Here is a 72,089-nt window from a genome sequence, read left to right on the forward strand (position 1 = left end):
CTGCTGCTGCTGCTTCTTCTTCTTAAATCAGACTAGATGCATGCAGCTATGCAGTGAGTAATCCTGAGTCTCTCACAGTGTGCAGATTGAACATACCTCCCCACAGAAGCTTCTAGCTCTCTCTGCTATACCAAAGGTCATGATTTGTCTCATAGGCACTGTGGGCACTCTGTGTATGCTACAGAGACACAGTGAGGTATCTCTCACTCAGGAATCTTCCCTCTTCCTGGACGTCTTTCCCTCTTTGACCACGTAGGAGCCATATCTGAAGAAGAGTCTACACAAGGGTTTGAGTGACAGTGTGAGCTAACCACTGTTACTGAGCTGAGAGGGATCTGTACCCTCCCTACCTTCCTCCCTTCCATGGCACACCCACCTGGGATTATCAATTAAAAGCTACATCTTCACAAAGCAGAGACATGGGGATTCACTCTGGAGGAGGTGGGGACAGGGCTCACCACGCATCCCCAGAGCAGAAGGAGCAGGCAGGACAGTGAACTGTGAAGTCTGGAGTCCAACAACCATATCCCAGTGGTCCAGACGACACCAGGTTGTGAGTCTGGCAACCCGGGCTCCTACCTAGCCATGCCTTTTCAGGAAACTCATTTTCCACTTCTATCCTTCCTCTAAACCTCGAGTACTGATGGGGAAATAAGACTCTTTTTAAAAGCACTCACCTCCAATTAACTTGGCTTTCTCCCAGCTTTCCTTGTCATGTGTGTGCCAGAAGGTGGGTAGAAAGGAAATCCGATTTTAAGTTGGGGACCAAGCTAGGGAAGGCTAAGACGTTTCCCTCTTTGACGGCAGCAAGCGCAACATCTCATGAAGCCCTCAAACTTCTTGTTCCTGATGTCTGTGATGGGGGAAAAAGGAACAAATCTTTTCTCTTTTCTCTTTCAATCCATCTATACATTGTTGTCTCTTCCCTAACGCTCAGAGCATAGACCTTTGGCCGGCACATTATTGAAATGTCTACTGTTAGCTCCCTTCTGGATTAGAGTTTTCCGCTAGCCGTGTAAGAATCATACAATTATTTCTCTACACAACCCCAAAGAACAGTGCCATTCCCCATGAAATACTGCAGCCTGTACCCTCCCCACTCACCCCCTGCCACCCCCAAACAGAGAGAAGACACAGCCTCTTAAAACACACAACATGGTCTGCTTTATTTAATTGTTTAATCAGTTTACATTCCACAACTGACAGATTATTTATTTTTATTTTTTTTCCATGAACAAGTCATTTAATTAATTACCAGACACTTTTTTTTTTTCTTCAGTCGATGGAAATAACAATATTTCTGCCAATTTGAAAAAGAAAATTGCAAGATGCAGTCAGTTTCAGTGAAGTCCCCAAATGCTCTCTGCTTCCTCAGTCCTTTCAAAGTCACAGGAACCTGGCAATTTCCCTTTTCATTCCCCCTCCCGCTTCCCTTGTGAAGTTCCTCTTAGAATATCACAAGAGTTTCCAGATCTGGTTTGGACCACCTTTCCTGTAATTAATTAATTATGAGAAGAAACAGACAGTACAATAGATCTGATAAGATGTAGCATTCTTGTTAAGATTAAACAATACATTTATTCACATCATATCAGAACAAATTAACATAATATTTAATCTTATTTTAGCACCAATAACCACAGGAATTGCTGCCTCCAAGGGGAGAGTTGTTGCTAGAATCCTGCAGTATACACCACACTGTGTCTAACCAATCAGAAAGCACTATGCAAATTAGAGTGAAGGTAAATAAATTTATATTGACTGAGCGATGATCTGGCGGACCATGAACACGCCAGGTGTTTGAGAGTTTTGCCGGCGATGGTCCCTGTCTAATGACCACAGATAAAGCGTACTCACCAAATCTGCTCCCTTTCTCCTGCTCGGCAGCATAGGGCTCAGAATGTTAGATTTTTAAGTGAATCAAACCGTATCAGACTGGCTCTTTGAAACGATTGCAGAATGCCCAGGAGCTTGCTTGCATTTATTCTGTTCTATGCCCTAAGATCTCACTACATGTCTATTTCCCACACAAAAGAGGCTTCTTTAGACCCAAGGAAGATCTCTAAGCAGAAAGGAGAGGTAGGAAATGGCCTGAGTCCTAGTGTAAGAACAGAACTTGTGTCTGCCACCTCCTAGGAGATACACTCTGCCTCCTGCTCTTCTCCTATATCTCCTTTTCAGCATTCAAGAGTTAAAAAGAAAAACAAAATCAAAGAAATTGGAGGATGGATTAAACAGCTCCAAATATCAGTGAGACTCTGCCAGATGTTAAGAGGTAGGAGAGATGTGTATTCTTAACAACGGGGAGGCCTGCCTATCACATCGTGAGATTAAGAGACATCTGTATGGATAGGGTGGGTGGTGGCGGATGCTCCCTCCTACAGCTGGAGGGCATGGCCTGCTTTCCCCCTAGGATTTTGACAGGCCATCACTAAGGCCTCTTGGGGCAGATATATAGCATGTGGTTGGTTCTTAGCGGTGCTCTCCCCTTACTAAGCAGGCAAAGTAGGCCTTCCAAAGGCGAGACAGCTCTGTTTCCCACTCAGCCTCTGCCTTCATTCGCCACAGTGAATGAGAGACTGGCTGCCAAGGGCATCCTGCTCGGCCGGCCTCTGAAAAGACCCGGCGCTGTGTTCTCCTCGCTGGTTGCCAGAAGCCCGGTGCAGTTTCTGAGCACTAAAAATGTGGCTGAGCTAGTCAGAGATGCTTTCTCCAGGTAAAATTCACCTTGGATTTAGAGTCCCTCTGAATAACCAGAACATAAAAAAAGCCAGTAACTTCTATATTGACTCCATGTTGAAATGCTAATATTTTTGATATTCTGGGTTAAAATATAGTATGGAAATTAATTTCACCTGTTTTGTAGACCCTTTAAGATGCAGCTACCCGGATATTTCGAACTGCATATATAACCTGCATCGAATTTTATTGGACAGCAGTGGTCTAAATCACCTTCCTAGCACAAGTCTCAAAGAGGGTCACCGTGGTCCATCGGGGATGAGGAAGTTGTAGATTGAACCATGAGTGGAGGGGATGTTGGCACTGGCCAAAATTATTTATCTCTCTGGAAAAACTACTTTTCTCTGGCAGCCACTCGTACTCCAGGATTGATTTTCCATGCCCTGTGCTATCCTAATCCCCTCCTACTCCAGGATTACTGCCTTGGGGATATTCCTCTGCCACTCTGCTGACGGGATTTTGGAAGCACAGAAATTCCTCCAACCCAAAGTTCCCATTAAGCTCTAAGTGTATCTAACAGCACGTTCTGCCCGCAGCCTCCACCCCAGCCCTAGAAACACATTTTTTTCCCTTCCCATTTCCTAGTGTCCCCTGACCAGGCTCTGCTTCTTCAAGCAGTAAATCGCGTTTGTAGAGCAAGCCATAGCTGGTAAAGCAATCCCCTCTTCATCTCCTTTGATGCTCTTTCTCCTACCCCAGTCCTACGAGGCAAAGCACTGTCGTCAGCAGAGAGAGCAACCCAAGATCATCAGGGTGGGTGGGAGAAGGCATCGGAGACTGAAAAGGTACATAGAAGGCTTTGGACTCTGCGCGCAAGCTGGCTGCTGCCTTGAGGTTACTTTCTGAGGGATAGCAGCTTGGGCCAAGAGAAGCAGCTCAGTCAGCTTGCAACAGCCAGCCTGGGCACAAATAGCAGCAAGTGGACGGGGGAGCCCTGGTGTCCCATGAGTCCCCAAAGTCACCCTGCTTGCTCCCAGTGAGGACATGGATACGTGGTGAGGTCACAAGACCCACCCAAAGTTCCCAATGTTACCCCAGGTCAAGGTCTTTCTGCTGATGTGGGCTTTTATTTTGGGGGTAGAGAGACCTAACTTTAAAGGCAAGTGTCCTCAGAACAGAGAGTGACAAGCAAGCATGAGCAACCACCAGGGAAACAACCAGAAAACTCCCCAGTGACAGGTATCCCTCTTTCAAGTGACATCAGAGTCAAGATTCTAGGGCATTCTTCACAAGTCCTCCCAAAAACCGAGGGCTCCGTTGCAGCATTCGAGTAGTTGCAATAACCCTCCCCTTTATTTTCGGCTTTCACTTTTATTTGTACATTTTTTTACAGATAGTCTTGAATAGCAAAACAGTCACACCATGGACAGTGGGGGTAGGGCAGGGAGGGGCATGGGGTGGGACAGGGAGGGGCATGGGGTGGGGCAGGGAGGGGCGGGGGAGTGGCTCTGTGAAACCTCTGTGTGAAGGCATCATCACACTCACGGCACAGACATACTGGCACACACTAACGAGAGTGGGCCTACGGGCCCTAGAGAGGAAAGAAAAAGCCTGGGGTCCAGGGGAAAGAAGGGGGGGGGCATGGGTGGTTTCCCTGGGGAATCACAACTGGCCTTCCACACGAAGAGCAGTAGGCTGCCATGAGTCAGGGAGATGCCAGGCTGAGCTGTAGCTGGGTAAGTCCTAGGTTGGGGCCCAGTTTTGTTTCTTGACCCTGGACAGGCCACCCTTGAAGATGAGCCATTATCCTTACGGTTGGCTGGGCTCTAGTCACGCCGAGAGCGAGGACTTGTTATTCTCTGGAAGAGAGTCTCAGTGCACGCAGGGAAGAAGAAAAGCATGGGGTTTCTTTTGGGGGTCCTTTCCTTTTCCCCCTTTAGAATCTAGAATCCAAGCAAGATCACGCTGGGAAATGCCCCACCTGGATGCACACTCAGAGGACCTGCTGCCAGGGCCCAGAGGCGACTGATGAAGTCACTAGCTTTGCAGCCTGACAAGAGGAAGCGGGCTCTCACTCTATCATACCTATCCTCGCTCTAAATGCGAGAGAACTTTAAAAGCTTGAAGACCCTGACTTTCTCCCAACATGAGCATGTACAGCTGGGAATGTTCATAGAGCTGTTAAATGAACAGCAGGACCTCCGCGCCTGCTTTAGAGGTGAGCTGTTACGGCCATCTATGCCCTCAGCCTCCTCGTGGTCTGCTCGGTCCATCACCTCTGGTCATAAGCAACAGGAATGAGGGTGCACTTTGCAAATCTGGCCTTGGGGGAAAGAAAGTGAGCCCGGTATCGGGTAAAGAGTAAGAAGGAGGCAATTCCTCTGGAGGGCTGGAAGGAAGGAGTGAATCCCGCATGCTTCAGTGGTATAGCTACACCCTAGCTCACAACCAAGATGGCGGCCCTCTGTCTACACTATCCTTCTCGGCAGAGCCTTGAAGGAACCACTCCATTTTGGTGGCTGTGCTGCCGATGATGTGTAATTTGAACAGTGCATAATTCATAGACACCTCATGCTTGCAAATCGCTGTGCGATTCCTTTGCCACCCTTGGTATACCATGAGGTAAAAATGTTATCACCATCCTCATTTTGTAGATGAGGAAGTTCAAGTATGGAGAGGACACAGTGCCCAGCGTCACAAGTCGTTTAGTCCAGAGCAGAATGAAATAGTATAGTACAGTCACCGCTGTGTTATACAAGTGCAGCTTAATTAGTGAGCGTGTGTACTTACGGTTAGATTGGGATGGAAACTGAAAAAAAAAAAGAAGAAAAAGTGGGGAGAGAGGGGGGGAAGAGAAGGGGGAAAAGGAGGGCAGGAAGAGGGAGGGATGGACAGACAGACAGACACACAGACAGACAGATATACAGACAGATAGTCAGATATACAGATAGACAGGTAGACAGACAGACAGACAGATAGTCAGATATACAGACAGACAGACAGACAGACAGACAGAGAGAATCCCTAAATCGTAATCTTTAGCTCTGGCCTGAGCTTCCAAAGGCCTCCTTGCTGTGCTTGGGGCTTGTGCCGTTGCTGCCAAAAAACACGGAGTCACAGATGCCAAGCACAGTTCTGCGGCCATGCTGTGTCCTCTTGGCCCCATTCACTGCCCAGTGACAGCCGCTCACTGAAGAGGTTCAGGCCACCATGACTGGGCCCACCGTAGGGGCCTCAGAGTGATGGGATCATGATCAGTCTCCCAGTCTTTTGGATGCTCCCCCCCCCACCTCCCCTAGTTTTCTATAACGAGCTTGTATTCCTCTTGGGGGGGGGGTCGGGGGCAAGCTCAATAGCTAGTCATAACCCAGTCTAAGGACCAGGGGGCAGATGTGGCATAGAAACATCAATGGGAAGATAGTAAACCTAAACCCGCCCCCAGAAGTCAACACTCTGGGAGGCATCCGAATTCATTTGTATGCACCTGCCCTGCTAGACTTGCTCTTAAAATAAATAAATAAAAAAGCCGTCCCTGTCCTGTGTCTGTGTGAGCGGCAGACATCACCGAGGCTGCTCCGGGGCCTGTGTTTTGCCGTTGCCGTCTGTGCGGTCAGGTCCTCGGATTCATCCCTTTCCCTGGAGAGGGACACACGTGCTCACCAGGGGCAGCACAAACACTAAGGGCCCCTGACCTAGGAGGAGCGACTGATAGTCCACGGCGCAAGCTAAGACAGAGGGCGTCTGGGTCTATCCCCACTTCTGCTACGTATTGAAAACCAGGGTACGGATGTTCCAAGCCAAAGACAGCTGAAGCCAGATGTCCTGCGCGACGAGTTTGACTCCAATATTCTGAATTTTATACTAGGTGGGCAGCTTTGGAGACCCAAGTAGCAAGCATACCTTCCTGTAGTCAGGAAAACACATGCAGCATTTTCCTATTAGGTCTCCTACCGGGTGTATGGGTGACCGAGGAGAGGCAAAGTTTGTGGGTATCCTCTCCTATGGAGGAAATGTGGTAGAACCCTCACCTGAGGGAAAATACCCCAGGGCATCACTCAGGGACCTGAGGCCAAAGAGGCCTGGTCTTGATCTGTGGAGCTCTCTATGTGCCTTCCTGATCCCTAGCGGTGAGAAGGGGGGCTGCTCAAAGGCTGTCTGGTGACTGAAGCTGAAACGGACATTTTCTTTCTTATACTTTGATGTCAGCGATCCACACACGCACATCCGTGTGAGACCTCGAGCAAATGGCAAAGAAGGAGGGCTTGAAGTCTCCCTCCTCCCTCAGAAGGCAACCGTCACAAACTGATCATAAGCAGAGCCATGGGCAGAAGAAGAAAGAGCTAGAAGTCTCCAACGAGGAAAAGGAATTGTACTTTCTCCCAGCTAGACCCCCAACTTTCCTGAATCTCCAGTCCAGCAGAGAGCAAGGGAATGAGTGTTGAACATGCCCTCAGCTTGTGCAGGCATGTCCCCTGTATACACACAGCTACAAGAATTTGAACTGGACCTGGGTAGGAAGGAATCCAGAGTCTTGCAGAGGACACTGGCTCTCAGTCCCTCAGAAAGTTGGAGTCTACGATTTAGAGTTAGTGGTTCTGAACTACAATACATCACACTCCAAGGCCCCTTCTCTGCTTTTTCTTTCCCTCACTCCCTAGACACCTCACAGCCAGAAAGCTTCAGGAAGTGCCAAAGAGGGGCATGTTTTAATCAGTGGTCACCCCCCCACGTGATGGAAGGATCAGATCACCTGGATAGAGATTGCTATCTTCTATCAGGTGGAGACTTCTGTCCTGATCGAGTGTTGGGGCTGGTTTTTGTTGCTAAGTAGTGTAAATCCCAGCACGTGTGTATCTGTGCCTGGAATAGTGATAGTGACTCTAACGTCCTGTTCTGCTGAGGGGGAGGGGGATGAATTGGGCCAGAGAGTCCATTTTCTGCCTGGGAGTCCATCTAGTATTCCAAGAATGCTCATGTTTCAAAGGAAGCCAGTAAGTTTTACTAAAAGTTTGTCATAGAGTTGGGCAATTGGATAGAGCAGATATCTGTTTATGATGTATATGAATTAAAAAAAAAAAAAACCAAGGCATATTTGAGAGGTCTGTGAACTGCTATGTTAGTGAAACAAGTTTGCATAAGAAAAGTTCAAATAGTCAAAACCAAATTGTCCCATTTAGCTTAGTTTCCTCCATCTTTTTGCAATTGGAAAACAGGTGGAGTTAATATTCCATCACAGACAAGCTCTGTGCCTAAGGTGGATATTCATGGACACCTGCTTATCCCTGCCCAGGTCGAGGTACTCCGGAGGAAGACAAAAGCCCTCTCAATTTGAGATACTTCTGTTTTCCAACCCCAAGTATGCCCTTTACCTTAAGAGAAAGAAAATTATCTTTTCAAAGGAAAAGAAAAAAAAAAAAAAAAGAAAATTCTCAATTAAAAAAACTGAGTTTCTTTTTCTGACATTATTTTTCCTATCATAGAATATACTGTTTATCTTAAGAGTAACCCTTAGAATCTCAGTTGGAAGCCAGCAGCGTTCTGTAACATTCAGCTGCCCTGCTCACCTCGCACTCCTATACTTGGGGCATTCACATGTAAGACCTTCCTTAGGATCTGACCAGGGCCCTGATGAGGGAGTCTTGAGAAATGCATCCATACCTTTATATAAGTAAACACACACACACACACACACACACACACGCACGCATGTGCACACACGCACACACTCACACACAGTGAACAAGAGACACACACACAAAATGCTACTCACATGAACCATCAGATATCATACCCCGATAGGATTACACACACACACACACACACACACACACACACACACGAGAGTCAAAGGCCTGACAGATGGGATGGGCGGGAAACGGTTAGTAAGTGAGGAGGAGTCTGGTAGGAAAAGAGGTTGAGAACAGGGAGCTTCAGCACTTGGGGGAGGAAGGCTTCTGAGTGTTTGGCAAAGTTCCCAAAGCAGACCTCTTCTGCAGGGGCTGAGCGCCCATTCTTCGTGACTGACCATGGCTGCACCAGCTCAAGATTCTCTTGTTGGCTCCCCAGGGTCACCTGACAACAGCAGGGTCCCCGAGGTCCCCACGAGCTGCTCCTGCCGCGTGGCACTCACAGCTCTGGCTGACTTCTTCATTCACTAGCACCCAGTGCCGATTTGCTCGGGTGAGCCTGACATGCCTGGGTGGCCTTGCCCCACCTCAGTCTGGGCGCTAGCCACTAAGATGGACAGCTATTTTGGGATTCATGGCCTTGAAGATTAAGAGGGAGGGGATGAGAGCAGAAGGGGTTGAGAGTTCTCCGTTAGTTTACATCATATCATACAAACGCGAGCCCATGGGACAGGGAGATGCTCTCTCTGCGCGTGACCCATTTCCTGTCATCTGTACAGGGCTCACCCCTAGAAGGAGCAGGTGTCCAGGGATGAAGGTCTTGTTTGGTATGTGTACTTGTACATCAGCAGCCAGAGGCAATGTTCCTTCTCTTCCCTCAACTGTATGCTCCCCCTTTTCTGTTAGGACTTTTGTGCCCGGCTGTGTCTTCAGCTTCCAAAATGAGTGGACTAAACCTTTCGGCGTTGCAGAACCACACTGTGAAGAGCCACAGGGTTCTCTGTCTGGCCCAGTGGTTTGGTTCTTGGTTTTTGCCCTCTGGGAATTTCAGCCGTACCAGAAATAATAGAAGAAATGCAACACAGACAATAAAACCCCACACTCAGGAAATACCCACCACAGGGGCATGCACATACACATGTGTACACGCGTGTGCGACACACACACACACACACACACTTCAGTCTCTCTCCAGGGATCTGCAGCTGCTACATTGACACCCAGGAAGGCCCGCCCGCCCTTCAAGGCAATTCCCAGACCTTGGGGCCTCCATAATGGGTCAAAAACAATAACAGTGAGAGATAAAGAGAGAACAGAGTAAGATGATATTTCCATTCAAAGAGTAGGAAAGAAAAAGATAACCAACCAATAGCTATGCACACGTGCACACACGCTCACACACTCACACACACACACACACACACACACACACAGGTCACAGCATTGCTCAAAGGTGCCATCTGCCCAGAGAGCGCAGGCAGGGGAGGACAGGGTGGCCTCTTGTTTAACAGGGGTGTAAGGCAGCTGGAAGGTAAGACTGGGTTTTCTGAGCATCCACGGAAATGTCCCTTTGTTGATGCTGATCTTGCCTCTCAGCATGTTCTCTCCCCTCCCCCGCCTCTAAGCCATTGTCCAAAGGTTTGGCCACAAGGAGAAAACTTCCTTTCTCAGTCTGTTTTCTCTTCCACTCCTGGTGCTGCTGGTGGGCTGGGAAGGAGCTCGGAACAGGAAGAGCAGAGATGAGGTCCTGAAAATGGCCTCAAAGACGTGGTTACGTTCTACGAACTCAAGGGACCGGGTTTCCCGGTGATATGATGGCTAGGGTGGTGGTGGTGGCCTTTCCTGCTGGCCCAGAGTGTAGCACGTCCTTCTCTGTGTCTGCCTTGCTTCAGACCACTGCCTCTGTCCCTTCCAGTTCACCGCCACATCGTTATGAGTGACTGACAGGGGTCAGGATGCTACCGCAGGTGGTGGCTTCCACTCCGTCTTGAGGAGACCATGACGCCAAAGTCAAGAAATAATGAGAGAGCCATAGGATGGGAACACTTCTCCCATCTTGGAGATGAGGTAACACAAAGTCTGATTAGATGCAGGTGCCTGGGCCAACTCAACTCTACCTTGGCACTGGCATCATCTTGATTGAGTTTCATTTTATATATGTATATTATATATATATTTATATATATATATATATGTATGGGTTTGTTTGTTTGTTTGTTTTTAGCACACTGTCCCATTCTCTGGTCTGGATTTAGGGCAGTTGGTCCTCGGGACAGGTTGGACAGAGGGGGCCAAGGTACAGAAGAATCCCGAGATTAGTGTGAGACCCAGGCCCCCCCACGCACAGAACATGGACCATCCATAGCCGTGGCTGATGTCATCCGGGAGTCCATATAGGTAGCGTGGGTAACGTGATAGCTCAAAGTTGATCCCAGCCACACAGGTGCACAGTGAAATGATGCAGAAGGTTCCTGGAGAACAAGGGAGGAAACACCGGGCAGGGAAATGGAGAAGGAAAAGGAAGAAGGGAAGAAGAGAGAAGAGAAGTTAGGATTGTTATAGTTACACCTGTTTAAGTGGGAGAGACGGGAAGATTCAGGGAACAGTGGGCTGTCACCATGGTCACCACCAAGAGCTCGTGGGAGGAGGACACTCCTAATGGCCCATTGCTTCTGCTCACTCCAATCATCTTGGACAATCTCGGGAAGTCTCTTCTTCAATACAATACACCAATTGAGTATCGCATTGGAGATTTATATAGGGTGGGATGACCACGGGATATTTAATTCTTTTTTTTTTTATTAAGTATTTAAAATATGCTTCTTTCATTGGCAAAAACAAATCATCCCATTTGGTGTAGCAATAAAATCATCTCTTTTTCTTTCACACACGTGTGTGTATACATACATATATACATATATATATATATCATCTTATACAAATTTAAAAACTCTTACTTTAATAAAGTCACCATCAAAAGGGAAAAAACCCTTCTCGGTTGCATTACTCTTGAAAATCTTTCCCGTTTTCTACAAGGCAACCTTTCTGGAAAATGTCCCGTGGAAAGCTAGCTCTCTAGGGTAACCCTTACATTATGGGTGGTGGTGAAGTCCAGGAGCCACACATGTGCCTTCTCGGCCTCCTTATCCACGTGGGCATCACTTAACTCACCCATCATGCTTCAGTGTGAAATTTAGCAAACCTTTTTGATATTAGGATTCTCTTTAAAACATATTCTTTACCATTTTCACATGCAAGCATGCACAGAACATATGCTATGTATTCCCCAAATCAACCTCCAACTGGATGATCATCAGAAGAGGTGAGATGGGATAAAATGTTGTAGAATCACAAACTCTCTTAACCAGTGCCAATGTTTGGCATAGCTAGAGTAAATTCGACCACTTTTTCAGCGTCCTCTTTTGTGTATGCTTTTTGTGACCCAAAGAAGCAGGTGCATCTGGGTCAATGGGAAGGAGCGGGCGACGTAAGCTTTCTCACAGGGAAGGAGAGGAGAGGCAGTATGCTATGTTTTCTATCCACTATGAGACATTTCCTTGCTAACTGCTGGGTTTCTTTACGAGCACATCTTATGTCTCCCCGAAGGTTCCTGGAGACCAAGGGAAGAAGTCCACAGCAGGGCAATAGTTCATAAGTTGGTGACCATTTAAATGGCCGTAACAGCTGCAGACATACTTAACAATTAAGAAGTGCTGTGTGGCCAATCAAAGTGCAGAGAATGGGTGCAGGCAGAGTGCTCCACCGCAAATGACACATTTATACCGTCACGTTGTGGGAGATGGGTGGGAAGATTCTAAGAGTCAGAAGTGGTTATGAGGAGAAGGGGGGGGAGTATAATCAAAATACATTATATGAAATTGTCAAAGAATTACCAAAAATATTATATTTTTAAAAAGTGCCATGTGCCGGAAGCTAAGTCGTGTGCTTGGCCTTTAATTCTTAACACGGATTGCATTTTTATCTGCATGTAACTGGAAAGAGTACTGAGGTTAAGTCATTTGCCCAACATCACAGAGCAGGTAGATGGGAAGCCACGGTGCAATCTCAGGCAGCCAGGTTGCAGCTTATAGTCCTATTTCTTTTGTACGGGAGGTTGCTGGATATTAACTTAGGGCTTTGTGCACACAAGGGGAGTACTCTACCACTGAGCTATAGTCAAACTATTTTATTTATTTTTAATTTTAGATTTGCTAAGTTTCCAAGGCTGGACCCGAACTCATTTTGTAGCTCAGTCCGGCCGGCCTTAATTCTGTGATCCTCCTACCTAAGCCTCCTGCGTAGCTAGGACTACATGTGTGTGCCATTGTTTCCGGCTAGATTGTTTTAGTAAAGACTGGCATCAGGGCCCAGCTCTCTCCTATCCATCGCCAATTGTCTGCAAAGTTCCAGCTGCATTCTGCATTCTACAATGTGATTGCATGACACTGACAGAATGTTAGGAATAGAGTGACACTGAAGGAGGAAAAAGTGTAGCCGGCCAAAACTCAGATCACGGAAGAGTATGAAAGGGCAGTGAAGATACAATGTGTTCAATGTTATTCATAACCCAGTAATTAAAACCCCAAAGCAGAGGGGCTGGAGAGATGGCTCAGTACTTAAGAGCACTTGCTGCTCACCCAGGGGACCGAGTTTGATTCCTAGCACCTGTATGGCAACTCACAACTGCGTGTAATTTCACTTCCAGGGGATCCCAGTCCTCTGGTCTCCTGCCTCCTAGAGCACAGCGCTCGTGTGCATATACAGCTACCCGCCCAACACACACACGCAACACACACAAATATAAAATAAAAAATAATGTCGACCTTTACAAAAACAAAAGAAAAAGGAGATTAAAGCACAGTGACAACATCTATCAAAATGGCAAAGTTTTGGATTTTTGGGTTCTCTCTCTCTCTCCCTCCATGTGCGTGCGTGCGTGTGTGTGTGTGTGTGTGCGTGTGTGTGTGTGTGTGTGTGTGCATGTGTGTGTGTGTGCGTGTGTGTGTGTTGAACACATGTTTGCGGGTGTGTGTGGAGGACAGACGTCAACCTTGGGTGTCAGTCCTCAGGGGCTGGCCACCTTTCTTTCATGTGGGATCTTCCACTGACCTGGGGTGTGCTCTGCATGCAAGGTGAGCCACAGGCAACTCTGTGCACATCCTCGGCGCTGCTACTACAAGCGTGTGCACCTTGCCTGGCTTTCCACCTGGGCTCTGGGGTGGAATGCGGGTCCTTGCGCCATTGTGGTAAGCCTTTTGCTGCCCAAGCTACCCCCCCCCCATCACTCTCTGTCTTGTGGTTTTGTTTTGTTGGTTGTTTTTAATCCTCTCCAAAGCTACATTCATACTTTTGATCTGCTGATTTCTCACATGGGGATGAAGGCCAAAATCGGAAGTTGTGTATGTGGCGAGGAGGGGCCCACATGAGCTCAAATACTGTGCTAATGCAGTCTCTGAGTCGAGAAGCTTGCCCCTTCCCAGAGGCACCGTACTGACGCCAATCTGTGCTCCCAAGGGCCACTGAGAAGTACAGGGACTATTGGGCATAAGGAGGCAGCGGGGGTAAGTGCAAATCTGATCTGCCCTGGACACTGGGAATCATAGATCTAGACCAGGGTAGAAGAGTTCTGAGATGGAGAGGTGAACTAAACTTATAAACTGAAGCTCTGGCCATGTCAGGGATCGCATAGGACTTTAGGTAAACTTTAGGAAACAGAGTTATCCCTTCTCAACAGCTTCATCATGCCATCCACTAAAGAAAAGTATGGATTTTTGCTGGGAGAGGAGATCCACACAGGGGCAGAAGGCTGCTGGGGCACACAGGGAGGCCTCAGAAATGAGTCCGCATTCAGCTCAATCGATAGGAAAGATGAAATGTCAGAACTCAGCCTCTGAGGCGGTGCTTGCAGACTCGGTCATGCTGCCCCCTGTGAGCACTTAGCGAGAGGCAAGTGGGAAGTCAAGTAAGGCCACTGGGATGTCATGGTTATCCAGTGTTAGCTGTGGTTAGAGTCCAACAGTTGGGCGACAAGATCCCTACCCTCAAGTCATCCTTCCCTTTGACCTGCAGCCTGCGTGGCACTGCTAATACCTAGCACTTGCAAGTGTAGGCAGCTGCAGAGAGCGATGGGTAGAAGTGGTTGGTGGGCAGCATCAGGTCTGGACAAAGGAGTGAGGCTTTGCCAGGATGGGTGGGTGGAGCGGGGGTAATTCTTTGACGATGGGCTTGGGAGAGCCAAAACAGCCAAGTAACAACATACGTGTGACCTTTTGTTCAAACCAACCTTTGTGCTAGATGTTGGTGAGAGAGAAGGGGGAATAAGATAGGACCCCTGCTCTGAAGAATCTTTAATTAAAACTAAAATAAAAAAAAAGGGGGAAAAAAGCAACATATGATATTGTAGGGAATATAAGCCGCACATAAATGAAAAGTTGAGAATAAAACAAAACTAACACCAGACGGGGATTAAGAGACATGGGTTTATCATCAGCTCCCTCCCAGCCTCTGGTTCCTTCATCTGAGAAGTCAGAGGGCAGAGGCAGAGACTTAAGTTCCCTCCCTGGTGTAGCAGTGTCTAGTGTATAGTGTATAGACACCCAGAGGTTAGCAACTTCAATGCAGGCTAGATAGTGCTAGATGAAGAGAGCTCCAATGGGAAGCAGGGGACAAGCCTGGCCAGGTCTACTGTTCCCAGGGCTCCGTGCCTGATAAGGAGTGACATGCTAGACACCTGCCATACCTCAGTTGCAAGGTGTTCACCGCTACAACCCAAGCCTAGTTTCCATGTTACATCAACTACCCCAATAGACCACTGGCGCTTTGACTTCTACATTTGCTCCATGGAAGAGCCAATGGAAATGTTAAACTCCTGCCAAATTATTGTTCTGTCCGGTTACAAAACCTCCAATAGCTTGTAGCACTTCGATCTAAACGTCTCACTTTCTCTGTAAGGGGACTCCTAAGTGGATTCTGTTCACTTATCAGAGCAAATGTCTTACCTTGACCACACAGCCCTATGCAGTAGCCACGCTAGTGCTCCGTGATAGGAAATTAGATAAGCATGCTCTACAACCCACCCTTTACATTCACTCTCTTGTCCAAAATGGCCTTGAGCTCCCTGCTTTCAACTCAAATGCCATCCTCAGAAAAAAAATCTTCCCTGGCTTCTTGGAGAGTAGCACCTGCCCCCAGTGGTTTTAAAACAGTCTCATGTGGAGATGTTTCTAGAACCACGACCAGGGATGAGGGGGAGAAGCAAGAGAGACTCCCAGCTCTCTCTCCTCTACTTGAGCAAAACAGCTCTACTTCGGTCTGTTTCCAGGAGAAATTTCACTGGCGAAAGCATCCTATGACTTACACCATTTGGAGACCACTAACATATCTTAGGTATGCCCCTGCATGGATCATCCTTTGGATAGCAAACTCCAGTGGCTGCTCCATTAATGACAAGCCCATACCTTTAGCAGAAATGGCTCATAGTCCCAACCCTCCTGCCTGCTGACCCTGCAAGAAGCCTTCAACTTTCTCAACACAGTCTCTAGGCAGCCAGCCACAGCTAGTCAGTCCCAGCTAATTAGCCTCTCAGTGCCAGGATTCTTGCTGGCCTGGGCTCAGAGTTCAGGAGTCCAGATAGAAGCGATTAGGGTGCCATTCCAGGAAGCTGCGGGCTGAGCGAGCTTGCACTAACATGCAGGCAGTGCTGCCCTGCAGACCCATACTGTCTAATGTCCCTATCTGTAAACTCCATCCACAAGCAGGACGCCACAGCTCACGGCAGCAACTGGCTGTGTGCACCAGGCCTCTTTCGATGGCTCATCCACAGCTCCCACTTCCTTTCATGGCCTATCCACTCAGGTTCTTCCAGAAGTCACACATCTAATGTCACTCAGCACCTCTCCACCCTGCCCTACACACTCCTGTCCCTGAGCCCCACCAAAGGCTGGCTGCAAGAATGACACTATCTCTGGGTTCTAAAATGGTCGCTCTAGCCGGCGCCCTCTAGTCCAAGGAGGGCAAAAGGGAGCAAAGTGGCTTCCTGAAAACCAGGCTCCCGAGGACTCCTACTCCTATTCCAATCACAGCTCTCCCGCCCCTCCTCCAAGTCACTGCCATCTCTAATTAATGTTTCTCTGGTTGCCAAACACTGGAGTCTAGTTTCTCTCTTCCTAGTTGTAATTTCTCGCCTGGCTGACAGCCTCCTCCTGTTTGGATCTCTGGGTTTCCAGGCTGCCCTGAAGCCAGGCTTCCGTGTACTTCCCTAGCTCTTACCTCCAGTCTCTCAGGCATTCCTCAGCCTCCGTGTGCTGCTTTAGAGCTGGCAGGTTCCTGCTTTTCCTCTTGAACTACATCATTACACGCCCTGGCAATGGCTGCTTTTCTCTGGTTGGGAATTGCCCCATATACGACCGAGCAAAGTAAGTTTCTGCCTTAGCTCTCCCCTCCCAGGCACGTGGCCTGTCATGGATGTTCTCTGGGCAGTCCGAGTTCAGTGCTACTCTTATGCTATCCTGTGCGCATTTTCACCAATTACTCTCGCCTTGGAAACGGAATCCCTGCATTCATATGGAAGAGCGTGGTATTTTAAGGTGGCGCTACAGGCAGAGTGATTAGCACCAAATGAGTGGCATTCTCGTGGCAGGAATAAGATAGAGAAGATGCCTCAGCCATTAAGAGCACCTGGTTACTCTTCCAGTGGACCAGTGTTCAGTTCCCGGCACCCACAAGACTTACGATACCACAACCCAGTTAATAGACCCATACATCTCTGGCTTCCTCTGCTCCTTTAAGGCCTCACTTCATGTATAGGGCAGCAAAGCATCCTGGGTCACCTAGGAGTTATGGGAGAGTTTGTCTGGAATGTGAGGCTTTCAGTCCTCACACTGGGAAGCCCTAAGAAGACTGACTTCCCTGCCTTCTGAGCTTCTTGAGGAAGTGCTAGCTACCCTGTAGTCAAGAGTCAGACCATAGTGATGCATCATGGGAGCGCTGCCTACCCTGTAGTCAAGAGTCAGACCATAGTGATGCATCATGGGAGCGCTGCCTACCCTGTAGTCAAGAGGCAGACCATAGTGATGCATCATGGGAGCGCTGCCTCTAAGTCAGGACAACAGAGAAATACAGATCTGCGGAATGTGTTACCATTGATGAGGAATGCCAGGCCAGGCCAGGCCAGCGTTGTTCAGGGGAAGCTAATTCTTTTGTCACCATGGAATGTTACCAGGGAGCACGTGATCAGCAGCCCAGTAATATGCCCATCCCATCCTAGTACCACCGTAAAGGTCAGCAACTACGATGGGATATGTCTAAACTGCTATTTACAGCCACAGAGTTGACTCTTCCCTCAGCCCACTTCTGAGCACTCATTGCAGTGCAAGAGGCCAACATGATGGTGCCGTCTCTACAGTCGGTGCTATGTTAGCCTATGCAGCAAGGCTAGGGTGGCATGAGTGTTTCCACAAGCCTTAATGGTGCTCGGAGACACCGTGACAGTCACACCATGGCAGTGGACCCTGTGGAGAAATAACAGCAAACCGTGGGCCTCACGCTAGGCAGCAGGAATGCTCTTACTAATCCAAGAAGCCATCTCCTAGGAAACCGAAGCTCCTGTGAGGGCTCTCACAAGAATCCAGACCAGTTACATATTGTGTGCATGGGCATTTCCCCAAATATCTATTTCTTATGTGACCAAGATGTTCCCAAAACTTCACGGTCACATAATTTCTCCAGCTTTCTAGAGCTAGAGATCCATCTGTGTGACATTTTCTGCTCCCAGGAATGAGGGATGACGTCTTTGTGTCCCCAACCCTGGCCTGTTCCACTGTTGCTATGCGGCAAGAGGGATTCTGCTCTGACCAGAAGTCCTCAGGTTGCTGTGGAAATGCTCTGCAGACATGCATGTTGGAATGCCTGTTCCTTGTAGACATGCATGTTGGGGTGACTGTTCCTTGTAGACATGCATGTTGGAATGCCTGTTCCTTGTAGACATGCATGTTGGGATGACTGTTCCTTGCAGACATGCATGTCGGAATGCCTGTTTCCTATAGACATGCATGTTAGGGTGCCTGTTACTTGTAGACATGCATGTTGGGGTGTCTGAGAAGCAGCCTCTTCCCTAAGATCACCCTTCATTCTCTCTTTTGATTTTTAAAATCTTAGAGGTGAACATCAGCAAACAGAAAAAAAGAATTCCTCCCCCAGCATTCATCCCAGAAAGCTGATGGACACTAAATCCTCCCTCCACTTAGATTAAATGCCCCAGCAGTATTCAGCTCTTGAGAACACTTTATAGCTATGTTCAGACTTGCACAGAATATAAATTACTCTTGAATTATACACCATTGCATCATCAGCCACCAACAGGCAGGTCACAGGGTTTTACATTAAAGGTGCCTTTGAGACTTGCTGGGATGAGGCAAGAGATGTTGGATGTGTTTGGGAAGTAAGCATGTTGCAATGGATGGGGCTCATGCATCACATTTTTCTGCAAGCTGTGAGAATCTTCCAGGCTGAGAGACGGCCAGTAGTAGAACCCAGAAACCACACACCCAGGTCAGAACAAATTGTTGTCTTTTTGTTTATTTTTATTCTTAAGAATTTATCTTTTTATTACAAGGATGTCCTATACCCCTGTGTGTGTGTGTGTGTGTGTGTGTGTGTGTGTGTGTGTGTGTGTATGCCACAGTAACATAGCATTCTAAGTCAAGAAGCTATAATGACTGCTCATTCATAGGTCGACATCAACTCTAGAGAGACTATAGTTGGCAGTTTATTTTTAAAATTTTATGTATATAAATTTTTTTTTCCTGCATATATTCACCACGTGCCTGGTACTGACTGGCAGAGCCAAAATTGGGAACCAGATTCTGTGGAACTATTGTTATAGGCGCCTGTGAACTGCCACATAGGTATCAAGAACCAAACCTGGGTGATCAGCAGGGACAGTAAGCACTTTCAACTGCTAATCCATTATTCTCGACCCCAAGGGGCCTTTCAAAAGTCCTTAAGTTGAACATCACCAACCACGGGCCAAAACGTTTGAAAAAATACTTGGTTTGTATGACTGGCCTGCCAAGGCATGCCCACTGACTCAATAGTGGTTCGCCATCATAGGAGTGACCAATCAGTTTCTGGTTGGATTTAAGTCCTGCTCTACGAGAGGAAATCCATGCCTGGTAACTATAGTTGGGTCAAGAAGGTATAGTTAGATGGGCCATATGTCCTAAGGGGGAATCTACTGCTATTCTGCTAAATGGACACGGTTGTAAACTGTCTCCTAATGACTTGTTATTCCCATAGATAAGCGCATATCACTACCCTCATCACAGGAGCTTCTATTTACAGTAGATGGCAATTACCTCAAAGACCCATGAGTATCCATGGGCCAGGGGATAAGAGGACAGAGTGCTCAGCCCTAAGTAGGACATCTATACTGATCTCCCCTCCTCTCAAGGCCCAGGGATCACTGTGAAGAGAGCCAAGAAAGACTGGAAAGCCAGAGGCCATGAATGACTACGACCCTGGCAGATCTACGGACCGCATTCCCACAGAAAGCCACATATCCATGAGTACATGGGCAACACAAGAGTTGGACTTGACTGGTGGTAAAAGGGGGTTAATCTAGAATTTGGAGGATGGAATGAATACAGTCAAACTCATTGTATGAAATTCTCAAAGAACTTTTTTTTTTTTTAAGTGCCTGTATTGGGGGCGGGGCAGACGACAATCCTCTTTGTAGTAAACATGTATTGACTCTCCCCTTGTGGTCATTCACCAATTAACACAGTGCAACAACAGTTCACACGGCTGGCTCCCTGATATTGAACTTTCAGCTTCTAGAACAATGAAAATAAATTTCCATTGGCAAAGCCACTTCGCCTGCATTATTTTTTTTGGGGGGGGGCGGGGGTTACATCTGTCCTAGCAAGCTGATGCAGCAGATACGCAGACAAAAATTGGTTTAATAGATTTACATTTTAACACGTAAAACAAGACTGTCAGGGCTGGGCTGATGACTCAGCTGGTAATGCTCATTCAACCCCCCAGAACTCACATTAACTTATGGAGCATGGTGGCACAAGCTTGTGATTCAGGTACTGGGGAAGAGCAAACAGGAGGGTCCCCGGAGCGCTATAGTCTGCCCGCCCAGCTTAATGGATGACCTCTGGGACTCATCAATGAGAGGTCTCAAAGGAGATAGGAAGTGTCACAGGGAATGACATCTGAGATTCTCCTCAGGAGTCCATGCATGTGTGCCTGCCTACACACACACACACACACACACACACACACACACACACACACACACACACACACCAAGAATGTCTGTTTCCAGACTTAAAGGCCATCCCATAGCTAGAAGAGACATGAAAATATACCCATATGAAATAGCAGCAGCTTGGGACGCTGAGGCTCCTTGTCCCTATGATCTTCCTTACCTGAGTTGTCTGTGCTCATGCCTGCCCATCACACAGATGCTGTTACAGAGGCTCTGGCTCATGCCTGCCCATCACACAGATGCTGTTACAGAGGCTCTGGCTCTGGCTCATACCTGCCCATCACACAGATGCTGTTACAGAGGCTCTGGCTCATGCCTGCCCATCACACAGATGCTGTTACAGAGGCTCTGGCTCATGCCTGCCCATCACACAGATGCTGTTACAGAGGCATTGGCTCTGGCTCATGCCTGCCCATCACACAGATGCTGTTACAGAGGCACTGGCTCTGGCAGTATCTACACTAAAGTCAGAGCAGGTGGTGGAGGTGTATCCTTTCTGGGCTATGAGCAGAGCATTTCAGCTTGTAGACCTTTACATGAAAACAGACCTCGAGACTTAGAGGAAAAGAAAGTAGAGGCATGCCTGGTCTACCCAGACTCTCGTAGGGCACCTAAATTATTGTGGTATTACTGCAGAGGTAATACTGCAGAGGTACTGAATCTCAGTTTGTCTGTCTCTGTTTCTCTCTCTCTCTCTCTCTCTCTCTCTGTGTGTGTGTGTGTGTGTGTGTGTAGGTGCGCGCGCACGCGCATATGCGTGTGCTGGCATTCACACACCCGTGCCTGAACTGTACCTACTTGTGATTCAATTGGTACCTTGAGTCTCAGGAAGCATTTTTATTTTTTCCAGAAATCCAGCATCAGAATAATACCTTCTCTGCAGGATTATTTTGAAGAGCGATAATAATACACGTGAAAAAGCTTAGAGAAGTTAAAATTGCTTTGTATATGTAAGGTATAATATTAGAGATGGAAAGCTTTAAGGGAGGGCGGAAGAAAAAATGGTTCTTAAGGACAGGCAAGAACTGTAGCTGCTGTTTCTGTCTCTGTCAGCAACTGCATTCTCCCGAGGCCTTGGCCCAGGGTAAATGCCAGCCCAGAGCCACTGCTCTCTACAGAGCGCACTGAAAGGACACACGGGACACTTTGTTCTGTGCCGCAGATCGCATATTCCACAGACTTTCTGGGAAGTGAATTTGTCTTTGAACCCCCAGAGGTCACGGTCTCTTGGGGGGGGTCACGTGATATATGTGCGACCATGGGGTATATGAAGAAGTTTGTCTCACCAGTGGCTCCGTCAGGAAAACAAAAGGAACCAGCCTTAAGAGAAACAGCAAGAAGCAGTCCACGGTTTGACTCAGGGAATCTTTCTCAAAAATCTTACTTTTAGCTCATTTTTCTTAATTATAAAGTGACTGAGGGAAAACTTAAAATGAATTTAGGGATGAATAAACTACTTGAATAGATATCTCAAGCACCTGCCTGATGTTCCTATCCTTCCCATCCACATATTCACTGCCAGAGGTTCCAGATGTGTGTGTGTGTGTGTGTGTGTGTGTGTGTGTGTGTGTGTGTGTGTGCGTGTGTGTGTGTTTTGTGAGGGGGGCACATGATCATGGAGGCCAGGTGCTGATGTTGATGTCTTCCTCAATCACATCCATCTTGGCTTTCGAGCAAGAGACTCACAGAACCTAGAGCTTTGTAGGCTGGCTAGACTTGCTAGCCAACGAGCTCCAGACCTTCACCTGGCCCTGTTTCCCCAGTACTACGGTTACAGATGTGAGCTGCCACACCGGGCGTTTATACGGTCGGCGGGGATCCAAACTCGGGCCCTCATACTCATAGGCAGCAGGCATTTTACAGACTGAGTCGGGTACTCAAGACTCATAAAATCCTAACTAGAGAGTGACTTAGCCTGTACTGCCAGAGGTAGCCTGCTCCCTTGGATGTGTGTTTGTGGGGCTGCCACAGAGAGTCTGACCCTGGAGTTCTGGAGTACTGAGGTAGCCTTAGTGGTCACCTACGCTAAAACACCACCACCGTCCTTTCTCATGGGGGAGCCCTTCTGTGGTCTTGGTAATGAATTCAGGAACAGCCATGAAGTCCAGCCTCGGTTATCATGACTTTGTACTTCTTGGGATTGAGGTGAGACTTTTATATACAAATGTGAACTCATATGTATATATACAATGAGTGTATTAACATATACATAACATAGCAATGATTAATATATTCATATATACAGTGAATTAACTTTATATTCATGAAGCAATCCTGTGTTGAATTTAAATTATTTAATCTGAAGGTCTCAAGCATTTGAAAAATATTTGACTTTGGCATCCAGCCTCCAACTGTTTCACTGCAGGAAGGGGCTGAGAGCTAGCCATTTCATCGTCTTCCGCCACACGCATTTGAAAACACGAGTCTTACCGGGGAAGCACCTGACCTTGGACATCTCACCAATTGTGAGGGAAGATCTGGCATGAGCGTTCCCACAGAGTGGGGAGGAGAGGTCTGGAAAGGAAACGAATTGAGAGAGTAGCGCCACGTACTTTTTCCACGTGAATCTTACCCATCTGGGCCTTGGTTTAGAGCTGAGAATTAGCGGGACCCAACTGGCTTCTCAACAGAACAGAGTAGCAGCTACAGCTGGGCAGAAAGGAACATTCTCCAACTGCGACTCGTGAGCTCCCACGAGCCACTTCGAGCACGCCATCTTCCTGCTTGCTTCTCTCTTCCTTCCCCCTTCTAGTGGCAGCGGTTCAGGAAGCTAGCTGGGAATCTTGGGGCAGAAGGCATCCCTGACTGGCTTTCTTAGGAGGACAGTAGTGAGATGAGAGCTCCCTGCAGACATTTTACATCACTGAATCCTCTTGCCTACTCTGGTCCTTCATCTTACGTATCATCAAAACTGTTGCAGAGAAAAGCCGTATTGCCCCCCGGTTGCGGGGGGAGGGGGAGGGAGATTGGCTAGCATGAAGCCTAGTTCATGCAGCTACGTGACTATATGTAAAGTCACGTTTGGTAGTCACATGACTCTCCCGGTCTAGAAGGAGGCGGGGCCACCCGCTCACCAGCTTCCAGATGGGGTAGCGGCAGGCATCATATTGGGGTGTAGTTTAGTGGGGTGAGTTCTCCACTAAGTATCAGGAAACACACGCATTCCTTCGGGTTTTATTGCTGGGAAGACACACCATGACCAGGGCAACTCTTATAAAGGAAAACATTTAATTGGGGCTGGCTTACAGTTTTGGAGATCTAGTCCATTATCATCATGGCAAGAAGCATGGGGGGCATGCAGGCAGACATGGTGCTGGAGAAGGAGCTGGGAGCTCTACATCTGGATTTGCAGGCAATAGAAGGAGATTGAGACACACTGGCGCAAGAGTTTAGCTCTTGAGACCTCAAAGCTGGGACCCCAATGACATACTTCCTCCAACAAGGCCACACCTCCTAACAGTGCCAGCCCTATGGCCAATCATTTAAACACATGAGACTATGTGTATGTGTGTGTGGGGGGGCATGTCTACTCAAACCACCACACTGGGCACTGGCTCCATCCCTTCCCATAATGTGAGAAGGCCGCTTAACCTCTCTGGGTTATGGTACCTCAGTGACTGCAATTGGATCAGACCTTAAGGGCCTTTCTGCACAACTGACCTCACGGCAGCTATAGGCCCTGGGCTAAGGAGGGGCTGGTCTCCGGCTTGCTCTCGCACTGGCAGTCACTAACTCTGTCCAACACAAACTTCCTGGAGAGATGACCCTTCTTCCCACCCCTCACATACCCAGGAGGGGACAGTGGATGAGATGGGTAGGTGTCACTATTTGCCGCCAGCGGTGCACAGCAGGCTCAACCCCAAATTGCCTTGATTCGAAACATGGAGGGACAGAGCCCAGCTGTTTAAGTGTCTGGAAGAAATTGGCTCCTGAAAGCAATCTCTCTGGCTTTTGTCCTATCTGGTCCGAGCCAATGTCATGTTAATTAGGACAGGAAGAAACTGCCACGGGAGCAGGAGATGAGCTGAGATGGCCACCTGGTTTGCTTTATGTTTCCATCTGCCAAGTACACACAACTCGGCCTTGGCCTTTGGGGGAAGAAATCTATTCCCAAGTGTTTTTTTTTGGGGGGGGTTGTTGTTGTTATTTTTTTTGTTTTGTTTTGTTTATCACATCTGTACTGTTAGTTACTGAACATAAAAATAGCTGCTTTTGGACAATATATATATATATATATATATATATATATATTTGTATAAACACACATATGTATATATACACACACATGTACGCATTTATATAAATACATATATACACATGTTTTATACACACACACACACACATATATATATGATAAGCACTATTTCATGTGTTTCAGAACTATTAGCCTTTTAAATTATCCAAGAAACTTTATGAGATGTAGGCGAGGAAACTGAGGCACAGAGAGGTTCCATGAATTGCCCGAGGTTACATAGCCGAAGGTATCCAACCCCATGCTGTAGACACTTGCTATACTGTCTCTCACCACAGCTACTCCATGTTCATGTGTCCTGCCTGTTCAGACGGGGCGAAATCAACGTAAGCAGAGAAACTATTCTCCCCTCATAGTCCACACTCCCACGGATATTTAAATAGTGTGAACTAGCTGGTGAGAGCAGGACAAGATGTCCCATCTTTATCACATGTGACCCAGAGAGGTTCAGGGTGCCCTGTACACACAGGGATAATTAACAAAGTGTCTGTACTGGCTCCTTCATAGACCCTAGGAACGGCGCCCAAATTCCCAAATATTGTTTATAAGTGTTCGTTTAAGTGGGGTTAGTTATAAGTGGTTAATGGTCACAACCAATCTCTTTTTAAAGGTAAAGAGGGGATTATGTTGTGATATGAATACTTTGTTTTGGAATGGATTTTCATTTATTGATACAAATTTAAGGTCAATTTTGTGATGTGTATATTTCTCCTCTTGTTTAGGCATTGTGTTTATATAGCTCATTTAATAATAATGTATAATGTAGTACAGATTATAGATAATTACCTATGATAGTAAAAACTTAGAGTTAAGTTAGTTAGGTTTTCAAGATACACAGAGATGTATTTGAGATAAATAGGCATTTTTCAAACCTTTCAAAGACCTACAGAATATGGCATTTAAAATGGTTTAGAGTTTTCTTGACAATCAGGCACAACTGCTCCTGGCAACACCATCTACATCAGAAAGGAAGAAGGACCTTGAAGAAACACGTATGGAGTTCGCTTTCAATATGGCAAGACTAGCCATTTGAGCAAGATACTGCTCTTGTCCGGACTGTTTGACTTCATGCTGTATAAAATGGACATACAGGACCCCAGGAAAATGACTGCTGATAAAAGATGGGCATTGCTACGGGATTCCTGCTTCATGGAAGATTCTGCCAGACAGTCTGCAGAACACAGAGAAAAGTGACTGACAAGTTGCCAACACAGGTGGACAGTTTAAAGTTTCCTGCTTTGCTGAAGAGTCTGTCAGACGTACTGTGGCCTATGGGCTGAAGATGAAACATTACAGAAGATTTTTGGGTGACTGATCAGGCAGTGAGTTGTCTCTGTCATTTCTAGAGTTTATATATTATCCTTCTGTGATCTTTGAAGGAATTGAAGACAGATAGTTATGGTTATAGTTTTCCTTAGTTAGGATTAAAGATAAGTTACACATAAGACTTTAGACTCACAAAGATAGGGTAGATGATAGAATATTTTCTTTAAGTCCTACTAAATGTTAATGGACTAAATAGTGTTAGCTGTGATTCTTATTTGATAACTGTTGTGTTATATATTTTGCTATGTTAATGTTAAAACCCTTCTTTTTATTTAGACAGAAAAGAGGAGATGATGGGAGAGGTCATTATGTATATATGTTTCTCATACTGGTTAATGAATAAAGCACTGTTGGCCAACAGGAAAGGAAGATAGGCGGGACTAGGCGACGAGGAGGAGAGAGGAGGCAGTAGGGAGGAGCCAAGATGGAGAGACTTGAGAGAGAAGAACACCAGCCCACTCTTTGGTAAGATGAGACCACGTGGAAACACTTAGATTAATAGAAATGGGTTAATATTTAAGACAGAGCTAGCTGATAAGAAACAAGTAATAGGCCAACAGAATTATATCCAATGCAGAGTCTGTGTGTGTTACTTGGGGCTGGCGTGGCGGTGTGACCAGGCTGGCGGAAAAACCTACTCGTAACAGTCTTCTTTGCCACTGAGGAGTGGAGTAGGGGAGCAGACATGTCTGGGCCCCACCCCTTAAATGGGAAGGCTGAGTGGAAGAGTGCCATCCCACAATGTTCTCAGCCACGCTAAGACGAGAGCCCTAAGAAGCTGTATCCCAGAGGCTTCTGGGAAATGTGATTTTCACGGAGCCTAACTGCTAATGTTAAAAGCTGAGCCACGGAGAGCCTTTTAATTAATTACCCATTATTTTTAAGTAAACTAGAACCAGGGGTATGGTAGCATCTTTGAATAGAAGCAGCTGGATTTTGTCAGGGTGGCTGTGGGGGGGGGGAGGCAGCCTTGACATTCCTTCCTTCCCAAGATCCACAGGGGGGAGCGTGGGGGCAAACACCACACAGACTCACACGGTAGCTTCTATAAAGCTCCTTAAGCCCTATTTTTCAGGCAAAGGGGAATTTTTGCTTCACTCACCAGAGTTCAGTTACGCAGTAATATATCAAAAAAACCAGAAATGTATTAATAACACATGCAACCCTACATTGGGCTGAATAAAGACCTGGACTGCCACTTCTGCAAGGTTTCCAGTCCAGGCCCAAGAGATGGGTGTGGGAAGCCTAAGGGGAATGAGAAGGGAACATTCCCTGACTTCACCTTCAGCCTCAGCACCAGCTGCCTGCGAGTATCCCCTAATGTCTTCACAATGCTCTGTTATGGCACCTGAGAACCTGCCAGTCTACATAGCTTTCCTGGGTGTCCTTTAAACACAGGGGCCAGGCTCGATTGTAGTTGGTTTGGGCGATGGTGGCACAATGCAGAACATTAATAGTAATTGAGTTGAATTCAGTTGTAAAATCAAAGAAATTATAGACACAATAGTGTTTAAATATTAAAAACAAACAAACAAACAAACTTAAAGAAATGACTGAGTTTGATCTGTGCCATTTTTAGTGGAGAGAATCCAAATCAAATCTACCCGGAACCACAGGGAAGCTTAAAATAAAGATGATCAAATGACAACTCCAAGCAGCAGGCAAAGAAGAGCACCCTGCCACTTCAGAGGGTCCCACCCCAGCGTGGTGGAAATGACCAGAAAGCTGTGATTTGGGGTTAACTCACAATGAGGCCAGTGCCATGCAAAGTTCTGCCTTTGGTCGGAGAGTTTCTGAAGGATGCTGACCATAAGCAGAGAAATGTACAGGGCCTCAGCACTCAAAGCAAAGGCAGCCAGGTCAGGTGATGCTAAGTGGTCTATTTGAATGTGACACAGGACATGTGGCTTAGGGTACACGATACGAGATTGTTCCTGTCAAGAACTCTAGGCTGGGGATATGGAATTTTGTTCTGTAAACATGAGGGAGCCACAGAAAATTTTTCATCAAGAAATGCTATGTAATTAGCATATTTTAGGAAAGTACTATGTTTTAAAGGATGAATTCAGTGCAAAGCAGGGAAATGAGCACTTATGAAATTCCTGTTTGGGGGAGAGATGCTTTTGCAATACATTTTCTCATTTTCATCTTCACAATAACCCCAGCAGGGATGGCCGTTCACAAACGAAAGACGAAGGCTCAGACACTGGCAACCAGCTGGGGTGGGGTGGGGTGGGTAGAGATTTCTACCCAGAGCTAAATGACTCCCAAAACACTGCAGTTCCAGCAACAGTCCAGGCGGAGCTCTAGGGCTGGAGGCAAATGAATGGGCCACAGAGAGATTGTGAGGACCATGTCGGCAGATGTTGACAATTGATGGGAAGGTGAAAGTGAACATGAAACCATGAAAAATGACCCGAGGGACAGCCTGAGTCCTCGGGTGTCAAGAAGAAGCCTTGTGCATGCTTCCTTGGGGGAAGGGAAAGAGTGGGCGGTCATACGTACTGGGTGCCCATAGTAAGCCGAGTGTTCCCATGTGCTTTTAAAACCGCAAAGCACGTGTGTAATGTGTGCAGAGAAAAGACAAAGTCTAATTGAAGGCACGTCTGGGATTCCAGAAGGACAGAAATGTGTATGACAAAACACGGGGTCTGTATTCAGAAGACAGTTCCATATACACAGCCCACACGTACTCACAGCTGTGTGTGTGTGTGTGTGTGTGTGTGTGTGTGTGGCGTGTGTGCTGCCTTGTGTGTACTATGTGTGTATATTTGTGTGTAAATATTGCATGTGTACTTTGTGTGTGTGCCTGTGTACATGACATGTATATTGTGTGTGTGTGTGTTGGAGATTTTCTTTTTGATAAGGAAATATGTTTGTAGAGGAAAAGAAAGTCAAAATCCGAGCAAATGGCCTAAACAATTAAAAATAAAAAGACACAAAGGAGAGGGGACAACCTTAGAATATTGTCACAAGAGACAAAGTTTCAGGATCAGGAGAGACAGATAACAGTAGAGGACCCAGGAAGGGGTGTGCCAAGTGGGTGTGGCAGCACAGCAGACAGGGTCAGCAGTCTCTGGGAAAGCAGTGTCTTCCATGGGAACGGAGGAGAGACTCTTAAGACAGGCCCTGGTGGCGAGCTGAAGTCGTACTCCTGGAAGAGCCCCAAACACTGCCCTTTGTCTCAGAACACACAGAAGGACAGAGCCCTGGGCTACCCCATTTTCCTGTGTGACCACACTCGCCATTTCCTTTTCTGCCACCCCAAGAACACCAGCCCTAGCCCATATTGGGTGATATATATCTGGGGGGGGGGGTGGCATCTCTTACTCTACCACGTCACAGATTATCTGAGGACCATAAATAAGCTAGTTACATGTGCAGGACAGAACTGCTTGGTAAGAAAAGCCCCAGCCTTCAGAGTGAAGTTAAGTTTGACCCACAGCTCCTGGAACTGAGTGCCCTTGGACACGCCCTTAAACCCCTTCAGCAAGTGCAAAGGACATCTGCATTGGTGACCAAGTAACCCTTCCACACCCATGCCTCAAGGGCTCTCCAGGTGCCAGGCAGGGTCTCAGCATCTCACACAGTAAAGCTTTTCATTCTCACAACAGCCCTGTGAGGCACATGGCATTTTACAAGGCAGCTCGGGAAGGATAGGGCTGACTAAGGTTACAGAATTCCAATTCAGATCCTCACCCCAGGGGACCTTCACTGCCTCTCAACTTGCAGATGCTGGTGGTAGAGGCGACTCTCCCTCTACTGCCCCATGGGAGGCAAACATTCTGCTTCTGGCTGGGGAGAGTGGAGGGACCCCTCTGGTGGATGGTGTCTTTAGAGTCTGGCCTGCTGGTGGAGCCTTCAGGCTTATTTCCCCGTCCCGGGCGCCCTCCCCCAGTACCTTGCTGTCACAGCTCGGAACACAGAAGGAAGAAGATCCAATGGTTCGGAGACATTATAAGGCTCTACCACTGACTTGATGGGACAGTTCTAGGCTAGTCGGGGGGGGGGGGCTCCCTGGATTGATTTTCAAAGTGAGGGCAGTAATGTAGACCCACCCGAAAGGGTGCCCACAAGAAGGCAGGAGGCCACGTCCGAACTCTGAATGGTGTGTACCTTTGATCCGGAACAGTTGCTCTAAGGACTCTCCCCACACCGCCTCATGAACACCACCCTGCCTTGCCTTTAAGGCCCTGCCAAGCTGGGAAAGATAGGGCTGCAGGCAAGCAGCCTGTTTTCTTAGAGAAGGACACAGCCCATTGTGGGTGGTGCCTTCCCACCCCTGGGCTGGTGATCCTGGGTTCTAGAAGAAGGCAGGCTTGCTATGACTCATTCACTTTTATCCACAGAGAGGTGCAGATGCAGTTCTGGGTCCGAGGCGACCTCGCCCTCTGATGTACGGGCTGCTTTCAGGTCTTGCTCCCAAGTTCTGTACTTTCAGCCAGTTCTTGCAATTTCCAGGAGCAATCGGGGGAGCAGGAGGCCCTAAATCCTGTCTGAGGACTCCGCCTGTCCGGTGGGGATGTACTTTATCACAGGGGCTTGCTTCACGGGGCCTGGTCTGGTTGCTCCGATGTTTTGTACACTATCATTGGTCTCATCTTGCAGGCTTGGATACGCGCAGTGCGTCTCAGCCAGTGAAGTAGCAGGGCTGACAAGGGCCCACGAGAGGACGGAGGAGCCAGCCTGGCTATTTGTGGCCACTTCCCGCCGGCTTTGATTTCTTCTCTGTCATATCTGCGACCCCCTTCAACGCTTCCACCCCCAGCAGACAGGGGAGAAAACACACCTCCTTGATTCACACCTGTTCCTCCCTCCTTACTGTTTCCTTGGAACAGCTTTGAAGCCCAAGAGGTCCGCATTTACTTCAGAGACCATCGCTTTCCTTTGATTTACAGTTTGTTTTAAGGACTAGAGCTTGGGTGACAAGTTCCCTTCCCTTGAAACTTGTGGGGACAAACCACAAGAGCAATGGGAAGGGAGGAGTCGTTTGAAGTTGTGTTAGAGATCTCCTCGGTTTCCATGGTAACTTGTCACTGTGGCATCTCCACTGCATTCTTTGTTTTTCACTAAGAGTAGGTAGAGCAACCTGTCCTTCCTCGACAACCACCCATCAGAGGAGAGGGCCTCCCTCTGACCCGCCTCTCTGTCTCCTCACGCCTGTCCTTCATCGAATACTGCCAGAGCAGACTAAGGTTGAATGCAGTGCTGTCATTTCTATGCCCCGAAAGGCAGAGTCTTGCTTAGTGCTGAGACATGGAGTCTTTGGGTATCTTGGTCCCAGTCTGGACCACACTGATCCACTGACTCGGATGCTTCCGTGCTTGTACAGGAGAGCCGACTGGGGAGGCCCCGGGCTGTGGAGAAATTATCCACCCTCCATGAGGAGAAGTACAAAGTCACCTACCCCAGCCTCACTTTCGACACCGAGCACCAATAGCAGGCCTTGTCATATTTGTGGATGTGATTTTACTCTCTCAGTCTTGGGGCTGTCCTTGGGACTGTCCTGCCCAAGAATAGGATTTGATTATCCGTGAAAGGAAATCCCCCTAGAGACTCGTCAGGTCTCCCACTAAAAGCACCCACACATGGAGCACACCCTGAAATGCTTTGAATCCTACGCCTCTGAATCCCCTCCTCACTATCCCTTCCATTCTGACATACCCTTATTCTTACTCATTATTATTACATCGCTTTAGTCAAACACCACATTGAAAAGATGCCCGACCCAACAGTCTAGTCATGAATACACTTAAGTTCACTTCTGAAGTCCAACCAAAGCGTATGAGGCGGTATTCCCCCTTACACGAGCAACCTGATCAGCTTTCTCTTCTTTATGGGCTGCCTTTTCAACCTTTGGGGTCATCTTGGGACATAAGAAAAGGGACTCACAAGACAAGATGCTTATTCAGACATCATGACAGCAGACGTGGTCCGTGTTAAGGAGGGAAGGAGGAAAGGGAACAGGTGTGTTCTTAGAAGATCTCTCCACAACAACCACCACCACAACACAATTCTTCTGTTGTAGCTACAGGATGTTTCAGTGCTCTGTGCGATGCCGGAGTACAAGATGGCTTTGTGGGCATGCTCTCTTGAATTCCCAGTGTTTGTACAAGAGGTCATGGGTTTCAATTTTGCACTGGTCCCGTGGTCGGGCAGAGGGAGGTTCTTGGATGTGTAACACCGCAATGATTTCTAGGAGCATACCGTTGGTACCCTAAGCCTCATATGGTCATCCCAGGTAGGGACACAGTGCTCACTACCCGCCCCCCACAAATGAGGAGTGTACACTATTGAGTCTCCAATAATACACACCCTAGGGAAACAGATAAATTCATAGGATATTGAATGTCACCCGGGGAAGACCCCCCCTCCCCAGGGTAGTTTATGCAACAGATATATCACAGGGCAGAATGGAAGCTGATGTCCCCCCAATAGATCAAGCCTGTGACCATGACCTTAAAGGCCCTTCTACCTGTTTGGTATCGCCCCCTCCCCATCCCAGTCTGTACCTGTCAAGGTCATCCTCATACTGGATTTCTCTAGACCCAATAGCTTCCTTACCGTCCCAATTGCTTTGTTCCTCTCGGGGTCTTTTTCGTAACGAGTAATCTTCCCGTATGCCTTTTTGCCGCCTTCTCCCAACCTTCCTGCAGGGCCCTGTTCCAACCCTGCCATTGCTGAAGGGGCTAGGACTCAGAATTTACTGAATGAAGGAATGAGGGACTAGGGTAGTGATTAAACTGCAAGATATTATCTGTATGAGGGTTCATTCTTCCCTACCTCCACAGCTCACATCATAAGGTGTCTGGGTGGTACAGATAGCAATGGCATAAGGTCACTGAGGTAGGAGAGGGATATCACTGGAGGCAGTTATTTCAAAACAGAAGTATCTCAAGGACGGGAGATGGCTCAGCAGTCAAGAATGCTGGCTGCTCTGTCTTCCGGAGGCAATGATAGTACCTTACAACCACCTGTAACTTCAATTCCAGAGGACCTGACATCCTCTTTTGCCTCTGTGGGCACTGCATGCATATTGTATACAAACATACATGCAGGCAAAAACATGTGCACATAAAAATAATAACAAAGAGGAAACAAATTAAGAAAAGAAGTATCTCAGTGCCAGAATAACAATATCAAAAATGTTATGAGAACAACGCCTGGCACTGTTGTAAGTCCTTCAGATGAGTTAACTCTAATTCTCACAGCTATGCTTGGAGGGAGACCTATTATTAGCTCTTTTTAATAGATGATAAAATTGAAGCAAGGCATGAAAGGCAGATAAGGAAAGTTCCGGGGTCACATGACTAGTCCAATGTTCCTTTGGTCCTGGACTATATCTTCTTGGAAAACCCACCATTATCTCCTTTTATTGGGTGACTCTGCTTCCTGAATAAGGACTCTGGGCTCCAGTTAGGAAGCGGAATATGGAAGGTGCCCCTTTGAGCAAGTGTGTCTGGGAACAGCTAAGAGGTGAAGGTTGAATTCCCATACCAGCTTTCCTGATGCCTTCAATGACCACCGTCATTCCCAGCCCCTTCCAAGCTCTGTTTTAGCTTTTTACGTTGGCATTCAAGAATAAAGCATCTCCCTTTCTTAGTCAGGGCTATTGCAGTTAAATAAGGATCAGGATAAACAAATAGGCCGAATAGATGTTTATTCAGGGAGAAATAACTTACAACCTAGACAGATGAACACCAGCAAGTTCCACCGGATGCTCTCCTGTCTGAGTCCTGCCAGTAAGAGAGCTTTCCGGGCTCTTCCTCAGACCTCCTTCCACAGGTCACTTCCGCCCCTGGCTCCACCCCCCAATGGGCGTGGTCAGTGCCACAGAAGGAGACAAAGTGATTATCTCACTACACAGGGCATTGAATATTTTGTGACCATCACGAGCCACAGTTTCCATGGCCAGGGATGCTTAGTGTTCTATTCTGAGGCCAATATATAAGACAGGAGTAATAGCATTGGTGGCAATTTCACAACCCTCGGGGGTCTGAAATCTTCCTGCTTCTTGGATTGCTAGAGCGATCCACCATGGCTCTATATAAAGTAAGCCCAGATGCTGTTTCCCGATCTTCCTGACAACATGTCTCCTCCACAAAAGACATTTGCTGTCAAAATACACCCTTCAAGGATATGTTTTAAATGTGATTATCAAATGCTAATAAATATTCAGGTACGTAACTTGCAAGGGGCAAGAAACATTCTGGTGTGAAGTAGACTGTAAATATCTGCCTAGTATTTCCAAAGACTGCAAGGCAAAAAGTCTGGGGAAGAGTTGTGATGCCCCAGTGAAGGCTCGCATCAAAATACAAAAGCAGGTCAGCTGGGTAAATGCATGGCTTTCATACCAGAGTCATTTCTGATTGGCTGTGGCAGACTCTGAGCACGTCTCTGTTAGTTACAGTGGAATTTGCCAGGGCATATATATATATATATATATATATATATATATATATATATATACACACACACACACACACACACACACACACACACACACACTTATTATACGCTTTGCATATTGCCAAGCCACTGCCTTATTGGATTTATCCTCTCTTCCTGGAACATCTAATTTACCTGGTCCTCTGCTTTGTATCTCCCATCTCTAACCAATAAGTCTTGAAGTCGTGACCTGGAGGCATGAAGTTTAAGACTTAATGTCTCCCGACCTTATAGAAACTCCCGTTTCTAAGCAGGCCAAAGCTAGGGACCAGCAATGGAGAGAGTCTGGGAGAGAAGGCCCATGGGAAAACTTGAATGTGTATAGGACTCCTTAAAATCATGTTAGTGCTCAGATGAAACGTTACCCAAGACACATACAATCACGCCAAACTCAAGTTTTCAAAATTCCTGCTATTCAGCAAGATCTTCTCCTGCCAGAAGAGGCGGTATCATGCTGAGTATCTAAGGGCTTGATGCAGAGCTGGGTGATGTCTATGCCAAACACATGGCATCATTAATTTATATATCACAACAACCATTCAAATCTGACTTCAGCAAACTCCCTTCATTCCCCACTGGAATGGCAGAGTAGAAGCGGCCACGCCAATCACAGATGGTATGGAAAGACCCTTTAAGGGTCCTTTTCACCATCGCCATCCATGTCCCCAGCTCTGGCCGCCATCTCCTCCATATGCCTCTCTCCTACATGCTCTGAGGAGGAGAGGAAAGAGAAAGCTCCGTGTGTGTGTGTGTGTGTGTGTGTGTGTGTGTGTGTGTGTGTTGCAGATGGCACGAACAGAAATTGTGGGGATACTGGCACTTGCTGGAAAGCACGGACCGGAGTTCAGCGAGACACAGAGATGCTCAGCATGGGTACCCAAGGCAGAAGCGGCAGTGGCAGTCTAGGCTGCAAGAATACGGGCCGGTGTCACAGGCCACACTTAAGATTCATTTCTTCCAGCTTCTAGCCGGGTGGTCTAGGATGACATGCCATAACTGCTCTTATCCAAACCACAGGGGTCCTGGCTGGCTGGTGTCTGAGGTCCTTTCTATCTCTAAGGTCAGAAACTCCGTGAATTCAGGGGCCACTCATATTCTGTTTCCTAGAGGAATGGAAGATGTTTTGTGACAGGAGAGGATAGGGTCTCATACTGCTCAGTGAATGTGAGGAGGAGGTGGAGGAGGAGGAGTCCCATGAAAGGGAACATTGTTACCGTGGGGACTGTAGACAAGGCAGGGGCCTTGGAATGCTACACAAACCAAAACACTTTCTATTCCTTCCATATAATTTACTTTCCCAACGTAGTCACTTGTCAGCTGTTTATCAAGCGGCAGGCACGCTCTTGACCGAGGAGATACCTCAGTGGAGGCATTCTATAACTGAGGCAGGCTGGTATGGTGCTTGTGGAGCGTAGGTATCAGTGCAGGGAGAGAGATGGTGAGCAAATACAGTGTTAAGAATCCATTCCAGACACAGAGTCCCAAGGTCCTGGTTCTGGATGCCATTATCTAACAGAAAGAAGCAGAGCTGGGCGGAGAGACGGTGCAGGGTGGGAGCAGAGAGCACACATTATGACTTACAGCACCTCGTGGTGTTCAAGAGGGGCCAACCAAACATAAAACAGCAGGAATCAAAACCCCACATGCTAGGGTACGCCGAGGGGCACAAACGAGAGTTAGGAGACTTCTCGAACGCCACGCCTGGCAGAAATGGAGGAAGCAAGGAGAAGGCGTGCTGGACCATAGCCCAAACGACAAACACCGGCGCCCTGGAGCCCACACCGATACAGACGGGCGAGCAGGGGATGCCGTGCGGAGAGCAACGCACAAACACTCCATCTAGGACAGCTCCAAATTAGCCCTGCGGCTGCTCTACCCTACAGGAGTGGCGTTTCCATCCTAGAGGTCCTCCTGGGTGGCTACACACAGTGACTGCGTCCTAGAGGACACAGTACAGAAATGGGAGGGAAGGAGAGGAATTCACACTGCTCGTCCCAGGCGATCAGGGCAACGTGGACAGCCACGAGGACGTGGTCAGCGGCCCTCTACGTCTGTGATCTCCCTCTCGTAAGCCATAATTCCGTGTAACGATAAAAAAGATAACCATCATGTTAAGTCCCATCAGAAGAGCATTCTATAATATGCTTGGCCAATATTTCAAAACTGCCAGGGCCGTCTAGAACATCCCTAGAAGATCTAGGGAGGTGCCACAGCCAAGGGAAACGGTAGTACTGAATGCACCTTGGTGCTAGGGATGGGGTTCTGGAACAGAAAAGGACACCAGATAAACCTCAGGGGGTCTGAATGAGCCAGGAGCTTTAGTTAATAACAATGCACTGGGAGCAGTTCATCCATTGTAACAGATACGCTGCAATAACGCAGGCATATTAATAAGAGAAGAGACTGGGTGCATGGGCTGAGCGTGATACCTCAGCTCGTTATAATGCTTGCTCAATTTTAATAAGTGTGTGTGTGTGTGTGTGTGTGTGTGCATGCCACGTCACACATGTGGACGTCAGAGGTTGGTCTGTGGGAGGGAATTAACTCTCAGCTTCTACCCTACAGGTCCCAGGGATTGAACTCACGCCACCCAGACTTGGCTGCAAGCATCTTTACCTGTTGAGCCATCTCACCAGCTCTTAGTTTTCCTTAAGCCCAAAGCAATTTTAAAAAGTAAGTGTTTACTACAGAGCAGAGGGCCTCTCTTGGTGGCTTTGAAGAAGCCAACTTTCATGGGTTCTAACCCTGCAAGGAGAGGACCCCATCATCAGCACAGTGACAATGGCAAGGGTCTGGAGCCTCAGAGGACAACCCAACTGCAAAGCGGAGCGCAGGTTAGCAAGATCCTCAACTGACAGCCCTGCTAAGCTGCGCCTGGAATTCTTACTCAGGGAGCCTGTGAGATAATAATAAATGTTTAAAGTTGCTAAAAACAAAAACAAAAAACCAACAAACCTCAGATAACATATATCTAGGCACATGGCATTTAAATAAATTAAACTCTAAAGCATGCCTGACACAGTCATTGAAGGAGACTCTGAGGGGGAACCTTGCAGTAGGGATCTGAACCTAAGGAAAGAGACATCCTTGAGTTGCTCCTTGGTCCTGAAGCAGCCTCTGGATACGCTGGGACAGACAGGCAGCCAGTATGGGTGGAGCGGCCCAAGGGTAGCCGTGTGTGCACAGGAGGGAACAGAACGGGGTCAGCCAGGGTGTAGAAACTTTTAAAGGAAGTAAGGAATTTGGGTTTTATTTTAAGTTCGGCTGGGGTGGCAAGATGGCGCAGTGAATTAAGGCACTTGGAAACCCGAGTCTGATTCCCTGGAATCCACATGGTAGAGAGAACCCACCCCTCAGGGTTGTCCTCTGCCCTCTACATGTGTGTTATAACATGATATCATGTGAATATGTGAGCACACACACACACACACACACACACACACACACACAAAGATTCATGCTCAGGATTGACCATGGCTTGGCCAGCAAGGGACTTCAGCGCGAGTCCAGACAGGAGATGATGAAGCCTTGGTTCTGGCGGGGGCTGGAGAGGAAAGAAGGAAGGGTCCCAGCAATTATGGGAGCCTGTGGGAAGGTTTGGATGCTATGCGCATGGACCAGGGGTTCCAACGCATCTCATGAACCCTCGTGCCTAAGAAGCTTTGACGGAGTACTCATGAGTTCCTGTGCCCCGTGCTATCCTATCCTATCCCCAGGCCTCTGAATGCCCCGACGATTCATTATGACGGCCATTTGCACCCTCGTGGGGCTGTGCCAGGCTGTGCTGCCAAAAGGAGATCTGGACCCCACGCACCACCCCCAGGCTCCTGGCCAAACAATGCTGCCCTGCTTAATTAATAGTTTCCTCTGGCTCGAGCATCCATTTAACAGTCTGCTGGTAGTTACTTCACAGTGCGTGAGGCCCTCCGCTCCTTAAATCTGAAATAGTCGGGCACAGACCAGAGAAATAAGTGGGTGGGCATCTTCCTACTGGAACAGAGAAGACGGTGTGAAGACAATTCTTCAGCCTTTATTTTGCGTCTATTAAATACACACACACACACACATATGTGTGTGTATGTGTACTTATAATATATAGTAGATATAAACATAATAATTTATAGCATACGATAATACATAATGCTTATTGATATATAATATAAATATGTTTATAACTAAAATAAACATATCTAGGCAAGAAGTGGAATAGTACAGAAATGTAAATTAATCACAGTGTAGATCATGCCTAACATGATGAATCACTTCACTTACAGTTGCCAATAACTCAGTTGTTGGAATCTTGATCCCAAATACACTTCTCTGCTTAAAAATTATTTGTATGTTATAGGTTTGTGTGTGTGGGCACAAGTGTGTGGGCGCGCACATGAGTATATGTGTGTTGTGTGCGTGCGTGTTCGTGTGAGTGGGTACCTACCAGTGCATATGTGGGCGGGTGGGGGCCAGAGTGTCATTTGTCAGGAGCTGTCTACATAGCCTTTTGAGGCAGGTCTCTCACTGGCCTGGAGCTTGCTAGTTGGACTAGGCTAGTTGTCAGGAGGACCCAGGGATTCACTGGTCTGCCTCCTGGGGCTGGCATAACAAGCACCCGGCACTATCACACCTCGTCGATTTGATGGGTTCTGAGGACTCAACTATGGCCCCGTGCTTGCAAAGCAAGCTCTGTACTCACTGAGCCATCTCCCCAGCCCAAAGCTGCCTTTTGCTTTCTTGCCGAATCTTCCCTTTCTTTCTACCTGTTCACCTACTCACATCTGGCCGGACGGACACTGCTGCTCTCGATTACTACCTACTTAGCTTCCACTCCAATATAACCACCAGGGACCCAGCTCAGCTCAGTTACAGACACCTGAGAGACGGCCACCCTCGGGAAGGCTACAAGGGCACACTGGGAACTGTCTGTGCAGCTTCAATGACTGATAGTTTTGTTGAGTCTTGGAGGTGGCTGGAACAGGTGACTTACTCCCTAAGTTCTTTGACAGGTCATCTATAGGAAACTGACACCCTGGAGAACAGACTTTTCAAGTTCTGGGACAGGTTCATGCTATAATGCATATGACATGTAGGCTTCTACAGGTCCAGAAATTTCTTCTGGGTTCACGTCTGGCCCCTCAGTCGAGCTATCACAACTGAGCAGGGCCAGGAATTCAGTCTCCGATCTTGAACCATATCCTTCCCCAACACACATATTTATTTTTTTAACAAAACCAATTGAAAACGACTTATTTTCATAGGTCAGAGCATGGCAGTTGCCCTGGGCTGCTGAAATCTCGGAGCTGTGTCTCTCCCAGTTGCAAAGGATGCTAGCTTGAGCTTCCAAAAGAGAAAACACCACCATTCAAGAGACGAGAAACCAACAGCTTTACTATTAATACCCTTGTTATTTCAGGGCCTGATAATTCCCCAAAGCATATGGATCCCATTTCCCTCCCCACCCCAGCTTCATTTAGGAGAATATTGCTTTACCCAGGGTCCAGGGACAAAGACAAAACAAAACAAACAAACAAACAAAAACAACTCCAGGAGTAAGAGAAGGTTTTGTGACCTGGAATACATTAGACTCTGTCCGGCCTGGACTGTTCTCTAATCAGCAGGAAGGGGCTATTGGAAGAATGGCTTCTGTAAAGCCGGTGGCCACCACCCAGGAGTCAGACCTTGGGTAGGCCTCCCAGACACTGAGGGCCGTTGGCACTATCTTATTTCTTGTTGCATAACTTAAAGAAGCAGTCATAAAGATCAAGGCATGCATGCATGGGTGCATGCGTGTGTACATGTGTGCTCCCTGTGCCATATGAGGAAGGATTACAGAATTTACCCGTCTCAATGGTTCTTGGCTCTATTTGCACATGGAGAGTACCCATGTGCAAAAGCTCTGTGGGCGTGTTCCTGATTGGCAGGCATCAGTGCTTAGTCAAAGCTTTCCAGGAACCTCTGACTTGTGATGGGTAAGGACTTCCTGGGCTTAGGAAGGCAAAGCTTGATGTGGGAGGCCCTTCCGTGTGCTGTGAATGTGCATTGCTATTATTGGCTGACGAATAAAGCTGCTTTAGCCAATGGCCAGGAAAAACATAGCTAGGCGGTAATTCCAAAGATGCAGAGAGAAGGAAGGCAGAGTTGGAGAGTCGCCATGTGGCTGCCAAAGGGCATCACCGGTAAGCCACAGCCACGCGGTGATGCCACGCGGTGATACAGAGATTAGTAGAAAAGGGTGAATTTAATCGTGAGAGCTGGGCCACTGGCCAAACAATTGTTACTGATACTAAGTCTCTGAGTGGTTATCTTATAAGTGGCTGTGGGGACCAGTGGGCCTTCAGAGTTTAGTTTGCGGCTCCTAATCTATCCTGGAGCTCCAGACATATGGTAGGTGCCCAAGCAGTGTGGGGACAGGGGCCCAGGCACCCTGCTGCCCGCCGCTTCCATCCTCCCACCTTTTGTCCTACGGCCTTCAGTGAGTAGAGGTAATGTAGTGGCCTGACTGCAGTTACAGCTTTCAGCTTGGCCCCTATCACTCAATCCTGGCCTACTTATGGTCTGACCTACTCCTGTGGCCCGGCTAGAAAAGGGAAGCCAGTCAATGGCATCCTGGCTGTTAGTCTACAAGTTAACGGAAGTGCTCTGGAAAGTTCTCAGAGCTAAAAGGAACCAGGTTCTGAGCCTTGTTCCTGCCTGAAGGGAAGGGCCAGTGGAGAAAGCACCCAGGCACAGCAAATGCCAGGCAAGCAGTAGAGATCACAGACAGACAGACAGACAGACAGACAGACAGACAGATGGCCCCAGCCCCGCTCAGGACTCAGCCTGAGGCCTGTTTGCCCGGCATCTCTCCAGCCCTAGAAAAGTCCCTCATCAGAGCCTGTTCTGGCTCTCCACAGAGCAAACAGGGTACAGCCTCACTACAAACAGGATACAGCCTCACCACAAACAGGATACAGCCTTACTACAAACAGGGTACAGATGCTCCATTTTTTATCTGTTTTTATATTTTGGAGGTCCACATGAAGAGTGGATTGATTACCAAGGGGAAACAGGGACCCTAGTTATAAAATCGGTGTGAGAACCGCCAAGGACTTTGAGTCCCGGAACGAAGGGGAAGCCCACAGGACATAAGTGTGTTTGGGGATGGTGGCTTCTCTATATGGAATCTCTGTCGCAGAGCCACAATGGCCCTCATTCTCAGTCTTAACCACAGGTGTGGGCCCCAGGAGTGGCCGATCTGACGTGGGCACGTCCTGACTTCTGATGCCAGGAGAGTCCCCTAGGTATCAGCCCGCACTGGTGTTAGGCACAGAGTAGCTGTGCTTCAAGGAACAGAACAAAACTTCCAGGCCCAAGTCCTCCCTGCAAAGCCCTCTTCCCCTCCCTCTTCTAAACCAGAGCTTTCTGTGTCCCAGATGCCGTTCTGTGCCCAGGGAAGGGCAGCTTCTCCACCCCTCCACCTGGCCCGTAGGTAAAGAGTCCCAGAGCCCACTCCATCTTTCTCTCCTGGCTTAGAACCTGGCACAAAAAAGACCGGATCAGGCACCTGCACAGAGCCCGGAGCCAGACTGACATCTGCTCCTGCACGTGGGACTCATTCTCTCTTCCTCCCGCAAGGCAAGCGTTTCTAAGTCTGTCGTCTGCACTCATTCCCTCCCTCCAGACAACACATAAGTCGCCCGTCCACCTCTTCCAGGCGGTCCAAAACTTGAGCTCTAGGCTGAGCCTCAAACCAGGAACTCCAGAGGGAAGGAAGAAGATGCCCAAGCTGACGGCGAGAAAGCTTTCTGGTTTGCTCGGACCAGAACCCATTCCCTTATAGCTACCCAGTTCCCTCTGCGCAGACTGCTAGCAGCCGCTGCGCTGACTCAAAGGCTCTGTCAGTAGCAAGTAAAGGGAACGGGAATGGGAGGCTCTAGTCTTGGCCCACCGCTGCCTTGTTCTAAGCAGTAAGTCAAGGATGAGCATGGGCCTTTGGAGAGGAAATGCCCCTTTCCTTGGCCTAACGCTACCATACAGGGCACCTGAGTGTAAATGTCCAGCCCATCCTGGCTTCATGCTTCCAAGTCTGAGCCCACCAACTGATGTCATGTGAGTGTCCCAGCCACAGCCGTCTGCCTTCGTCTAAGCGCCGAGGTCCCCGAGACTCTAGACACCGAGGGCTGTATCTCATTTCCCCCAACAGCTGGTACAGCGGTCAACAGGAGACAGGAGCAGACGGACAAACAGTTGAAGGAGCAGAAAGAACCATATTGGCCACGCCCCTCTGCTCTATCATCCCCCCCCCCACGGAGTCAACAGGACCTTCCCGGCCTGCCCTCCCCTCCCCTCCCCTCTGCAGCCTTACCTCCCATGAGGAAGAGAAGGCCTGCCACATACTGCATAAGGCCTCGGTCCCAGCAGCAGCCCAGCACTCCGATGATCCAGCCGAAGAGGATGATGGCCACCGCCATGCCCATGAAGCCGGCTGTCATCCTACGCAGGTCTGTGGGGAGGCAGGAAGGGAGCAGTTAGGTTAGCACCTGTGACAGGAAAGGGTTGGGTGCGGGCAGGGAGGAGGGCGGGGGAGGGGCACCACGGAAGAGCCACTGATGGCCACTGTCTTGTGCCCATCGTGCTGTGACAGCCGGGCTCCCAAGCAAGAGCAAAACCACTTTGTTTGCCTGCTGCCTGGGCTCCGACTCCTCTGCAGCATCACAGAGCATTCTAGAGGACCTCATGGGTATTTGACCCTCTCAAAGGAAGGGCAAAAATGTCAGGCTGATAGAGAAAGTGTCTGGCCTGGAATCAAGGCATCTCACATCCACCGCTGCCCCAACTATCTCCTTTTGTCCCAGAGAAACAAATGCGACAGGGATTCCGTGGGCTCGGGGATCTGTGTAACTCGTCAGGGGACCACGCCTCCATCCTTTTCCTTTCTTACATTTCAACCACTCCAACCGTCCCAGAGTCAGACACACGCATGCACGCACGCACGCGCGCATGCACACACACGACCTCTGCCTCTAACAGAGCATGATTTGACTCAAGATTTAGCCTTTGCTCTGACAAGGGAAATCAGACATTGTCAGCCCCAGACAACAGAATCTGGTTAAAAGTGGGAGGCACAGATACCGAGGGCCAACAGCAGCTGGCCCTCCCACCTGGGAAGGAGGATCCTGCAGCAGCTGGACAGTTAGTCCCAGAGGCAGAGGTCTTGATGGGGACTGCCGAGCAGACACCTGCCCTGCCCGGCTCTCCTTTACCTCCCAGAGCACACAGCAGGCCTGGCCCAGCCAGGCGGAAGGAACATTCTGCACACTTCTGTGGGTCGCCAAGGAAGCCTCGTTACCACACAGCACTGTGCAGATTGCTCAGACTGCCAACCGAGCCAGGCGAAGCTTTGCTGAAAGAGTCGTTTGATGGCATTGCCAACACGTGAGCCAAGCCTCCTGAATAGCCTGCCACAGCTGGAAAGGCAGGCATGTCCCTGCCCAGGGGCCACTCCCCTGCCACAGCTGGAAAGGCAGGCATGTCCCTGCCCAGGGGCCACTCCCCTGCCACAGCTGGAAAGGCAGGCATGTCCCTGCCCAGGGGCCACTCCCCTGCCACAGCTGGAAAGGCAGGCATGTCCCTGCCCACGGGCCACTCCCGGTTCCTGGGGACTGTGCGTTGCCTGCCCCTTCATTCCCGTCACCACAGGCACACGCACTGCCACCAGCCCTGACTGGAATCCCTTCCTCTTTCACCACAAGCTGCCTTGTCAGTGGAGAAAGTTCTCAGTGGGACAGATGAGGCCACGTGGATTGGTTCCTAGGAACAGGATAATCTGTGATGGATACTTTACCCTCTATTTTCTTGAAGGGCAAATGGGAAGGGGGAGAGTCCGGTTCTCTCACTGGGAAGTCTAGTGCCTTAAGCGGAAGGTACTTAAAGTCAGCAACCCTTCCGGGGTTCATCCCCTCTTCATCCCATGGCGGCTTCTGGGTCCCGTCCACTGTGACCCCAGCAAGCTTATTTGGTCTCTCTTCTGGAGGCCAAATTCTATCTTGACTTTAATGCCTGGGAGTTCTATATTGTCCCCAGGCTCTATAGACCCTTGGGAGCCAAGATATTGCCTAGGGAGCTGAGTGGATGGGGAGTCATGTCGAGGGAGTCCACACTGGCCAGAGATGGAGCAGTGGGTTGGTAAGGCAGGGAGTCTAAAGAGAATGCCAACCATAAAAAATAGGAGGCGACGTTTATTGAAAGACGAGAACAAAGTGTTTTACTTAGAAGAAATCAGGACGGGTCAGAAAAGCAGGGTAATGGAGAAAATAATGTTTTTTCAAAAGCTCTGAGCAGACGCTGGTCATCTAGGTCTCAGGTGAGGGAGGGCGGCTGCCTTCTCTCTCTCTCTCTCTCAGCTTAGGTAAACTTCTGTGTCTCCCACAGGGTATCAATAACTGAGGTAAAGGCCTGTTCTAAATCGTTGATGTGGAAACAGGGTGAAAACAGAGATCCCGACTGCGTTTTCATTGACCTGGAGAAGATTTTCACGTCACCCTGGAGTCTGACATTGTCCAACCTCTGCATGAACAAGCTTTTCTCCTTGGAAAGTTAACTGAGTTATCTGAGTGGTAGCTCAGGCAAGCTACTGAACTGGGTCAGAAGGCAGGCAGGCAGGCAGGACAATAAATATTCCAATTTTACAGATGAGAAAAAAAAGGCACGATCCAAAGATAAATAAATAAGTTATTGACAGTCCCAGAGCTAGCGGGCCGCAGACAGAGTTAACAACTGTATGACCGAGCTGTGTGAGAAAGCAGGACACACAAAAGAATTAAAGTTGCTGAGAGCCACACTCCTCCCTCCAATTCAAGCCAGAGCTAACCCTAAAACCTGGGGAGCAAAGGGAGGGGGATGGCAGGGAAAGTGTGAGCTCCGGAACTGGTGGGCAGGGGAAATGGCTGGGCCAAACCAAAGCCAGTGCCAGAGAACCCACCTGCAGAGTTCTACAGGCTCCCAGCTCACCCACACAGGGCAAACAGAGAAACAGGTGTTCCGAGGGAAAGGGGTCTGAGTCTCAGACCCTCTCACCACTCCACACCACTGAGGGGCACCCTTTCCTCCCAACTTATTGAACAAAGGACTGGGGCAGGGTGCGACCTCCACCCGGGGTTGGCTAGAGGTGACTACTGGGTGTCAAGTCTTACCGCTGACACACCCCCAGCCCTCTTCTGTTTGGTTTCCAGAAGACGGTTGTTAGACCCACGCCCAGCCTAGGCTGGGCGGTGAACGCCCCTTGCGCCATGGGCCTCTGAGAGCAAAGGTACTGCCTAGGGGACTGAGTATATGGTGGGTCCCGAGGCGACTCCGACTTTCCCCACTGACCGGGCAGTTCTCAGAGCCCTTCCGCGTCCCACTCGCCAACGTGAGCAGGTAAAAGCCAGAGCTCGCTGCCAAGTCTGACAGCCTCAGTTCCATCCCTCGGACCTACGTGCCGAAAGGACAGAACAACTCCCACACGTTGTTTTCCGATTCCTCCCACACATGGCTTAGCATGTGCACACCCACATTCATGCACTCCCATCATACACACACACATACACACACACACACATACATACACACATACACACACACACACACATACACATACACATAAACACACATATACACACATACACACACATACACATAAACACATACACACACACACATAAACATAAACACACATACACACATACACATAAACACACATACACACATATACACATAAACACACACATAAACACACACATACACACACACATACACATACAAACATACACACACATACACACACACACATACACATACACACACATACATACACATAAACACACATACACACACACATACACACACAGACATACACATACACACACATATACACACACACATACACACACATACATACACACATACACATACACACATACATACACATACACACACATACATACACATACACACACATGCACACACATACACACACACACAGACATACACATACACATACACACATATACACACACACATACACACACATACACACACACACACTAAACAGACAAATGTTAAAAAAAAGTTAAATGAGCAGACAACCATCTGAGAAACTCTTAGAGCTGCACGGGGTGGGGACTTAGGGAAGCAAATTGGGGAAGGGGAAGAAAAAGAAAAAGAATTTGTAAACCAGCCAGGTGTTAGTGGGGCAGGCCTTCAGTCTCAGCACTTGGGAGGCAGAGGCAGGAGGACCTCTGTGAGTTCGAGGCCAGCCTGGTCTACAGAGTGAATCCCAGGGCAGGCTCCAACGTTACACAGAGAAAGCCTGTCTTGAAAAACCAAAATAATAATAACAATTTATAAGTATTAACATTCTCAGAGAGACAAGGGCTTAAAGATGCTGTTTACATAAAGTAAAAACTGAATACTTTAAAAACAAAACAAACAGAAACACTAGCAGGATAGCCAAGCATGAAATAGAATGACAGAATAAAAAAAGATCAAGGAAATTTACAAACATTCCAACTTGAGTATTAATTATGCTAAAAATACCCATACGACAAGAGCATGGAAGGAACAATAACATGAGCCTGGTTGTTTCTCAGGAGGCTGGGGTAGGAGGAGCTGAAGTCTGAGGCCAGGCGGGACTATAGAGTGAGTTCAAGGCCGGCCAGACATCCAAGTGCTGCCTTGTCTCAAAACAGATTCCAAAAGGCCAGGGGCTTCGGGCAGCCTAACCTGGATGAGTCCCCAGGGGAGAGTGAGGACCAGAGCCAGGGAGCAAGAGCCAGTAAGAGCCTGGGGAGGAGAGAGAGGAAAAACGAACCAACAAACGATGACCTGGGCAAGGAAGGGACAAAGCCTCGCTTTAATTCATACACAAAATCTGCTCTGTGGATCCCTGGGGAAGGCTATCGCATCCATGTTTCCACGTAGAGGTCTTAGAGTGTACTCTGTCTGTTGTTTAACAGTCGCACATGCCTTCTGTTTGCATGTGAGTTAGTGCCACTGTCACTCTGGGGGTCACACGCAGATGGCGCCACAGCTTGTCTTTGACCTATCGTACACGTTTAAGAACAAGGGGCTAGCACTTAATTCCTGTGGTGTTCCTTGAACCCACAGCAGTACCTTGTAACCAGGAATTTAGTTTGTTTTCTTCCCCCTTCACTTACTGACTTAACAAAGGAAAAGGAAACAAATACAAAGAGGAGGGAAAAAAAAAAAAAAAAAAAGGAAATGCTAACTCATCCTTCCCAGAAGCCTTAGAAAAGTAAGTATTGGTTTCTGGTTGGTCTAAGAATCATGTAGAAAAGGGCCGTGGATGGCAAGTTTGATTCTGCTGATGAACGTGAAGATCAAAAATCTCATGAACCGCTCTGGGTTTGGGTCCGTTATCTGTGTCATGACTCTCAAAGCTAGCGTTCTAGTATTTGAAATAAGAAGGGTACATTCTACCCTCTTGAGTTTCGTCCAGCATGGTGGGAAGGGGTGGGTGGAGGGAGGCTGGCCATGAGGGAGTGGGGAGGAAGAAAGGCAAGGAGAGCCATTAAATACAGCTAGGGAAAAAAAAAAAAAAAAAAAAAAAAAAAAAAAAAAAAAACAGTGTTCAGAACTCTTTTTAAATTTTATTTTAAAGTTTACACTCCAATTAACATTTAAATAGAAAGGAATTGCTTGCATCTCTGCACGGAAACTAGGCTATCTGCATTAAATAAACATCAAATTGGGGGAGTATGGCTATCTTCTTCTGCTATAAAGATCTTGTACAGAAAAATGATCACGATTGAAACATTTCTTTCCTCTTGAAAAAAAAAACATAACTAAAAATGGTTTAAAAAAAAAAAAAGCTTAAAGGGTTAGCTCAGATTAGATCCCGTTACCTACATAAAGGCTGCATACAAGCACAGGCCAGGTAGATGGGGGGGGGGCTTCCTGGAAAGAGTCAGGAAGGGCTAGGGTGAGCTTCTCATTAAAGATTTGCAGCTCAGAGGGAGCACCTGGAAGCTGTTCCTTTTACTTTTCAGATGCTGGAGAGGCGCAGGCCCAGAGATTATTTATTTATATGGTCATACATACACCCCGGAGTGATGTTGCTCTCCATCCTCCAAGGACCCAAACAGCTGGAGGCAACAGCAACTAACAGCAGAGGTGCTGATGGCCATCCGGGCTCTTTCAACCCTGGGCTCTGACAGTGAGCACTTCAGGCATGTAGGAGGAAGAGACAGACGCAGGGCAAAAGGTGATGAGGTGTTGGGAGGGATTCCGTGATTTAGGTAAGAAAAAAACAGGAACAGCTTTTGCCTCTGACTCACACAACGCAAGTTGGTTCAGGCTCACAGTGTGGTTATAGTTAAGAAATTATTTTAGCGAAAACAAACTGGCACCTAGGCTTCCACACGGAGTAGCAGATATGGGATTTTGATCTCTAAAATGCTACTCTGCCCCATCATTCTCTGAGCCCTCCACAGTCCCGCTGTTCAAACTGAAGTTCTTCCTCGCCCTTCCTTCTGGAGAGCAGAGGGTCCTCTAGCCTTCCATCTTCCTGTGTGCTTTGTCTGCCCAGCTTACATCATCTTCAAAGACCTCCCCAGAATGTGTGTCTGTCTCTGGCGGCTTCTACTATGGCTTTAGAAGGAAGAACTCACAAGTGGTACCCAGAACTGCGTTTGGCTGATCTCACTGCCCTATCTTACTGCAGTTACTTGTTTACACCTCTCTCCATTCAGGAAATTCAAGCTGCTTCAGGGTTGCAATGGTGTTTGATTTATTCTGTCTTCCTAGTCCCTAGCTCATTGTCTGACATAAACAGGTGTTCCACAAATATTTGAAATATTTGCTAACTGTGATCACCATCCAATCCTGTACTAATTATCAAAGCCGTGTGTGTGTGTGTGTGTGTGTGTGTGTGTGTGTGTGTGTGTGTGTGAATAACACGGGGGTGAGGAGAAAAATACCTTCACAATCCAATCTGCTTCAGTGACTCAAATGTCATTGTGACTTGGACTCAGTGACTTGGACTCAGCTTTTCTCGTCCCTAATGTTAGGATTTTTTGTTGTTGTTTATTTGTCTGTTGTTTTTATTTTTAAGCCAGCATTGACTAGTACTTAAACACCTCAACATCTTTGCTCACTGCACACAAAGGAAACATCACCACGCACTTGGGTTTCAGAGAGGGGGGCAGAAGGACAAATGCTCCCCTCGATCATGACTGAAGCAGCCCCTTGTGCATCGCCCATCCCCTTAAGTGGGGAAGAGCCCACGGGAGGAGGCAGTTTCTGGGTCAGGAGACAAGCTTGAAGCTTCCTGCTCCTCCTCAGTCCTACCTCCAGATTAGGGAGCTGCCACAAACAGGGATATTAAAATACACTGCCATATACAAATCACACCCATTGTCAAAATTTGTACTTGCTTGATGAAAGCCAGGCCCGCAGCCACTACAAGTATGAGAGGATGTGAAAGGTGAAGAAAATTCAGAACCAGGGAGAAGCATCCCAGCCCCCAAAATCAAAACGGTAAAACTGCGGCAATGGCCCCTTGCTGTTGTTACTGCCATGGCTGCCAGCCAACAGCCGAAGAGAAGGAAATGATGTGAAGGGGATTGTAGCTCCGATGCACCTGGGTGCAGCTGGCAACCCGCTCGCTCTTCCACCCGAGAGAAGAGCCCATTTCTCCTTCCCTCTGCCACAAGTCACTGACGGCCGCTTGGAGTACAAGGTGCAGAAATGTGCCGCATGGCAAGGACATGACCCCAGAGAGACACCACCGAGCAATCAGAAGACGAAAGCATCCAAACACACAGGCACCTTAGAATTCTGCCAGTGCCTGGGGACTGGCTAAGTTGGCTTTGCACAACACGGGATAGGACTCAGCACTGTCTGCTTGTTCTATCCAGGTGGTGCTGGAGGATTTATGTAGGATGGGCCAAATCAGCTTTGAGTGTTCTGTAAGGTAGATGCAATCTTATTTTTCCACTTAGAGAGTGGAGCATGGGGATTTTAGTAGACCGAGGATACACAGCCAGTAGGAGTCATCTCTCCAGGAGGGTCCCACTATGAACATTCTTTTGTCTTTCTTCAATCCTTCTCATACCCTATGGTGTTTCAAAGCCCAGAACTGAACTTAATGTTCAGTAAAACATAAAAGAATATACACACTTATTAAAATCATTCTGTTGAAAAATGTCAATGAGATGAAAAATGAACAAAAAGCAATGTTCCAGCATATATATATATAATATTATATTATGTGTGTATGTATATGTATATATGTTTACATATACATACCCACATATAACAAAAAGTTAATAAGGCGCTTTTGTGAATTGTGTGTGTTGGGCATTGCCTTATTATTTTTTTTTACAGTGGGAGATAGAAGTTTTATTGAATTTATATAGTTCTAAGCACAAATAATGAGTCAACCTGCTAGGATGGGAACAGCGATAAAAGATAGTGGTTACAAGCCTTCAATGCCTTCTGAATAGTGCCTAGAAGCTACACCCTAGTCCCACATACATTGGTTGGAATGCACTGTAAAGGTCACAACCATAGTGTCTTACTTAATGTTGAGGTCTTGGAGGCAAGGGCAGTAGAAGACAAGCTTGTTCTGTATCCAGAAACTGCCAAGGTAGCATGTTGTTGGACATTTGTACTGTGTGAAGATATATTGCTGTGATTGGTTTAATAAAGAACTGACTGGCCAATAGCTAACGTCACAGAGCAGAGGTAACTGAGCCACACGGTAGAGCATAGGCTAATAGAAACAGGTTAATTTGAGTTATAAGAGCTAGTTGGGGACAAGCTTAAGCTGAAGGCCAAACTTTCATAATTAATAATAAGTCTCTTTGTTGTTAGTTGCAGGCTGGTGATCCAAAGATAGCCCAACAAGAAAGCTTGCTACAGTGGCACCCACAAGCCATATGTGAAGCTGAACCCTTGATATTTTTATTGATTACTTGAATGCAAACGTGCCCTCAGTAGGGATTTCTGTAAAACATTTCTTAACAATTGTTGTTTATATCGATTATATGTTGATATGACATTATGAACGACTGGATTCAGTCATGTTATAAAAAATAATTGTACTTGTTTCCATTTACGTCCTCGATATGAGTAATATAACATCTAACATTGTGTATTTTGATAGTGCTATGCTTTTGTAAGACTGCAGTATTTTGCGGGGGGTGGGGTGGGGGAGAGAGGTATAAGAACTTGTGTAGATCTTGCTACAAAGGGTACACCAACCTAGTTCTGCATCCTGCAGTGTATCACATCTGCAGTGTATCACATCATCTGCGGTTCACATGTGGCAAGGGAACAGGAAACTGGGAAAGGAGGCTGAGGGAAGGAGGAGGTTCAAGGGAACAGTACTCTTCCATTTCCTCCCATGGGGACATCTCCACGCCTACCTACCCAGGTCGAGGACCTTGGGAGAGTCCCTTGGAAAGCAGCACTGGGATGATCCAGAGTTTGCAGGACATGAGATGGTAGTTAGTTACTTGTGGCCTCAAAAACTAAGCAAATGGCTGACTGGAGCTTCCGGGGGCAACAAAGGCAGGGTTTGCTGGGGAGTGATTCTGTGCTTGTTACAGAGACCAAGCTTCAGGGAGTGAAATCTAACAGCCCTGAAAAGACCTTGTCCTGGCGCCTTGCCGGGTTTGATGACATCACTCCACCAGAGTCTCGTTGGGAGCTGAGGAGAAAGTAGAACCAGATTTCCTGGACAATGTCCTGTTCGTCTCAGGAGATAACGGCGAATTGCCAATTCCTACAAAGCATTCCCAGGGGGGGATCACAACTTTGTTCTGTGAGAGACAGAGCCAGTGTTTGAAATGTCACATAAAAAGCACCAACATTGAGCATGAGAGCATCGAGCACATTAGACCTGCCTGCTTTTCTCCAGGTCCAGCCCTGAAGGAAGCCAAACAGGTAGCAAGTGGAGTTTACAAGCAAACAGACCAAACCCATTTCTCCTTTTACAGGCGGGTTTCTCATGCATGCCAAGGTTCAGCCGGGAATGAGGGAGGAGACAGCTGAGGACACAAGGTACAGCTGGGCAGTGGTGGTGCACACCTTTAATCTCAGCACACGAGAGGCAGAGGCAGAGGCAGAGGCAGAGGCAGAGGCAGAGGCAGAGGCAGAGGCAGAGGCAGAGGCAGAGGCAGAGGCAGAGGCAGAGGCAGAGGCAGAGGCAGAGGCAGAGGCAGAGGCAGAGGCAGAGGCAGAGGCAGAGGCAGAGGCAGAGGCAGAGGCAGAGGCAGAGGCAGAGGCAGAGGCAGAGGCAGAGGCAGAGGCAGAGGCAGAGGCAGAGGCAGAGGCAGAGGCAGAGGCAGAGGCAGAGGCAGAGGCAGAGGCAGAGGCAGAGGCAGAGGCAGAGGCAGAGGCAGAGGCAGAGGCAGAGGCAGAGGCAGAGGCAGAGGCAGAGGCAGAGGCAGAGGCAGAGGCAGAGGCAGAGGCAGAGGCAGAGGCAGAGGCAGAGGCAGAGGCAGAGGCAGAGGCAGAGGCAGAGGCAGAGGCAGAGGCAGAGGCAGAGGCAGAGGCAGAGGCAGAGGCAGAGGCAGAGGCAGAGGCAGAGGCAGAGGCAGAGGCAGAGGCAGAGGCAGAGGCAGAGGCAGAGGCAGAGGCAGAGGCAGAGGCAGAGGCAGAGGCAGAGGCAGAGGCAGAGGCAGAGGCAGAGGCAGAGGCAGAGGCAGAGGCAGAGGCAGAGGCAGAGGCAGAGGCAGAGGCAGAGGCAGAGGCAGAGGCAGAGGCAGAGGCAGAGGCAGAGGCAGAGGCAGAGGCAGAGGCAGAGGCAGAGGCAGAGGCAGAGGCAGAGGCAGAGGCAGAGGCAGAGGCAGAGGCAGAGGCAGAGGCAGAGGCAGAGGCAGAGGCAGAGGCAGAGGCAGAGGCAGAGGCAGAGGCAGAGGCAGAGGCAGAGGCAGAGGCAGAGGCAGAGGCAGAGGCAGAGGCAGAGGCAGAGGCAGAGGCAGAGGCAGAGGCAGAGGCAGAGGCAGAGGCAGAGGCAGAGGCAGAGGCAGAGGCAGAGGCAGAGGCAGAGGCAGAGGCAGAGGCAGAGGCAGAGGCAGAGGCAGAGGCAGAGGCAGAGGCAGAGGCAGAGGCAGAGGCAGAGGCAGAAGGATCTCTGTACGTCTGAGTTCAGCCGGGTCTACAGAGTGAGTTCCAGGACAGCCAAGGCTACACAGAGAAACCCTGTCTCAAAAAAACAAAACAAACGAGAAAGAAGAGACTTGGGGTTCAAGTTCTGATAGTAGTTCTCTAATTTTTTTTAGCTACAAATAAAACAAAAGAATAAAATAGCTAACAAGCTATTCAATATTCACTGAGATCTCCCATATGTGTTATCTAGGAATGAAAACAGAAGATCACATAGAACGGGCTTAAAAGGTTATATAGTAAGGAAAAAAAAACCTGTAAGGTCTTCCATAAATGAGTCAGAGATAACCTTGTACAAGCCAAACCTGAAATCAGAATGATGATCACACACAATGATACAATTAGCATTTCATACACTAAGCTTATCCTAACCACTTTATAGATAATTTATCATACATAATCCCTTCTCCCCTTTTATTGATGGGATGATAAGGAACTTGGGGTTGAGTCAGCTGTCTGAAAGCAGCAGGCTGAGGTAGAGCATTCTGCCCTGACTCTAAGGCTTTTAATCAGTGTTCTACAGCTCGTGAGAGTCATAGATCAAGTGAGATCTTTGAAAGCCCTTTGTAAACTGTAACGGGCTACAACAAATGTCTTTCATCACTTATATTCACTGCAGGATCCAAGACAGAACGCAAATACAATGGACCCGGCAGCCACCATCAGTATCATCCAGACTGTGTTTAACAGCCACGGTGTTTCTAAACAAAATGGGAAATATAAGATTAGCACTTTTTTTTTTGCTTCTTTCCTGAAAAAGATTTTAAGTTATGCTATGCCAGTTAATTTGGTTTTTTAATTTCCAAGTATGTTAGTGAAGGGGTCCCCAAGAAGATGCACCTATGCCTGTATTCATATAACCAAAGATAATTTCCAAAATTCATGTCATAGGAACATGTACTCTGACACTTTTAGAGCAGAAAGAACCATGGGATATGGTGTGGGCAGTTGCTACCCTGGGGATCTGTGATGGCTTCTGCTTCTTTCTGCTAGTAATATCACTTTAGTGAGGTCACACAAGCTTTGCATTTGAGTCATGTGCTTTGTGAAGTGAACCTCCTGACTGGCAGTCCTGGGGTAGACCAGATGACTCTGTCCCTGTGGTTAATTCTTAATGCTATTTTGCAGTGTGCCAGCCTGTCTTTATCCCAAGAGGCAGAGCAAAAATTGAAAATTAAGAACCTGTTATTAAAGTACTAATAAGACATCATGGAGCCAATTTTTAAGGATGCTAAGATAACATAAATCCAATAGATGATAACAAGGCTTGCACTTCCCACACAGCTGGGAGAGACTGTGCACAAGAGAGTAGACGCCTTCCTCCCCAGCCACACATCCTCCTCCGCACTGTGGACCCCTCTCTGCTAGTAAACAGTAATGACTGAGAGGCCCAGGGGACTTCTCTTTCCACCTATATCTTCTCTGTAGTTCTACTGACCGATGTGGGGCCATTTGCCATTACGGTCTTAGTAAAGGGCTTCATAAGGACATTTTCATGTAAGTGCCTCATGCAGTCTAACCATGTTCCTACCGTACTGCCCCTCCACCCCCACCCCTCATTCCCCCCCCCTTTGTTCTCCTAGGTAGCTTACGTCTGTGTTTGTGCCATGTGCATGCATATATGGTTTTATGTATTTATATAAGATCTAGGGCTCTCAAATGAAAGGACTTGAGATAGTTGCCCGAGTTTCACTTAATTCCCTTTGTACCCATCTGCAAGAGCAAATGACGTAATTTCATTCTTATACAGACTGGTAAAAGCCGCGTGTATATATAATATGTTTAATATTTTTAATTACGTGCACGCATGGGTGTGCAGGGAGGAGCAAGTGTTAAAGAGGAAAAATAAAACATGTAACGGGCAGGATTTGCATTCCCACCGGAAACATTTGAGGGCTCCCTTTTGTCTGCATACAGGCCAGCGTTTATTTTTTTAATGACTGTCATTGCTGCTGGGGTAAGCTGGACTTCCAACGTACTTTTCATTTACATTTCTCTGACAGCTGGTGAGGGAGTATACATGCCATCTTTTGAGAACTGCCTATCATTTCATCAGCTCACTTGTTGACTGGACTGTTTTGTTTCTTGGTATTTGGTTTCTGAGTGCTTTGAATACTCTAGGTATTAATCCTCTTTGATATGTGTGGTTAGTAAAGACTGTCTCCCATTCAGTAGGTTGTCGCTTTCCCAAATTGTTTGCTATGCAGGAGACATCGATGTATTAACCCATTCCGTGTATGGTGATCAAGTAACTGCCATGTGCAAGAAATAAATCTGTGGACAAAATAAGTCCCGGGCTCCATGACATTCACCTTCCAAGTAGAGAGGCAAAGTAAACACATACCCACATGCACGTGTATGTACATGTGCCAGGAAGGGAGAAATTCGGGGGATTAAAATGGAGCAGGTAGCTAAGCGGAAGGTGGTCCAGAGGGACGGAAGGGGATTGTGGGCTCAGAACACTTTCTTGTAACTATGGCGATGGAGCAGACACCCAAGGAAGGCAGGCAACAGGCACGCGGGTATCCCAGGCAGAGGCAATCACAAGAGCAAAGGAAATGAAGCGGGAGTCTACATGTCCTCCATACATTGTAACCCTTTCAGTACACCATTGACTCAGAGCCCCAGGCTTTTCATTCCGTACAAACAAGAAAGTATCCACTGTGACTGGCTACACTCCCCTCCGGCAATTAAACACCCTTTCCGGTTTTCCATTGCAGTGATTTGGGGAGAGAATAGGGAGACTCTGACTCCATTTAACCGCATTTGTGAGGAACTCATTCGGTCGACATTGATCATTCGTACAGCTTAGATTTCTTCTGGAATCGGGGGAGATGGGGTTAGGAATATATTCAGTCTGTGAAGATAATTATGGCCGCAAAGAGGAAGCCCAACTGTGAAGGGAAGAGAAGACACTTGTTTAGTGACTGTGAGAAGCTACATTACAGCAGAGGACAGGCATGAGGGGATGGGTGACAAAGGGGATTCCGATGGAAACCACTGCAGGAGCTTGTCAAGATGGAGTTGGAAGGCCACCGAGACAGAAGGACTTCTGCATGACTCCTGATGCTGCCTGGAACTGCACGCTCTGGTCATGTTCTAAGTGCAGCCATCTAGAACGGATGTGCTCTGCAGAGCGGATACAGTCCCCAGCCTTGTTTCAGAGACATCTCCGCTGCTGACCCTATCAGTCACAGAGCCTCTGCCCTACAGCTCCGCTCCATCTCAGCAACAGCTCTGGAAAGGGGTTTTGTCAGTTCTTCAGAACACCCACTTAGAGATCCCTACGTCCACACTTCCCAAACTTCAGCTTCCAAGGCCCTGCCTTGGACTTTCTGAATTTGGACTGATACATAGGAAGCAAATGAACTGAGAAGACTTGGTGACAAGCTGCTGCTCATGACATCCAGTCTTCCGTATCACGTGATAGTAAAGGTGTGGACATCATTAGCTAATGCACAGAAGAAGAGATACAGAAAGTGTCTAATCTTTCCCTATTTGGGTGAGGGGTTGGAATAAAGACGAGAGGGCAAATATCATGAGAATAACATAAGATTCAGCCAATTAAGTACCCAGTACGCTGATAGCTAGTTAGAGACGCCTGCCATAGTCATCTTAACTGTCGGGGTCACATAGAGAGGAGGGGTTGTGCTTATTTGATTCTGACTTAAGATTTGGCCAGTTGAAATAGTCTGTTGAGTACCTGCTTCCTAAAGATGTACAGAGGAATAAAGAAGGAAGGTCAAGGGTGAAATCTGAACACAAACTACAAATTAGTTTCCTCATCACCGTGACCACAATTTTTGGTGGAAGCAACTTAAGGGAAGAAAACTGATTTGGTTCACAGTTTCCAAGGACTCGATTGTCCACGGCAGGAAAGGCATGGTGAAGCAGAACAGTTCACGTCAAACCCAAATCACAGGGGAATGGCCTGGGATTGTGCACTTTCCAAGGACCTGCCCCCATCTGGGCTTCCAGTTCCAGTTTAGAGTCACCAGCTGGGCCGATCACTGCATCACATGCTTGGAGGGCGTTTCATACCGAATCCACAATGCCAACATTTAAGGGATGCGAATAGGAAAAAGAGAATGAGAACGGATGGCCAAAAAAACCACGGGGCAGCATCTGCATAAGGAACACCATGGCAAGGCCTCAAAGGAAAGGTGTCAGCGATTTGATAATGATGTTGGGATTAATACAACAGCACAAAATCCTCATCAAGGATTTTCTGGACATCCGTTGTGTATCTGACATCACAGGAGCCACAGGAGAAACAGCCTAGGGAGGTACAGATTCTTGTCCCGTGGAGCTTACTAGATTCACAAGAGGAGAGGTCCCCCGTGGGCTTAGCAAGGGCTCTTAGTAGAAGTCAGTTTCACTGGGTTACTAGGAATGAGGAGGAGGTAAGGAGCAGAGTGTCGTTCCTAAATACTATGCTTTCAAGTAGCGTGGCTGGAGAGAGAAGAGGGACCGTGGCGGTGGGGGGCGAATGAGCTGAATTTATGCAAAGCTTGAGTTCGTTTCTGTGCAGAAGGGAATGCATTAGCCCAGAGGATGGACTGACAACACCATGGGCTTCGTGGTTCACAGGCACAAGCCCTTATCCGGTCATCAGGACAAACCACACAGACTCAGCAGAGACTGCTTTGTTCCACCCGAAAACCTGCACGGTGGAGCTTGGTGGTGAAGAGCCCCGAGTTCATGGTCAAAAACTCTCCGGGCATGAGCTCCAGGTGCACCCCTTCCTCACCACGAGACCTTAATTAAGATCTCTGAGCTCAGTTGCTTCACGGATGAACAGGGATCAAACATGTGCCCACGTTACAAGGTTGCTATGCCATCAGCAGTACCTCAGTTATGAACTAATACAAAGCAAGTGCTATGTGTACACTCGAATTACAGCCAAGAAAAGGATGTGTGGTGTGAGCTTCACTCACCCACACATGCATCACATGCATGTTCTATAGGGGGAGCTGGCTGCGCGGAGAAGGGAAAGGACCAGAACTTTGGAAATGGGAGAGAAGTGTCCAGAAAGTGAGTTTGGAGTTAGGAAATGCAATTATTCTTGTCATTGTGGCTTAGGCTCAGCTCACCCTATCACAATTTGCGACTTCTCTTGGTGGGCTAGACCTCTGAAAACTGAGTATTTGCTCATTCGTTGATTAAACCATTTGTTTATTTACTAAACTCTATATTATTCAGCCAGGTAGTCTAGCACTAAACTATAAACATGATGTCAGGGTTCTCCAGAAGAACAGGACTGATAGAATTAACACACCCACGGCCGCACGCACACACGCATGGGATTTATTAGAATGGCTTACAGGCTGTGGTTGACCTAGTTCACAGTGGCTGTCTACCAGTGGAAGGCCTAAGAACCCAGCACTTGCTCAGTCCACGGGGCTGGATGGCTCTGCTGTCTTCAGTATGTCCCAGAATCCTGGAGAAGTAGGCTCCAGTGCCGGTGATGGACTGGCCTTGCTAGTGAGAGTGAGGGCAGGCAGAGAGCCAGCTTCCTTCCTCCGTGTCCTTTATGTAGGCTGCCAGCAGATGTCGTGGCCCGGACTGAAGGTGGATCTTCCCATCTTAAAAGATCTGAGTTAGAGGTTTATCTTCTCACCTCAAAAGATTTAGATTAAAGGTGAGTCTTTCCATGTATAGTAAGTTAATTAAGGGGAAAAAAAAAAAAAACTCATAAGTATGCCCAGCCTTTTAGGTTTTGGTTAATTCCAGATACGGTCAAAGTTGACAACCAACAGTAGCCACCACGGATGAGGAGGACACCAGCCCTTGAGGTCACTCCCTTACGTTGCTCCCCACTGCCCCCCCCCCCACGTCTCCTGGTACCACTAAGGCACTTGAAGGGTAGGGCTACGCTTTTCTTCTCTGTGCCCAGTGCAGAACAGATGATGTCGTTCTCCGCAGAAAGACGGGAAGCACGAATGACTAGGAGCCCACAGTGTCTGCCGCAGATCGTCACTTAGCAAGGGGGAGAGACGCTGACATGTACTTGGCACGTGTCGACGGTGCACCGTACACGCCGCTCACCCTGAGCTAGGCGAGGAGATGCCATTCCAATTCGTTTGACTGAACAGTGATGCCTAATGGTTTCTTGTTTGTATTTCCAAATGTTCTGCCGTTTTTCGAGGTTTTTGATTTCTATGCCCGAAGCGTCTCACATAGCCACAAATGTTTGCCATGCTTCACGCGTAGTCAGTCACTTTTGGATTTTGGTGGTGTCTTGCAGTTGAGTCTTTTGTTAAAGTAAATATTTTCATGTCCTTCACGTCTTTGTTGTACAAGAAACAGCCATCTCCATCCCGTTGGCCCTGTGTAAGTCAATCTCTCCTTTAACCCTGCCCATTGTCTTTGCCCATTGGCAGCTATCAAAGCTGGCTTGAAGGAGCCACTCACTCATGAGGACCAGGCCATTGGTCAATACGTGAAAATCCAGAACAAAATGAAAAACAGTTGGGCAAAACTTTTTTCCCCCAGTTATCGCAAAAGAATTCAGATTAGATTTATCAAGTTGGGGGGGGGGGAAACCTAAATGGTACCCGTAAATTCAAAAAGAAAAGAATATATATGGTGAGGTGTTTATATATTGATGCCTTTGCTACCCGGATGGTTTCTAAGGGAACAATAGGTATGCCATTCATCTGTAAGTAATGCATCCGTTTGTCACAAGCCCCGTGTCTTCACACCGGGCAGCGCAGAGCAATTCTCAAGTTCAAGGTCTATTTCAGCCTTCTGGAGACACTATTCTTGTCAGCAGAGATGGAAAAAAGAGGCCAAAGCCTTCGGTGCTCTTAGCACTTGATATATGGGTAGTGGGGGATGTCCCTGACATGAGGCTACACCTCGCAGGCACACCTGATATCAGGATATTGTATTCTCTTTGTCAGAAAGCTAAGAGTATGCACTTATCCGAATTTACAGTTATAATTTCAGTTACATTCAGATATACTCTTTTTATTCTTTGATTCGTGATTTATCCATTTATTATTTCATGTGCATTGGCGCTTTGCTTGACTCATGTGTGTCTGTGTGAAGGTGTCGGATCCCCTGGAGCTGGAGGTATGGACAGTTGTGAGCTGCCATGGGAGAACCGAACCCAGGTCCTCTGGGAGAGCATCTAATACTCTTAACCACTAAGCCATATCTCCATCCCCCAAATACACTCTTATCCTGCACTCGTCAGAAAGAGATTAACGCTGATTTGATGTCTACTACGTCCACACTGGCCATGCAGGACTTCCTTCTGAGCCTGGCTCACAGTGCTCAAGGTTCTTTTGATGAGCCCTAGAATTGGGATTCTGAGCCTCCCATCCCCAGTGAGGCTCAAGCTATCACCATCCTCTGGACTCCCAGATGTCAGCGATATTTTGAGTTCTGCTCATTTTCATTTTCTTCTTGATCAGTGGCCAAGCCCATCATATTTTGTTACCATGGTAATTAATGCAAGGATCTCTCCTCTCCACTGCTGGGGACCTTGCCTCTGCTCTGACCCTGACCCTCCTTCCCCCACTCTTGGGTAAATCAGAGAAGTCAAGGAGCCTGGCTTCTGACATCTGTGGACATTTCTCCACAACACGCTTAGTTGTGCAATGCCTTTTAGGAGGGCCTCCGCCTCCCTCCTCCCTGTGGACTCTCCCCAGAGTCCTGCTTCCCAGGGTTTCTCCGCTGGAGGTCTGCTTTGCCATGTTAATGGTAACCTCGGAGCCTTTGTGTTAAGGCATCGATTTCTGACCGTCTTTATGAATACCACTGTTTCTCTTCCTCCAAATACTCTGCCCCACAGCCAGGTGAGTAGCTCACCCCTCTGCAAGACAGACTTTGTCCTTGCATCTCTGCCTTTGATTTTGTCCAAGACACACTTACATCCCAGGAGCCTCCCACTCCTGTCTCCTGTCCAGCCAGCCCCGCCCTTGACACATCCCAAAGATTCGCTCACCTGCCCATGACAAGGAACCATCAGCTTAAATTGGTTGTGAAAGTAACAGATTAAGTAAAAACATACATATACTTTTTCTAATTTGTGACACTCTGCAGATTTATCCAATTGTCAGAGTTATATAATGTTTATGTTAAGAAGAAACCTAAATACATAATTTTCAGTTTATTTCTGTATATGTGGGTACAGAGAGATTAAGTAAATATAGAAGATGGATAGAATTAGATAGGATCTAGGTACCGCCTTCTGTAAGAAAATCTCCATCTTTATCTGAAATTAGTTTGAGAAATAAAAGACTTTTCACAGATATTCTCTGGTGAAGTATTAATATCCAAATGTTAGGAGCTGACCAACCATGTCCTTTTATGTGAGGAGCATATTGCAGACATTAGAAGCCATATTTATGAAAACAACTCAAAATATCCTAACAATTGGGATACAGTTAAACAAATGATGGTACGTTCACATTATGGGCTATTATGCAGCTATAAAGCTGATGTTTTGGAGAAATTAAATGATGTTGGAAAAAACAGATGCAAAGTTGCATATTCTGTCTGCTCCCGGATATATAATTATAATGATCATAAACACAGATGATAACAATAATGATAAGAAAAAAAAGACCAAAAGAAAATATATCAAAGGGTTACTGGTAGGAGGAGAGGATTGTGGATGATTTTCACAGGGTTCTTTCTAATTTCTCTTGGTTTCTAAAATCATGCAATAAGAATAGTTTGCATTTACAGCAAAGAGGAAAATAAAAGTATTCTTAAAAAAACACCATACGCACACAAACAAATATCTTTGGGCTTTAGTGAGGGACAGTGATGGAGGATGTTCAAAGGCTCTTTTCAGCATCGTCTAGCTAGAAGTTGTCCCCCTTGGGGACATTTGGTTCCCACAAAGCAAGTGCCCTCACCAGCAGCCACTGTGAAACTAGAACAGCTGTGAAGACACAACACAGTGACTGCATGAGTGAGGTGACCCCAGAATGCCATGGAAACAGATTCAAGTGCTCACAGAAGAACAGAGCATCTCCTACAGCATCTCTGCTCATGACTGATATGGAATGCTGAAGAAAGTCCCTTATTTAGTTAGTTTTCCAGAACCTCGGTGGTGCCATCAAAGCCTATCTTTGAGTCCGTCTCTTTCAAGCATCGAATAAACAAGCAACACCCTGAAAGAAGCAACAGAGCCGCGATGGGGCGAGGGGGACAAACAGTGTGCTACGAAGTCAGCTTTCTGTAGGAACGCAGAAACAGGCTCCGATCAGTGCAAGAACTGTGAACCCCAGAGATGGACCCGCCATAAAGTCATTCTGAATGTGACACCATGAGTGGCTGACACCATTTTATGACAGGGAAGCTCATAATAGCATTGCCATAATGACCTTTCTTTGTAAATGGTATCAATGCTGAGAATTCTTCCAAAGGCCGAGAGAAAAGCCAGACTTCAGTAATCACAGCTGAACAGTTACAACTAAACACTTAGAATTTTGAGACACAACTACAGAGTTTGAGCATTGGCTCTTGTCAGTCATGTAACTCTCGACATCCCCAAGCCTCAGTTCCCCTTCCTGTAAAGTGGTGCGGACAACAACATCCTCCTCCTCAGAATGCAAACATTAGAGGGTACACTTGTGTAGGTACTGTTTGAGCGTGTCCTCTAAGGCTTCACATGCTAAAGGCTTGACTAACAGCGCAGGAGTGTGAAGGTAGGTCATTGGGACATGGTTTTCAGAAGGGATTAGAGAGGGCTCCCAACCTGGGTGAGCTCTGACCAAAGCCAGTCAGTGTGAACCAAGGAAGCATCTCTAGCTTCCTGTCTTCTGATAGGGTCTTTTCTCTACAGGTTCTCGCCATTGTGACCACCACCAGCAGTGGGTGATCTTCACCACAGCACAGCAGATGCTAGCATCACACTCCGGGATCTACAGAAATGGGAGCTAAGGGAACCTCTACTTAAACAACAACCAAGTATTTGGATACAACAATGCACACATAAACATAAGAATGGATACCACATGGCTCAAAACCCATTCAGGCAACTGAGCCAAGATGAGCTTGAATCTATCTGAGTCCCAGGGTTCACCCCACATCACCAGGGAAACAAACAAACAAACAAACATCTTTTCTCCCCCCCCCCCACTCAGCCCTCTGAATCTATCCACATACTCTTTAGTCAATGGCTCAGAACAAATAAAAACTAATGTTTTGCAGAATGGCATGTGTGTGTGTGTGTCAATAACCAGCATGGGTGGTATGGTCCACCAGCTCTAGCTGCCATAGATGTCCTGGAAACATCATCTTGAAACCCAAGTAACACTGAGACAACCTTGGAAAACCTGTGACCCAAGGATGAGTTTCCCTAAGAACCCATGCTTGCATCAGCAAACTCCAATAAAATATGGTGGCCTACCTTTTCTTTGCAACCTAAGTGACTCATGTTCCAAACCCATGAGGACAGAGAAGTTCTGGTTCCCTGGGTTCACAGGCTTGGCTCTCTACTTGTAAGGATCACGTTGACCTTTCCAAATCCAATGGAATTAGTGCATTTGCACTGATTGTTCAGTCAAGTGCCGAGCACTCTGCTCCCAGACAGCCCATAAACATGCTGAACAAACAGGCGAGCTGTCATGAGTCCCACTCATAAACGCAATGTATTAAACATGATGATTTCATGAACAGCCAAAGTTGTACATGAGCCACGTTTATACCCTAAGGCTAAGAGAATGAATCAGTAAACAGACCTTTCCAAATAGTTATTTTTATTTTCATTTTATTGGTGTTTGAAACAGGGTCTTTAGAGATAGCCCTAGCTTGTCTCCAAATTGCTAGTTTGTCTAGGTTGGCCTCGAACTCATGCAGTCTATCTGCCTGCCTCCCTCTCCTGAGTTCTGAAATTACAGGTCTTACATTTTCCCTCTATTTATTATTATTGGTTTATTTCTGCTTAGATTTTTTTCATGGTGGTTCTTCACCCTCCTTTGAGACTTGTGCTTACACATAATACAAAATTTAGAAGGAAACTGCTTTTAAACACAGTTATGTACCATTAGTGATTTAACTATCACACTATCCATCTCAGGGCGCTGCTATTTTAAACCCTTTCTTCACATTTCCCAGTCTCTGCCAGTGACCATTTCCCTGTGTGTCTCTACACATCTGAGAACTCAGATGCTTTGATGAGTGGAAGCATCTGCACAAGGGATTTGGGATCTACATGATTTTACTTAGTGTTTTCCAAGGTTCCTCTGAGTTGTGGCACATGTTAAAATATCATTTCTTTTTTAAAGTTCATGTAAAACACACAGAGAATTCATCATCTTGGGTTTTTTGTGTATAAGATTCAATGGACATTGTGGCTCCCTTTTAGCATGAGAGTCAGAACAGTTGTAGGAACAACTGTAGATGGCCAGGCATTAATCACCGTAAGTGAGTTCAGATGTTCGAGGTTAGGGCATGCCTCTGCTGAGGACTTTCCAAGTCACTTCACCAGTATGAGAATACTATTTTCTAGGTCTTTTGGTGACTTTTAGGCACCAAGCTAGTGTGTGTGTGTCTGTGTGAGTGTGTGTGTCTGTGTGTGTGTCTCTCTCTGTGTGTGTGTCTCTGCTGTGTGTGTGTCTTTGTGTGTGTGTGTGTGTCTATGTGTGTCTCTCTCTCTGTGTGTCTGTGTATGACATTGGGAGCTGGAGTCAAGAAGGTAAGTAGGGGTCTCTGGCTGTCCTAATCAAATGGGGTAGGCTGCTTCCTAAGTTGATGTCTGATGCGTCCGCTTGCCTCCACTAATAAGCATACACTTGTGCACCTGCACACACAATAGCATACATGTGCATGCATGGGAAAAGAGAAAGAAAGGAGGGGGAGGGGGAGGGATTAAAAAGTCTTGATCCAAGGACACAACATCAAGGGAAGCAACAGAGTGATAAGAGAGAGGAGCGAGCAGCTCTGGCTGTGAGTGCTCCCCTGGCTTTGGGACTGCAGTCTGCTTGATCTGCGTTAGCCAAACAGGGCTGCTCTAGGCTGGGCACTGGTGTGTAGAGAGGCACTCTTACATAGCCCTGTCTAGTGGAACCCAGGAAGACAAGCCAAGGCAAAGCAAAGTGCTCACAATAGCAAAACACATCCCCTTTCACAACAGGGAGAAAGTAGGAAAGTTCCCAGAAAGTAGGCAAAGGGCAAGTAGGTGGAGAAGACAACAGATAAGGCTTTGGGTCTCCAGACTGTAGACAAGGACAAAGGGGCAGCCTAGGGCACACTTGTCCCCAGGGCTCCAAAGAGAAGAGAGGCCACAACTCAAACCCCAAGCGAGAGAGGGAGCTTTGAAAGGAGCCCAGAGCTGGAATCCCACATTGAGTTAATTAACAGAACTGTGATTTGCCAATGAATGCCCAGCAGGGCCGATCATCTGCTTGATAGAGGGCCCAGCTTTCCTGATGGAATCTCAAGTGCATGAGCCATGAAATTACTTCTCAGGAAAAAGACAAAGACAGTCAAAAAACGACAAGCTCTTGCGTTTGTAGATGGGAGGACCCTTGCTGTTCCCTTTCTTGGAAAAAAACGGGCTAATTACGAAGACCAGAGAGGAGACAGAAATAGTCAACCATATCAGCTCTCCTGGGGAAGCAGAGTGTGGTGCACTGAAAATGTGCTCAGCAGCATTTTACTTACACTGCCCCATGCAATCCTCACAATTACCCATTGTAGTGCTCACTTCACAGATGGAGAAACACGGAGCACAGAGAGTTGAAGTAGTTTTCCCAAGGACACAGAGCAAAGGAACCCACATAAACACCGTGTCTTCCATACTAAAGCGCTCCGTAGCTACCCTAATATTGTTTTTCTAGATAATAGAGTAAAATAAGATTAAGTATAGATCCTAAATAAATCATTGGGAAGCTTCTCTTACCCTTTTTTCTGGGCATCTGGGATGCCTTACCCATTTCTCTTACAGACTCTGTGTCATATTTCTTAGCAATGATGTGTGGTAGTTGGTCTTGAATGTCAATTTGGTGGGATTTAGAGCTACTTAAGAGATAAACTTCTGGGTTTTCTGTGAATAAATTCTTAAGGAAGAATAATTGAGGAAGAAATATCCACTCCAGCTGTGGGCATCATCATCCTAGAGTCTGGGGGTCCAGGACTGAAGAGAAAGCGAAAAGCCAGGAAGTTGAGTACCCGTATGTCTCTTATTGCTTCCTGCCGGGTGAAGGCCATTTCCGCCATGCCTTCCCTAACACGATGGCCATACCCTTCGACTGTGTGCCTAAACCAACCATTCTGCTTCTAAATTGCTTTTGTCAGGCATCTTGATCTATATAAGAGTGTGTTCAGGGCCCTCATGGTCTGTCTCACCCATGTGCCATATGATACACTAAGAGAGCCCTTGTCAGACATACAATCAACCTTGGACTTCCCAGTCTTTGTAATTATGAGCCAAGACGTTTCTGCTTGTTATAAATTACCAACCACCCTGCCATGCTCTGTTGTAGCAGAAAAAGCACAGTGAGACTCACACCTAACTCCACGATGGCTCGTCTACACTACATTGTAATGGTCTATACTATATTTAATGGTCTCTATTCATTCCTGCAACTTATCCATCCACCCCTCCACCCATCCACTAATTCACACATACAAGTTCTCCTGAGAGCAGGACTCACAACCACATATAATCAGAGCTCGCCATATGTCTCCAACATCTAATTCAGTAGTCCCAGGCATCAGCATATCCACCCTGTTCCAGACCTACTAACTGGGAAGTGATGATCCCATTAAGAAGGGCTGGGGCCTAGAGAGGTGTCTTCAGGTCATGTGGGCATACCCTTGAAGAGGATTGTGAAAATCTAGCCTTCTTCTCTGTCATTTTTTATGTCTGGCTATGTGGGGAGCCATTTAGCTCTGCTATGCACTCGTCATCAAGCACTATCCCAGGCCCCAAAGCAGTAGAACTGAACCCCCTAAAACAGTGAGCCAAGATAACCCTTCCTTTGAGTAAGCTGATCGCCTTAGGTGTTTATCGCAGTAACAGAAAGTCGACTGATCCACCTGCCGATGCCATGGAGACAGAGAGTGGCTTCTTCATCTCCTGAGCTCTCTCTCCTTACCTGCTACTAACCAAGTGGAAATAAGCCAGGCTAGGCATGCCAGAGTGCTTCAGCTCTAAAATTCTACGGTATCTAGATGAATTCCCAATTCGATAAATGCGATGAAAAGATGTGCGCTCGTAGACAGTGACAGATGGTAGTTCAGGCTGAGACCTAAGGCGGAGGAGTTCTAGCCCTCTCTGGTGCGTCCATGTATTACCCCCCCCCCACTGTTCTCGTTTGTAGCATGAGTCACTGGTACCATTCGCTCCTCAGCATTCTTTAGATCTGTGTATGGTTCTTGGCATTTTGGTTGTGAGCCTTGCTTTAATGGCTGAACTATCTCTCCAGCCCGGAATACGTGTAAGATTCTTAAAACACGCCCCCCCCCCCCGGGCACTTGGTGAATGTTGGGGACTAAGACACCAATCAACTATCGCTGTCGTTATAGTGGAAGTAGTTTCCGTTGTGGGGTGAGGGACATGAAGCAAGAGATCTGGTGATGTCCCAGCCACAAAGATCATCTTAGCGAACCCCGTCTTCTGACTGGGCGAGTGGCCCTTGAGTACGTATCTTGTCTTAGATATAGGCTAAGAGCTACTGTTTCTTGGGCTTGGCTTGACATGGCTTGGTTATTTCACTCATCAAAGAGGGTAGGATTTCAAGTCTTTATGAATGCCAAGAAGTTTATTCACGGATGTTAATCAATGTTAATCAGAGGTATCTGAGAGCTATGAGTAGGGGTCTGCATCTGTCCTCTATAAAAGACCAGGATGTGGAAACTTTAGGCTTTGCTGATTTTTGCATTCTCTGCTCCTCACTCTGCCATGGTATGCGGTATAAAAACACAGTGTGTAACCTGGAAAGCAATAGGTGAGCCAGTATTTGGCCTGTGTGTGACCACAATTTGTTGGCCTCTGCCTTAGAGAACACCAAGGAGCTAGAGGTGATAAAATTACAGTCCCTCTTTCCCTAGCCATATTCAAAATAATTTATCATCATCATTATCATCAACATCTTGTGAATTAATTATAAAGAAATTGGATATAAACTCTATCTCTAGAATGTAAAACTTGGAGGTGTAAGTTCTGGAAATACATGAATTGTAATAATTTCCTGCTTTAACTAAATTTCCTGCTTTAACTTAGAACCTGAGCAATGTGATGCTCATTAAATGTCATTTGAAGGTGTAGTACTATGAAATCCACTATCACCCACACAAAAGACTCCTCTAACCATAGTTAGAAGACAGGGCAATTTATTCTCTGCAAACTCAAGCACACTACATGCATTTCTGTGAATCCTCATCTTCCTATGAGTGTTTTTAACATATGGAAACATTTAACCCACCACATACGGGAAATGTGTAAGGACACTCGGGCCATGACAAATAACCAACCAGACACCTCTCTCCAAGGGATGCAGCGCTGAATGGGTGGTTGCTTTGTTCTGGGAGAATTCTTTGAAATCTGTGACTGGCAGATGAGGTTCACATCATTTCTTTTTTTAAAGCTTGTATATGGTTTTGTGTGGACAGGGACATGCATGTGCTGTAGCACACACGTGGAGATCTGGAGATCACAGGACAGTTGAGAATTGGTTCTCTCTTTCTGATGCGGCTCTAAGTGTCTAACTCTGGTCACTGGGCATGTGCAATGAGCACTTTTACCTGCTGAGCCATCTTACCATCTTACCAGAGGAACCCGAGTTTTCTCACCCAACTGTGTTACAATCTGGGAGTCAGGGCCAGGGGCTACGCAGGGGCAGGGTCTAAGTGGAAGATAAGGAACTCCTTCCAGAGCAGTGGGAATGTCTAGGGGAGTGGCTTCACGGGGCTTTAGATAGAAAAGAGTCCAGAATGCACGAGCTGGAATCAAGAGCCAGAGACTTTCCAGGAGGAGTGGGGGGTGGGTAGCCCTCTACATGCTGCTAGGAAGCCAGCCAGACAAATCAGATTTTGGAGGCACTGTTCAGGGCTCCCGACACCCTGGTAATATAGCATTTAACATACAATGTGCAGAGCACAGATATGAGCTGTAAAATGACAGGGAAGAGAGAGGTGGGTGGCAATTTTATCTGCCATTTGAACCTGAACAGCCCAGTTTTCGGAAAACAGATAAAAATAATAATAAATAATGCAGTATACCTCCTCTTTGCCGGTGGCAACGGGCTTCCATTTTAATGAGGATTGAACACAACATAGACATTTGGACACCCTGACATATGCATTAAAATGGAAATCTATCTGGAAAGTCTGTCACGGTGGCTTTTCAACACCAACAAGCCGCATCCTCACTCCCACTGACCGGTAGGTTTCCATGACAGTATGAGAAGGATCCTCATGGCCACTGTCACGGCTCCTGCCTCCTCTGTCAGGACTTTCTGTCCCTTGTTAATGGCGGGGAGATGGCAGTGTCACTGGAGCATGGGTCGGTAAAGACATCCGGTTTGCAAGTTACATGGGTAAGTTTGGTGGGAAGAGAAGCTATGAAAGTTATACAACATGATTAGCTGTCACACGTGCATTAAAGTCTGACTCAGAGAAAGACAGAGAGACAGGGAGAAAGACAACATGCTCATGGCTAGCGGAGGGGCCGTGTGTCATGAGCACCTGTGTACAGGTGTGTGTGGAAGCCAGAGGTCAATGGCAAACGGCTCCCTCAGTCACTTTTCCTTACATTCTGGGACAGAGTCTCCCATTGATGGGGCTGGACTGGCTGACCCAAGGATCCTCTTTCGTCCATCTTCTTAGCCCTGGGATTATAAGCAGCTGCCGTGGCTTTTACATAGGTTAGGGATCAAACTCAGGCCCCCGTGCTTACGCAGCAAGCTCTTTACGGACCGAGCCATCTCCCTAGCCCCACAAGGCACTTTTGGAGATTCTGAGCCTCACAGACTGGAGGAGACGTGGGGAGTATATTTTTCATTTCACTCTAAGTCAGGCAAGGTCAAGATCAAGGTGAGTTGCATAGACGGATCACAGTCTTGTTTCTGAACTTCAGGGAAGACTTCCCGGATGGTGACGCCTCTCTGACTCGGAGACAAGAGATTGATGGTGTCTGTCTCCCTATCCAGTCCCAGCCTTTGGCATGAATACCAGATCACCATCTATCAAGCAGTGAATACCCAGTAGCCCCGCCAGCACCAGTTGGTCAGAGGACCAGCAATTCCCATGTCCAAAACCCTTCTGCTGGGTTACGACACAAAGCTTAAAGTTCTGGCTGAGGCTTGAGGGATCTGACACTGTAGAGGGTCACAGACACAGGTTAGCTTCTAATGTGAGGAATTTGGAGACACAAGCATCCTGCAGAAAGGTCCACTGAAAAAGCCTGCCCATGATGGTGGGGATACATTGGAAACACAGTGCACAAGTATTGTAAACACATCTGCCACAAGGGAGGGGTCAGGGAAGCTGACCCTTCAGTCTGGAGCTGGCCAACTGGACGCTAACTATAGGAGTGTTCAGAGGCATGGGCCCGGCACAGGACAAGACAGCCACAAGTTTCCCACACACTGCCTTCAACCTTAGAAAAAGCAGGCAACCTCTTTGGGTTGATATTGGGGTAGTGTGTTGAACTGTGTCTATAAAATGTACACTCATGTTCTAAGTTCCAGTGTTATATGGAAATTGGATCTGTGCAGCGACAGTTAGAGGCAGGTGCCACCCTGGGTTTAAGGAGAGCCCTAGAACTCAAAAACTTTGTCCATGCAGGTAGGTGAAGGAAAAGTGAAATTTAAGACTCAGAGACATAGGAAAGATCATGTAAGGTCAAGACAGTGATTTCTTTGAAATGGCTTTAGACTTAGAGCAAATGAAACCAGCCAGTCAACGAATCAGTGTGTGTGTTACATGTATGCATGTTCACATGTAAAAAACCAGTCAATCAATCATGTGTGTGTTGCATGTATGTATGTTCACATGTAAGTGTGTGTGTGTGTGTGTGTGTGTGTGTGTGTGTGTGTGTGTGTGTGTGCAGATGAACAAGCCCATGTGAGGGTGGGCAGAAGTTAAGATTTTCTTTGAGCACCCTCTGAACCCTGAGATCCCTGATTAGGTCAGTCTGGCTTGCCCCATGGAGTCTCTGTCCCTGCCACCCAAATGCTGGGATTAGAGGTGGGCCACCACACTCACTTAGCTCTTATGGGAGTGTGGGGGATTTGAACTCAGTTCCTTCCATTTGCACAGCAAGTGTCACAAATGAAATTTTACCAAGCACACAGGAAAGTATGGCAATCTTCCCCTTTCTGGCTTGAAGCCTATGATTACAGAAAAGAGCATCCTGATAATTCTGCCA

General features: G+C 47.4%; 1 protein-coding gene across 1 annotated transcript; it reads right to left on the minus strand.

Moving 5' to 3' along the window:
- Positions 1–10,420: 10,420 nt before the first annotated feature.
- Positions 10,421–43,079, minus strand: LOC127214230 (transmembrane protein 178B). Its single transcript, XM_051174628.1, has 2 exons — positions 42,945–43,079; positions 10,421–10,777 (listed from the first exon to the last, which is right to left on the minus strand). The coding sequence occupies exons 1-2, from the start codon at positions 43,069–43,071 to the stop codon at positions 10,527–10,529; spliced, it is 378 nt and encodes a 125-aa protein (XP_051030585.1). The 5' UTR covers positions 43,072–43,079; the 3' UTR covers positions 10,421–10,526.
- Between the last annotated feature and the right edge of the window lie 29,010 nt (positions 43,080–72,089).

Source organism: Phodopus roborovskii, unplaced genomic scaffold (genome assembly GCF_943737965.1).
Source record: "Phodopus roborovskii unplaced genomic scaffold, PHOROB, whole genome shotgun sequence".
NCBI lineage: Eukaryota > Metazoa > Chordata > Mammalia > Rodentia > Cricetidae > Phodopus > Phodopus roborovskii.

What these genes read in the sequence shown, in the direction of transcription:
- LOC127214230 (XM_051174628.1), bottom strand. Translation starts at nt 43,071, where the DNA reads ATGACAGCCGGCTTCATGGGCATGGCGGTGGCCATCATCCTCTTCGGC. An exon ending in CCTTCTCTTCCTCATGGGAG is followed by an intron (nt 10,778 to 42,944) that starts GTAAGGCTGCAG and finishes CTTGTTCTCCAG; the next exon opens with GAACCTTCTGCATCATTTCA.